The sequence below is a fragment of the Rhinichthys klamathensis genome, unplaced genomic scaffold (genome assembly GCF_029890125.1).
Source record: "Rhinichthys klamathensis goyatoka isolate OS25496 unplaced genomic scaffold, OSU_Roscu_1.1 h1tg000863l_1, whole genome shotgun sequence".
In the NCBI taxonomy this organism is placed as follows: domain Eukaryota; kingdom Metazoa; phylum Chordata; class Actinopteri; order Cypriniformes; family Leuciscidae; genus Rhinichthys; species Rhinichthys klamathensis.
In genome coordinates this window covers 382,043-454,131 of record NW_026607231.1, presented here as the reverse complement: position 1 = coordinate 454,131, position 72,089 = coordinate 382,043, and the positions used below count along the sequence as shown (strand labels likewise).

Sequence of the window (72,089 nt, the reverse complement as noted above, 5' to 3'; positions counted from 1 at the left end):
TTTAAAGAATCACTTATATCATAAACACAGAGAAGATAGTCCATAAACAGTTAACAAAAACTCAGGAAAGTTTTTTCCAACAAACAATAGCAAAAAGATGAGTACAAGTAACAAACAACAAGACAATGGCTGTGTCTAAAAACTTGAATTGTTGCCTGCCCTAGGCAATGACTTTGTACACAGCTTTGCACATGAAGGTGTCTTACGAAACTCATATTGGACATGCTGTTGCAGAGTTTGAGGCTGACTTTATGATGTACAGGAAAATAGAGATATTTGGTGATGACTAAGTAAATATTTCATTAATACAATAGCAATTTCTCACTTGACATGTCATCCAAAGTAGAAAACGTTTACACACAAACTGACCACCAACCGCAACTTTCAGACGTCATCTTTATTTTTATCTTTAACTGTCACGGAATTAAATGTACAGGATTGGGGAATATCAAAAGCAGCAAGGATACATCTATGCTGCCTTCAAAAATCGATCAGATGAAGGTATCTCAGGAGACGGGGAGCGAAGCTAACATTGGATTCGGACATGCTTTCATGCCTTGGAACGCATCCTTCCGAAGGCAGCATTTTTAAGCTTTTGGACTCAGCCAGTGTGCAAGTGAACAGTTTAAATACAAGTCTAAATGAGAAGGTAAAACGCTGCAGGTGTGTGAGAGCGGGTGACGTGTCTCATTTCAAAGGTTGCATCCTCAGGAGGTTGTATTTGTTGGCCGCATATGTCATTGAGGCTGCTTCGTTTCAGTAAACTGACCACTACATTCCAAAGTCATGAGGAAATTACAACAATGTATGCTTTACTAGGAATAACAGTCTATTTTATATAATGCTTACTTTTCTGAATCAAGACATCCTTATTGACGTATGTGGCCGACAAATGTGACCTCTGAGCGGGCGGACCGACTCCAGAGTGTGCATGTGACAGCAACAGCTTTTGTTTAATAGAACTGTATATAGCATCCAAAGAAACTTTCTACTACACAAAAGGTGCTTTATAGTGAAGGTTCTTCTCTTTTCAGGTTATTTAGGTTATTAAAAATGTTCTTCATACTGAGAAAAACATGAAATGTTCACTAAAAAGTAAACAGAATGCTTCTTATATAACCCCCCTTTTGAAACCTTTAGTTTTAAGAGTGCATTATAACTTCAGGTTCATTAAGTTTCTTTTTTACAGTTAACAAAAGCTACAAATGCATATTTAACATACGATCAGATTTATGAACACACAAACACACACACTGAATGTGTTAGTTAAACTGTGCTGCTTAGTGAGCGGCTGAATCTTCTTAAAGCGACTCTAATCTGCTGTCCTGAGGGCCCTCTCTATGCCGTCTCTGAAAGGACTGGATCAGTGTGTGTGTGTGTGTATATATATAAAGGTGAAAAAGTCTAGATCTTTTACATAATTAGTTTTCTAAATGATTATGTAAGCTGCATATTTGAAATATCACCAAGATCTTATTTATTGACTATACTCTTTGCTGTTATTTATGTTTTTTGGGGGTTTTTTGCCTTCACTTAACACTTACTCTATCAGTCCATCTTGTCTATGCGTCTCCACGTATACCTGCAGAGTAAACAGGAAATGTGGAGCATATAAATGCACTGACTTGCCGTTGAAAAGGTCACAGTGGTGACGAGAGTTGATAGAGTTCCAATATCGAGGACGAGAGGACTGAGCTAGCATAAAGCTAGCCGATTACTGATACATTTCAGGGACAGAATAACAGTAGAAAAACACTGAGATTACAAAACAAAAGCCCCTATTTTCTCTTCGTCTTTCACAATAATAACACACAGGTCAAAGTAAAAAGATTACCCACAGTGCTGCCCAGATGATGTTTGATGGTCTTAGCACTAGTAATTAACAACAGCCTTCTACTTTTATTTTATTTATTTTGAGATGTGGTGCAGTGGTAGCAACACGCACATGGCACAATACAGGTAATGCTGCTCCTATGAAGCTGTGGGTTTGAATCTAAGCTCTCTCGTTTTAATTTGTATGACCATAAATGACGGAGTATTTTAAGTCTATTTTTCTGCTATGTGAAAAAAATCCAGCAAAACGCGCCGGCGCGTTTGTCGACCCCAGAGGTTTAACCAAAACTAAGGCAAGTAAAACGGTCAGGGTTACATTTTAGACACACACACACACACACACACCTCTGAAGGGATAGAATAGTCCTCGGGACTTGGTACCGCGTCACTCGCAAGACGCAACCTGGATTGGTGAACAAGTTTGCTACACACACATAGTTTAGATGTGTCCGTGGTTGATGGCCAAAGTCTAGCCCTGGCAGCATCGCGGGGAAAGATATGCAACGTACTGGAACTTTTAATCATCAACTGCGCGATATCACAGTTTGACATGTCTGTCATTGGAAAGATCCACGTGGTGTCATGAATAATTAGGAGACAGTGTCTTCTCATAGGATAAGAAAACTCAGTCTCATGAATAATTATGAGACACCGATGAGTCATCAAAGCACTCACAGTGCACTGCCACGTCACAGCTTGTGACGTGGACACGATGAAGATTTTAAACCCGGAAGACAAAAATAGCGTAAAAAACTCAAATTTAACCATTTTCCCCCTACTATTAAATCTAACAGATGCTAACATTGTCTTCAATGGTGTTCAACACACATACCTCTGTTAAAATCTCAGAAAATTGGGTTTAGGGTTTCATGACCCTTTAAGGCCTAGAATGAATCTTCAGATGTGTTGTATTGATTTTTGGGTAAAATAAGATTTTAAACTGAGATTAGACCTCTACATTCTTATTTGTATCTAAAAATAATTAAATTCAGCCAAAACTTATTTTATTTTTTTATGGTATGCAGACCAAATTTATGGAGCTTTCTGGTATCATTGTTCCTTTTGCACCAGATATCAACACTAGATGTGGTCAAAAATAATAATAATAATAATTGCATTCATTCAAGGGCACATTAAATTAATCAAAATATTTCCATCTCAAAGAAATGTTGTTCATTAAACTTTCGGTTCATCAAAGCATCCTGAAACAAATGTATCACAGTTTTCACAAAAATATTTTCAACCTTGATAATAATAAGCATATTAATAATTGAGCACCAATAATAAGTGAGCACCAAATCTCTGAAGGATCATGTCACACTGAAGACTGTAGTAATGGCTGCCATCAATAAATACAATTTTGAAATATATCTAAATAAAAAAAATAAAAACATTTTAAATTGTAATAATATTTCACAATATTACTATTTTTACTATATTTTTGAGCATTAGAGACTTTTTTCAACTACATGATTCCAAACTTGTGACAGGTAGTGCATACAGTATATAAATAATTTAAAATATATAAATGTTTTATAGGATTATATTGAACCTATTTTGCATCCCTGGTTGGGAATCATGTCGTATGACTACTTGTTAATATATCACTCTGTGTTTGTGAGGTATTTCACTATTAATCACTAACTGTCAAAAGTTTAAGTTAGAAGAACAGTCAAAAACCAAAGACAGGATAAAAACATGAAATAGGCAAAATATGGAAAATGGAAGTTATAGGGAGGATAGAGGATAACGTTGTACGGAGAGAGAGGGCTGCAATGAGAGATACGCACAGCATATCGAAAACGAGATGCGGTAGATTGAAGAGGTGGAAAGAGTATTTTGAGAGGTACTTACTGAGGCAGTGGGAGAAATGGGAGAGAAAGAGAGAGTACAGCTGGAAAGCAATCTGACATTTCTCTTAAAAGTAGCGTATCTCTCTATAAAGTGATTGGCTATGCAGAGGTGAAATGTTCTGTTCTTTTGCTGAATAAAATCACTCCGCCAATTTCCAACCTGGCAGCTTTCACAGATTCCTTTAACCTCCTTCTCTGTTTTTCTCTCTCTCTATCCCATCGCTCCCCTCTCCTTGTTCTTGTGAAAATTGCTAGCAACATGACAGAAATACAGGTTTCTTTCCAGAGGGGCCTGGGGTTGAGTTGCATAGAAACAGAAAAGGAAGAGCTTTACAGGAGTAAATGTTTTAATTTGTTCAAAAAACTATCATTACCGTGTGACATGGACGAGGCCTTTCTGTCTGCGTGTTTGAGGCTTACGAGTGTGTGTTGTCTGTGTTCTCATAAAGATCCCTTCAGTTTATAGCTATTGATATTCAATGTTGTAAAGTCACGCTCAAGCCATCGTGTGTGTTTGTGTACTTTGAAACATGGGGAAAATTTAACTCCGCCGACTTCCTTTCTCACTGTGAAACTGAGTTAAATGTCTTAGAATTGTCATCTAAGTGATATGGATATACAAAAGTATATAACATTTAAAAAAAAATACGGTGAGCGCCTACACGTTAAGGAATCTCCAATGGAGCATTTGATAGAACTGCACAAGGCTCATTTAAGGGGTGGGAAAAAGCAGAATCAGTTTGAAAACAAGGAATACAGATAATAAGCTTTCTGAAAGCACAACTGGACCCAGTGAAATTCTCATTGGTCAGCAGAAGTCCACTGGAGTAAAAGCTAAGATGTTGTTTCTTTCTGCAAATCAATGGATTCACCGTGTTCTCTAACACAGTTTAAATTAGTGTTTATAAGTGTTATATCACAATTGGTGAGGCTTCAATGGTATAACTGTCAAAACATTGAGAACTGAAATGAATATATTTAATATTATTGTATAGGCAAATATAGTAAACTGAAAGGACTAAAAGAGAACAACACTTATTAATTGCATTGTGTGCCAGTTAATTAATTCAAATAATTGTAATAAAAAATTTTCAGTATTTGCTGAGAAAAGACTTTATATTGTGGCAGACAAGTAAATCAAATCATTAAATAGACATAGACATCAGTATTGTTTGCTTTATTGTTTTTAAAAAAAAACATATCTCTAGACTGTATGATGTTGCACTGCGTTCTTTGAGCACAAGCCCATGTCGTGTGAACGTGTGTGAACGATTCTGCACTCATTCTGTGCTGTTTGTTTTCTTTGTAAATGTGGTTTGGCAAAGTGTAGTAGCAGCTGGTGATGTGCATGCTTTGGTGATACAGGTCAAGGCTGTTAGCATAGTCTTGATCCAGTGTTCCAGGAACACAATTTTCTTGATCAGATTCTTTTTATAATCTTTTCTATATAAACAACATCTTAGCTTTTACTCCAGTGGACTTCTGCTGACCAATGAGAATTTCACTGGGTCCAGTTGTGCTTTCAGAAAGCTTATTATCTGTATTCCTTGTTTTCAAACTGATTCTGCTTTTTCCCACCCCTTAAATGAGCCTTGTGCATTTCTATCAAATGCTCCATTGGAGATCCCTTAATGTGTAGGCGCTCACTGTATTATTCTTTTTTTATGTTATATTTACTTTTGTATATTACTTCAATCCATATCACTTTTGGATTGGACATTTGTTTCACAGTGAGAAAGGTAGTTAAACTCTATCTCTCTCACTCTCTCTCTCTCTCTCTCTCTCTCTCTCTCTCTCTCTATATATATATATTAGTGCTGGGCAACGATTAAAAAATTTAATCGCGATTAATCGCATGATTTTCTTGCGATTAATCGCGATTAATCGCATTGTTACGCGCAAAATTGAATAATGAATTCTAAAGTAATGTATTGCGCACATTTGATTTAAATGTACTGCTACAAAAGTGCAATAACATGTGGTTTGCAAAAACTTTAAACAAATAAGGTGCTTTTATACCAGCAGTATTCCCTTTACACAGTATCAATAAAATATTTCTTGTAAATCTCAACTTAAAGATTAATGTAATCAAATCAAATATTTAAACAAAGCTATTTGCCACTGCCAGGGCATTACCTTTTATCTAGCTTGTTAAAACGAGTCCAGTTTTCTTTTCTTTTTTTCTTTTTTTTCTGAACAGGTATCTTGTATCAGGGAGCAGCAGAAACAGTCTATGTAGTCAAAGGGTCATGATCACTACTACAGATATAAGTCGACCAACGCCTCTGATAGCAGCTTAGGTTTGGTCATGGCATGCCATGGTTTCCCACGTAAGATTACATTAAACAGAGGTAAAGCCAATTTATACTTCTGCGTCGAAGTCACGCCTTAGCTGTGTAGCGCGCGTACCCTGACGTGCATCTCTCCAAAAATGTAACGTCAATTCAGCGCTGTGATTGCTAGAACCCCTCCCCGGGTTTCACACTCTCCCTCTGCATGTGTAATTGCGCGTCAACGCGGACAACGACGCAGATATAAAAATGAAAACCAACGCGTAGTCTATAGCGTTGAGGCTCCGGCGTAGGTCCGACGCAGAAGTATAAATCAGCCTAGAGTGAGGTTAAGTGGTCGAGCACAGGTGGCAGCGACAAGCGGGTGCGTTCCTGTGAAATAGTTGCGGTCATACTCGCCTCACGCACGCGCCCGCGCGTTGCCGAAGTTGAATTGTCTAACTTTTTGTACACGACGCGTCACGCGCAGCACAAATCATTGGAAGAGAGACTGATCCTCGGCTCGCTGTTTGCGAGTTTCCAGAATCTAAATAGTTATCAGGACATCAACAGGAGGGAATTCACATGGCAGAGCACCCCCGCTAAACTAAACGCAGGCCTATCAGGTAAAGTTATGTATAATTTTAATTTAAGTTAAAAAGGCTACAGCTGCGTAGCGCACAGAAGCCGTTGCCATGGTTACTATCCATAGAGCGCCTGTCATTCACTCGCGGAGCGCTGTCTCCCTTTCTGTTCACCTGAGAGAACCTGCCAAAGCCTCTCCACTGCTTGTTTGGGTGGGTTATTTGCTGGCTGACCAACATCCCACCCCTCCTGTGATCATGGTTTGACTGTAGGCCTATGTGTATTCAGAGCCAGTGAGCAACGGACTTTCAAAATAATAATAAAAAAAAAAAACTGCGTTAACGCGCGATAAAAAAATTGTCGGCATTAATTAATAAATGCGTTAACGCGATAATAACGCGTTAACTTGCCCAGCACTATATATATATATATATATATATATATATATTATTCCCCATTTATAATTTATTTATGCTTAAAACAAGAAAACATTACAAGAAAATTAGTTTACACTTTACAAGAAGGTTCATATCTAACATTTACTAATAGCTACATTATTAAAAATCATTTTATTTTTTTGTGTTACTTTGCCCTGAAGAAGACCACTTGTTGGTCGAAACATGTTGGCTCGTGTACTTTTAAAATGATTTAAGCCATACTAAATAAAGGCTTTTTAACTTTATCCTGGGATAATGTGCCTGGGACCTGCTTTTCGTTTCTTAAAAAATCAAATGTTGTATCTGTCAATATTATTTGAGGGACCTAACATGAACAGTTTTTTTTTAACCAAAACACAGAGCTTATGCTGCGTTCACGCCATAACTACTGTAATTTAGAAGAGATGGAAACCTGTGACGTTCTACTTGGAGCGGTTCGTGACTCGAATTTATCCCTTTCAATCAACGGCAAAATGAATCTGCAGCAGTCAGGTGGTACAGGTCCATGCTCTTAAAGTAGTTTATGTTTATTATTATTGTAATGTTGTGTGCTTTGAGACATTAGGTAGTTGACGCTTTTGCTTGCTCCCTACTGTACGTGTTCATGTGTTTTGGAGGAGGTGTGGCTTTGGAGACGCTCTGAAGGGACGGTGGGATCTTATGCTTTCAAAGCTCTCCAAAAATTGCCCACCCTACCTTTAATTCTATACCAGGGTTATTATAGTTAACTAAAACTATACAAATAATTAATTAATTAAATGATTTAATAAAATACACATTTACTGAAATAAAATAGTATATTAAAAAAGTAAACTTATTTCATTTCAGCTAGTTGCCAGAGCAACCTTTCTCATTTTCATTTAATTTAACTCAAACTGAATAACAATTAATAAAAACTATAGACATAAATTAAAAGATATTACAATATGAATGAAAAAAAATTAATACAACTTTAAATAAAATGAAAATTGAAAATACAAAAAGAAAAATTAATTTAGAATATTTTAAAAAAAATATATAGTTTCTCAATGATACTAAAAAAACACTGTTTCATACTTTTTTTGCAGTAAGACTATTCTGTTGTGATGCCAGCAGTTATCTCTATCAATTTTGGTTCATTAGAACTTGTATAGTTGAGATGAACATGGTCTTTTTGTGGCTTTGAAGCACAGGATTTAGGATGTCTAAATGGAAAGGCTTTTATCTCAGCTTCCCATGTGTGCACACGACGGATCGGTGCATTATCCACTTTCTGTTCCGCTGTTATCTGCCATTATATCTAATCATTATCATTATCATCATGCTTCGCGTACCTGCCTTGTTCTTGTTCTCCTGATGTTGGAACTATTTTTGTCATGTCAGTTTTTGAAACATTACATTTGCCATGCAAAAAAAGCCTACAGTATATAACCAGACAGCTGAGTGCGTATAACGCTTTTGTCTAAGATTCCCTCAGAAGTCTTCAATCCACAAAAGTTGTCTTTGCCCGTAAATTGAACTGTAAATCACAGGGCCCATTACACAATGTTCTTGTCCATTATCAGCTATACTGGCCTGCAGTGTGCCGTACGTGTTCTGGGTTTTCTTTTTGGTAACCCAGCAACCTTCATGGTGCATATGGTCTGATCAGACGGCTTACCTCTACTGTGGTCTGTATCAAAGGTCCATCTCAGGACAACAGGCTTTACAGCATCAGGATCAGCCATGCTGACCTCACTGAGTAGGATGAGGAGTAATCTCTACAACACGGACGGAGCCTTCAGTACGCCCAGATATGATACATTCAAATCAAATAAATAAAGCTGGTACAGGAACTTGTGACTGCACATGAATAGAATTCAATATTAATGTGTGCATATGCCAATTTTATATATAAATAATAATAAATTAAATAGATGTGATTTACACATTTATAAATATAGGCAGTATACCATTCCAAAGTCAAGGAATTGAAAAAGAGATTGAAAGAAGCGCACCAAATCTGCTTTTATTTGATCAAAACACAGTACAGAGCACAGTAAAATACAGTATTGTATATTTTCAACTGACTGTTTTCTATTTTAATATATTTTAAAATGTTGTTGTTTTTCCTGTGATAACTAAGCTGAATATTCTGGATTCTGGATTATATTTCAAGAATAGCATTTATTTGCAATATAATTTATTGTAACAATGTAACATCTTTACTGTCACTTATTTGATCAATTTAATGCAGAATAAAAGTATTCAAAAAAAGTATTCAATCTTACTGAGCCCAAAGTTTTAAATGTGCACATACGTAATGACTAAAAAAATAAAAAAAAGTATCTGCATGCAAATTACAGACCAGACCCATTTGTATGTAAGATTGATCTATTTGACTTTCTTTTCCCTTTATGTTGCATTGTGATATATTTATGACAATGTTTTATTCTATAACTCTTACAGGCACCTTTTTAGCACGGGTGTTGAGATATGAGGGCCCCTTTCCTTTGCTTTTTGTAATCTTAACATATTTCCGTCCCCCGGTTGAAACAAAATTGTACTAATTATTCTTCCTAATGCAACTCCATAATCGTAAACGTCGCTGACCTTCTGCCAAGTTTTTCGACTTTGGCTCACAGTTGTTTCTATAAAGCATTCGGGGCTGTTATTAAGTTACCTGACAACCAATTTCACATTATTAATTTAAGAGAAGCAACACTGCCTGCCTCCAGCAGTTCCTACCGGCTTTCACTGGTTCCATAATTGCCCATGTTCTTTGCTTATATGTGGCTTCTAGTATTGACCCGAAGCCCCAGCGAATAGGCCACCTACACATCATATGCTAAATCATATCTATCAATCTGAGAGCTATTACAGAACAGACTGCACGAGCAAGGCCAGTGCTCATGACGCAGCCAGTTTGCCTTAACCCTGCTAAATGGAAGTCATCCCAGAGATTAATAGAGCTGGCATGAGACATTTTGTTTGCTTCCACCTAGAGAGAGGGTGAGACCGGCGGATCAGGACCTACATGTTCTCAGAGTTTTACTGTTTCATTGTGAGCTGTGTGGAGAGAAGAATCCATCTCTCACCTCCTAGATCGAAGAGGATTTTTAATAAGCAATAACTAATGAGGCTGCTCGTATGAAGGTCATCGATTAATGAATTAATGAATCACCTAATCTTCTGTCCAACATTCTGAAGACCATCTAAATTAATCTGTAGTCAGATTGCAACGTAATTTGGTTCGCTCCAAATAGTTTTTAATATTTATGACACATCACAGCAGCCTTTTGACACATTTAGCGTGCTTTGTGGTAAGTTCTGTCAGCTACATTATTAGTTAATTAATGCTGAACATAAGAGTCCTTGAATCATAATGGTGTGTGAAAATCAATTAGGGCTCCAGATTTTTTTTGTTTCCCCTTCTGAATTTTATATGAAATCACACACACATGATGTGCAGATGTCCACTAAAATAATTATAATTTAGCAACTTGTGGATGCTAATTACTTTTAAGTCCGAAATTTTCGTATGCGTTTTTTCGTATTTGTGATTCGGTGGCTCTGAATTGTCAAAACACCATTCAAACTGCTTGCTACGGATGCGAAAAACGCAGAAAATCGAACCCGATCCAATTTTTTTTTTTTATGACGGACAAAGTTTCGGAGGCAGTGTGCAAACGTGATTGACAAAACGTGAGGTCGTATTTATTTTTTAACGTGCGAGTATTTCGGATGCGAATTTCGGACTCCGTGTGCAAGGACCTTTAGGGCCCTATTTTAACGATCTGAAACGCAAGTGTCAAAGCGCAAAGCGCAAGTAACTTTGTGGGCGGATCCCGGCGCTGTTGCTATTTTCCCGGTTAAATCTAAAAGGGGTTGGTCCGAAGTAGCTTCATTATTTATAGGTGTGGTTTGGGCATAACGTGAAATAAACCATTCAGAGCGTCATCTCACATTCCCTTTAAGAGCAGGTGCGCATGTTGCATGGCGGATTGCTATTATAACGGCGGATTTACCAGGCGCGCGCCAGGAGCGGTTCACAGCCGAGGAGACCGACGTTCTTGTCAGGACCGTGAAAGACAGAGAAGTGACGTTGTATGGGGATGGGAGAAACCCACCCAAATCAGCGTCGGTTAAACAGGCGTGGGAGGAAAAAAACTACATTTTTTACATCTTCATGGACACCACAATGATTTCCCTCATGTGTTAATATTTTTCCTTGTTATAATGTATGATTTGCAAAAATAAAAACTGCTGCATCTGTGTTGATGAGAGAATCAACGTGTATGCGCGTTGTGCACCCGCTACATTATGGCCAAGCATGCGCGCTTAAAATAGCATTATGAACAACGCGCAACGCGCCACTGACTTTAGACTAGGTTTTTTCTGGTCAGTGGCGCAATTGTTTTATAGAACAGCAAAATAGCATGAGGGAAAGTTTGCGCCGGAACACGCCTCCTCTTTGCGCTGAACCGCCCCGGGGAGCGCAAGTGTATTTCTTAGTTAACCGACGTGCGTCTGTGGAGGGAAAAGTCCGCTTTGCGCGGGTGCAAAATAGGAATGATACATGCGTCAGTGTACAAAGTCATTTGCGCCGGTGCAAGATAGAGCCCCTAGACTGAAAATGAGCGGGGTTTGCCAAAAGTTACCTCCAGTTCTATTGCTGATATTCAGACCTTCCTTTCAGATCAGTTCGGTACTCGCGTGCTTTCTGCGTGCACTCTACAGAAACAGTCTTTCACAGCGCCCGAGTACCACATTAGTTCTCTTTCGCAGCCTCTTGCACTTGAATGGCTTAAAATCACTTGAACGTTTAAACTGACAAGACTTAAACCATGTGAAAATTATAAACTTTCTTGAGGAAGCAGGATGGCCCGATCTTTCAGATAGGCGATTCTACACTGAACAAAATTATAAACGCAACACTTTTGTTTTTGCCCCCATTTTTCATGAGCTGAACTCAAAGATCTAAGACTTTTTCTATGTACATAAATACCGAAAACCAGTCCGTATCTGGTGTGACCACCATTTGCCTCACGCAGTGCAACACATCTCCTTCGCATAGAGTTGATCAGGTTGTTGATTGTGGCCTGTGGAATGTTGGTCCACTCCTCTTTAATGGCTGTGCGAAGTGTCTGGATATTGGCAGGACCTGGAACACGCTGTCGTATACGCCGATCCAGAGCATCCCAAACATGCTCAACGTGTGACATGTCCGGTGAGTATGCTGGCCATGCAAGAACTGGGATGTTTTCAGCTGTTTTACAAAAGCATGAGGCTTTAAACATTTGCTGTAATATTTTTACGGGCTTAAGTGTGTTTGTTAAAGCTTGTTATCACATCTGATAGTTAGTAATCGATTGTCTGAGAGAGTAGTTATTGTTTGTATGTTGTCACTTTTTGTGGAAGCTGGTGCTAGAATAGTGGCCTGAATGTTTTATTGCATTTAGGCTACTTTATATACAATATCTTTCTTTAAAAGGGATTACAGCAGGAGGACGAATATTAAAATACCCAAAATGTTTGAATCATCAACCAAAGATGAGATTAGATCAAATTGTTTAATAACCTTGTATATGGAAAATGATATACATTTTCTTGTTTTCATCAACTTGTTTCATGAACAAATAAACCATTTAACTTGCAAGAATACCAGGATTAAGTTCATTAGCATAGAACTGTAGTTGTTCTGCTAAAAGGACAATCTATATGACTTAAACTACTCAACTAACACATTTTTGTACAAAACAAGACTGACCCCTTGATAATGCCTTACCAATCAACTTCCACTGTAAATGTATTACTGTAAATGCTTTGTTTTGCACACAGGAAGGTATTGTCTGTGCTAATCGACAGGACTCCACAGATGCGATAGAGCTTAACCTGTGTTTAACCCCGAAACATTCCTGCGTGGTTGTTTGTTTTGGGTGCGTATCTGTGTTTTGATGTTGTTTTAGACTCATGACCCTGATATCCTGTTCTGAGGGGCATGGGTCAGTATAAATGTTTTGAGGTGAAGATAAAGGGCTTAGGGTTTGGTTTACAAGGACATCGTGAGGGGAGAGAGAGCATCTGGCCTATCAGGAGGATTTCTAGCCTTCTGGTGCGACGGTCAAATCAGTCCCCCTAACAAGGTTGACCTCAGACGGCAAATTAAGTTCCATAAATCGGATCAGAGGCCTGCCGTCACTTTGGGTGCTTAGAATATTGTAACACGTAATGTGACTGTCACCAGCTAGATGTACTGTGGGGTTCAAAAGTCTGAGATCACATTTACAAAATGGGTTATTTTCCTTGTCATTCTCTAGTTAAGGTTTAAAATGCATAAAACACACAAATAGGATTATATCTATCTATCTATATACAGTATATATCTATCTCTCTGTCTGTCTGTCTGCTAGTTGTCCTTCTTCTACTCCCACCAGTGGTCTCTAGACCACAATAAACACACGTACACAGAATTTTGAAGTATTTAGAATAGGTACAAAAGCACACAGAGAGAAAACAGGTTTATGGTATCCCTTACGAAAAGGAAGTATATTTCAAGTTCATTTTATGAAGTATACTTAAGTAATGTATACTTCATGTATTAAGTGTAATATCGATGTATTAGTAAACTTCAATATCAATACTGCCTGGGACTAAATTGGCCGACTTTTTAGTATATAAAAGTATACGTTTAAGTGTACTATAAGTGTAACAGTGCACAACTAGTTCACAACTACATTTCACATTTGTACTGCATACTATAGGTGAACTTATAAGTATACTAGTAGTTTACTATATTAATACTTGTAGCACATTTTTTTAGTTTATGACAGTACACATTGAAGTATACTCTCAGTAAACTACTAGTTTAGTGGTGTTACTTGGCATCTGTGTTCTTGTGTGGGTTGTTGTTGTTTTATTCTGTATATGTGTGCAGGGATTGATTGCCGACGGAGGAACCTGATTGGTGGATCTACTATCGAAGATGTAAATGTAATGCAATGCCCATTCTGGCGTTGGCCTTGTGGCGTGAAGAGCTCCCGATTCCTCCTCCTGTCGACAGATCCCAAAACCGTCTTTTGATTATGCTTCTTTGTGTGACGGCCTTATACTTGTGTTTGTGATGATTTAATTCGATTATTTATGTTTTAGGAGCGTAGGGGTGTCCTGCCATTTATTTTGACTTTGTTTGTGATTTTTATTTTTATTTTTTTATAGGGAGTTAGGGAAGTTTCTTTGTAATTTTCGTTTTTCCCCAATTAGGTCATTTATATATGTTGTAAGTCTATTTTGTTTATTAGTTTGGCCTTGGGGCACCCTGGAGCCATAGCCCCTTAATTTAATTACTTTTAATTCCACCTTAATGAATTATAAAGATTTTTTGTGAAATTTATGTTTTGTCTTTGGTGATCTGTCGGCTGGGGCTGGATTCCTATGTAGCAACTGAAAATTTCACACATCAAGCCCTTCTCTATAGAACGGGTCGTAACAGTTGTTTTATACTGCAAGTATACTTCTAAGTTTTAAGTGAACTTATAATTATCGTTTACTTTTTATATTCTTTTTGCACTTGAAGTACTACTATGTTCCTATTTAGGTATTGATTTTTTTATACTGGAAATATACTTTTATCTGTACTTTAACTCTTTCAATTTTAAAAACATTTTATCATAGCTTCATGCATCCTTTTTTATCAACACTTGAATGTGTGTAAGTTTCTTTAAAAAAAAAAACATTTTAAACAAAAAGCTGAGAAAATTGCATTTTTGTCAAAGACTACATCTGGATCAGATTCAGAATGATGATCAAAACAAAGATGGAGTAGATCGAGTCCATCAACACCCAGAAAGCTTCACAGTCATTTCCTCTTCATGGGTTCGACATTTCCTTCGGTAACATTAGGGAGTTTTGATTTAGATACTGTTTAATATTTGATGATTGTGTTGTTTTACATTTGCATAAGCAATCTTCTATCACTTGTTTCTGCTTCTTCTTCACATGTTCTTTGATCCGGAGATTCTGTACTAGAAGAAGCGCAATAGCGCCCCCTACCGCATAACAGTGAAAACACGGATAGCCGTAAATTTCCATCAAATGCGGGGAAAGAGTAAAGTAGATTTGACGTAAATATCTATGTACACTACCAGTGAACTAGCCTACACAAAAATTCAGATACTCAGAATTAGGAACATATCTGTTTTCATAAATCAATATTTTCAAACAATATACGTTTATAAGACAGTATCTAAAACTATGTGGAAAAAAGTATTTAATAGGCTACTCAATCAAAAGAGTAAACACAACTACAAGCCAAGTGTACTTAGAATACTTAAAGGTGTCCAAGCGATGTTGGGTGACATCGACTTGTTGACATTCCCTCCTCCTATGTGACAAAAAATGTTTCGGCCTAAAAAACGCGTGACATCGCTTAGAGCACCTTTAATTATACTTCAGTATATCTCGATCAAAAGATTGAGTTCAAGTTTAGGGCAAATATACTTAGACCTTTCTGTCAGTATAAGTCAAGTATACTTAAGTGCAATTTGAAGTAAATTTCTGAGAAGTACATAAAGTATATTTTCTGAGAAGTAGGCTATACATAAAAAGTAGACTGAAAGTATACTTTCTTATTTTTAGCTTAAAATAATTTTACTAATAGAACACTTGAATAAACGTATTTTCCGTAAGAGATACGCAAATAATTAAAGGGGTCATATAATGGTACATGCACTTTTACAAGTTGATTGAACTGAAATGTGTGTTGGCAGTGCCTGTACACAACCATCATAAAATGATAAAAATCCATCCAGTGTTTTTGTTTTAATCTCCTTATATGTTTTCCCCTGTCTCAAATCGAGCCGTTCGACCGTGTGACGTCACACGCTCGGAAGCCCCTCCCACGATTGTTGATTGACAGCAGCGTTTCAACACAGACCCGCCCTCGCTCGTGAGCGAGCTGTCAATCATAGTCTGCGCGGACCGGCGCGGTCATTGTTGATATGCTGGAGCACTGTCTATGAGCAGAATGGCGTCTAAGCGATTGTGGTGTTCTGTTCTTGGGTGTAATAACGAACACAGCAGTCATTTTAATGTTCCTAAATCCGAACCGCTGAAGACGCAGTGGCTGAGTTTGTTTTCGAAGGGAATATTCCCCACGAGCAACGTCAATGCTCTCATGTTTGCACGAATCATTTCTCACCAGACTGCTTTATAAACGAGGGTCAGTATGAGCTGGTTTTGCTAAGAAGCTGCTCATGAAAAAAGGATCGGTACCAGAGTATGTGAGCGGAGTGGAGCGGGAGCGGAGCGAGGAGTGGAGCGGTGTGATTTTGAATGGAGTGCGGAGCGGAATTTTTAAAAGTCGGAGTGCGTGGTTTTCACTCGCTCCGAGAACGCTCCACTACCGCTCCATCACGAGTACAATTCATGCCAACGGCTCATTATAGAACTGCATTTTTAGTAAGGATTCACACGTTAAACACATTACTCTAGCATGGTACAGAGATGGATCACTCAAATCAGAAAAAAATGTGAAGGATGTGAATGATGACGCCGATGGACATGAGTGGCTGCGGGAGGTTATTTCTCAAGCCTACTGAATATGATCGGGCAACACTATCTCATGAAAGTGCGTATCTATAGCACACATTTTATTTTTTGTGCCATTTATACATAAACATTTTTTTTGCATGCAAATGAAATGCACTAAATCTCTTGCCTTGGTTATGATTAGGTGTGTGAAGTGCGTGCACGCCATAAAGTGCGTATCATATGCACGCGAAAACTGCGTATCCCAGGCTTAGGCTATGCAAGCAAAAACAAGTTTTTGGCGTATAAATGGTACGAGAAATAAAATGTGTGACGCACTTTCATGAGATCGAGCTGGATCGGGTGAAAGCACATTTTAAACAGGTAACACTTATTCACACACGCAATCGCTTTCTCACGATTGCGTCTCAATGCATTGCATTCAAAAAATGTAATCTTACAGTGCTGTCGGTTTGATTTCGAACGAGCAGAAAACTGTAAGAAATGTAGTGACCCGTACGTAGATAACTGATGAAAAACGTTATTTTCATCTTTCCAAACAAAATATGCTCTGCAAAAAGCAGCAATGATATTTAACTTATAGGGCCCTATCTTGCACTCGGCGCAAATGACTTTGTACACTGACGCATGTATCATTCCTATTTTGCACCCGCGCAAAGCGGACTTTTCCCTCCACAGACACACGTCGGTTAAATAAGAAATACACTTGCGCTCCCCGGGGCGGTTCAGCGCAAAGAGGAGGCGTGTTCCGGCGCAAACTTTCCCTCATGCTATTTTGCTGTTCTATAAAACAATTGCGCCACTGACCAGAAAAAACCTAGTCTAAAGTCAGTGGCACGTTGCGCGTTGTTCATTATGCTATTTTAAGGGCGCATGCTTGGCCATAATCAATGTAGCGTGTGCACAACGCGCATACACGTTGATTCTCTCATCTAAGCAGCAGTTTTCATTTTTGCAAATCATACATTATTACGATAGATAGATAGATAGACAATTTATTATAAAAGCATACATGTAGCTTACACATTTACCCAAATTATCATACGCCTGTTTAACAGAAGTTAATTTGGGTGGGTTTCTCCATCCCCAATGTCACTTCTCTGTGTCTTACGGCCCTGACGAGAACGTTGCTCTCCTCGGCTGTGAACCGCTCCTGGCGCGCGCCTGGCAAATCCGCCGTTATAATAGGAATCCGCTTTAGAACAAGCGCGCCTGCTCTTAAAGGGAATGTGAGATGACGCTCTGATTGGTTTATTTCACGTTACGCCCAAACCACACCTATGAATAATGAAGCTACTTCAGACCAACCCCTTTTAGATTTGCGCCAGGCGCAAGAGGCATTTATCCCGCCGGGAAAATAGCAACAGCGCCGGGATCCGCCCACAAAGTTACTTGCGCTTTGCGCTTTGACACTTGCGTTTCAGATCGTTAAAATAGGGCCCTTTATGCTGATAATGTAATAAGTCATAGGAAAAGTTCGCACACTATCCAATAAACCACATTGAAACTATTCTCCTAATGATGTTTAAAAAAAACAAATAATAATATGCCTATATATTACGATGAGGAGAAATTTTGTGAGATTTCAAAGCATACTTAAATAGCTATTCGCAATTTCCTCGGGGAGCGAAGACGGAGCGGTGTTTCTGATATCAGTGAGCGAGGAGTGGAGCGGGAGCGGTAAATGGTGAACCCGGAGCGGAGCTGAAGCAGAGTGATTATTAAAGGAGAACTCCGGCGCAAAATGAACCTTTGGTCTAATTACACATTGTTACCTAGGCAACTGTTATCTGAGATTTGTTTTCATGATTATCGAATGTAAATAGTTTTATCTCTAAAAACAGTTTAGCCTATAAAGCTAGTATAACGCTAGTATATTGGGCATAGTGTAATGACAAATAAAAATCGCTTGTTAATACCACTAACAAGGCTGAAAATAGCCCCACACTAACACGGTAGCATAATGAGGGTCCCTACCTTCAAACCGAAGCATTGAGAACTTTGTCAGTGTCCAGACAGTTTAATAAGAAGATATTTTATACATACAGTCAACTTCGCGTATACAGACAGGAGCCATCTTTGAAATACAGTCTTTACCAGTCGATCTACGAACGCCGATCCAAGCCTGCTGTTCGCGCTCACCTTATCACAACTTATAGCCATGCTTATAGCTCGTTCACATTCTCACCAGCGCACTTGGATCGGCGTTCGTAGATCGACTGGTAAAGACTGTATTTCAAAGATGGCTCCTGTCTGTATACGCGAAGTTGACTGTATGTTTAAAATATCTTCTTATTAAACTGTCTGGACACTGACAAAGTTCTCAATGCTTCGGTTTGAAGGTAGGGACCATCATTATGCTACCGTGTTAGTGTGGGGCTATTTTGAGCCTTGTTAGTGGTATTAACAAGCGATTTTTATTTGTCATTGATCTATGCCCAATATATTAGCGTTATACTAGCTTTATAGGCTAAACTGTTTTTAGAGATAAAACGTCTCGGGTTACGTCTGTAACCCTCGTTCCCTGAGAAGGGAACGAACGCTGCGTCGAAATCGACACTACGGGGAATGCCCTTAGCATGACGCGTCTGAAGCCTGAATCCAACTAGTCCAATCCTGATTGGTGCTGCGTGATGACGTCAACCGTGACGTCATATGTGACGGTGAGCGGAACTATAAAAGGGGCGCCGGAACCCGGAAGCAGTAGCTTTAAACAGTCCGAAGCAAGTCGTCTCCAGGGGCGCGAAGAGTGTGGCCGAGGGACGCAGCGTTCGTTCCCTTCTCAGGGAACGAGGGTTACAGACGTAACCCGAGACGTTCCCTTCCGAGGGAACTTCCGCTGCGTCGAAATCGACACTACGGGGAACGAAATGCCCACTGCGCCACACTAAGAGAGTACGCCCTGGTGTGAAGCAATCTGGCACACTCAAGACGAGAGAACCCGTGAACCCGGTGTAGAGGGCAGATCCAGACTGTAATGTCTTATAAAAGTGTGAGGGGAGGCCCAGCCTGCGGCATCACAGACCTCTTGAAGAGAAATACCCGCAAGTAGAGCTTTAGAAGAGGCCACTCCTCTCGTGGAGTGGGCTTTAAGCAAAAGAGGTGAAGGCAAATTGCGCACCTCGTAAGCTGCAGAAATAGCCTCTACGATCCATCTACTTATAGTTAGTTTGGACGCAGGAGAACCCTTCTTAGGTGCCCCAAAACACACAAGCATCTGGTCCGACTTTCTCCAGCCTGAGGTCCTATGCACATAGGCCTCCAAGGCTCGAACCGGGCACAGTAAATTCATTTTAGCTTGCTCATCCGACACATGGGGTGGAGGATGAAAGGCCTGGAGAATTGTAGACCGTGCCACATTTGTGGGCACTTTAGGGACATAGCCCGGTCTAGGGTGGAGAATAGCCTTTACCTTGCCAGGAGCGAACTCGAGGCAGGAAGGAGCGACCGATAGAGCCTGCAAGTCCCCCACTCTTTTTAGGGACGTGATGGCAAGCAGGAATGCTACCTTAAAGGACAAAAATTTCTCCGACACTTCCTCCAGAGGTTCGAAGGGCGCCAGGGATAACCCTTCGAGGACCACTGTCAAGTCCCAAGAGGGAACTCTGGACTGGATGACAGGCCTCATCCTCCTTGCTCCACGAAGAAAACGAACAATAAGTGGGTGCCTCCCCAAGGTGCCCACCCCTAAAGGCGTGTGGAAGGCAGCAACAGCCGCCACATAGACCTTAAGCGTGGACGGGGAGAGCCCGTCAGAGAAGCGGTTCTGAAGGAACTCCAGCACTGAAGCCACTGGGCAGTTAACTGGGTCCAAAGAGTGATCTCTACACCATAAAGAGAACACATTCCACTTCAAAGCATATAATTTCCTCGTGGAGGGGGCTCTAGAGTTTAAAATGGTCTCAACAACCTCGGTTGAAAGACCTGCATTTATGAGCTGGTCCCCCTCAGGGGCCAGACCCACAGTTTCCATAGCTCTGGACGAGGGTGAAATATTGTGCCCTCTGCTTGAGAAAGAAGGTCCCTCCTGATGGGGACCTGCCACGGAGGGCCTGCCAGGAGGACCATGATGTCCGAGAACCATACTCGGGCCGGCCAGTACGGGGCTACAAGGAGCAGGCTGATCCCGTACCGCCGGACCCTCTCTAGAACCCCTGGGAGCAGAGCGATCGGGGGAAACGCGTACAGACGTAACCTCGGCCACGTCTGTACCATGGCATCCAGTCCCAGAGGAGCTGGATGAGTAAGGGAGTACCATAGGGGGCAGTGAGAATTCTCTTGGGAGGCAAATAGGTCTACCTCCGCCTGACCGAACTCCTTCCATATTAACTCCACCGACTCGGGGTGGAGTCTCCACTCCCCGGGCCTCAGCCCCTGCCTCGACAGGATGTCTGCCCCCAAATTGCTGTGTCCCGGGATAAACATTGCTCTGATTGACAGAAGCCTTCCCTGGGACCATAGGAGGACTTGATGCGCCAGTCTGCACAGAGGGCGCGACCTCAAGCCCCCCTGACGATTCAAATACGAGACCACCGACATGTTGTCTGTTCGCACTAGAACATGATGGCCTCTGAGGTCCGAGAGGAAATGCCTGAGAGCCAGAAACACAGCCATCATCTCCAGGCAATTGATGTGCCAAGAAAGATGATGGTCCCTCCAGAGACCTCTGGTGTAGCGGCCTTCCATTACCGCACCCCAGCCTGTGAGGGACGCATCCGTGGTCAGAATTTTTCTCTGACACGGTGCTCCTAACACAGGACCCAGGGACAGGAACCACGGTTTCTTCCACATGACCAAAGAACGAAGGCATCTGCGCGTTACTTTGATCGTGCGAAAAGGGTTCCCCCTCGGGGAAAACCCTCTGGTCCTGAGCCACCACTGCAGGGCCCTCATATACAGCAGGCCAAAAGGAATAACGTTGGACGCTGCTGCAAGAAGACCCAGAACCCTTTGGAAATGTTTGACAGTGACAGCCTGGCCTAGTTTGATACTCATTACTGTGGTCAGGATGGAGTCTATCCGGGCGGGAGACAGTTGTGCCCGCATCGTAACTGAGTCCCAAACCACCCCCAGAAAAGTTGTTCTCTGTAGAGGAATTAACGAACTTTTCTTGATATTGAGCCTTAACCCCAAGCACCTCAGGTGTTGCAGAACAACATCTCGATGTTGAACTGCCAACTCCAGCGACTGCGCCAGTATTAGCCAGTCGTCGATGTAGTTGAGGATGCGAATGCCTTGAAGTCTCAAAGGAGCAAGAGCAGCATCCATGCACTTCGTGAAGGTGCGAGGGGACAGTGCTAGGCCGAACGGAAGAACCCTGTATTGATACGCTACTCCCCCGAAAGCGAATCTTAGGAACTTCCTGTGCTGAGGAAGGATGGATATATGGAAGTAAGCATCCTTTAGATCTATGGTGACAAATCAGTCCTCGGATCTGATTTGACTCACAATTAGAGGTATAGTTAACATTTTGAACCTGTATCTCCTCAGAGACCGATTCAATACCCTGAGATCTATAATCGGGCGCAACCCCCCATCCTTCTTGGGAACTATGAAGTACCGGCTGTAGAACCCGGTCTCCCAATCTTGAGGAGGAACACGTTCTATGGCCTCCTTTGCCAAGAGGGACTGAACTTCCTGTTCCATGACCTGACCCTGCTCTGGTTTGACCAGCGTATGAACCACTCCGCTGAATCGAGGTGGACGATATTCGAACTGAATTCTGTACCCCTTTTCTACCGTGAGCAGGACCCATTGAGATATATTTTGAAGACCCTTCCAGGTGTCTAAATAATCCACTAAGGGAATCAGTCTCTCGGGACTGATTTCTGGTCTTATAGTAGAGATATCGGTGACCTGAAGCATTTGATTGGCAGGAACTAACCGATTTAATTTTTCTGCAGACCTCTTGAGAGGGAACACAATGCGCGGAGCCGTCAATTTTACGGGCGGACTCTGCACCTTGCATTCGCTGGAAACCGATGCGTCCCGAAGCGCACGTAGCGGCGGGCAGCATACATCGATTTCCTGAGGGCTCCGTGAAGGAGCGAGCTGTTGTTGCTCGATCACGGAGGGGACCACCCTCAGAGGCCTGCGCAACGCGTCAGGACCTCTTTGACGAAGCCTTCCTCGCCTGAATGACAGTCCTCAGATCTGCCCTAGGGTTGGAAGGCTTCGATTGAGAGTGTTGCCCCTGGCTCCAGGCCTTTTTCGGGGGAGCACGAGAGGCAACACTCTCTTTCTGCAGCTGCAGACGTGAGGAGCTGGCGGCTGCCTCATGGGACTGCCCCCTGGCAGCAGACCCATGAGACTTAGAACGACGGCGGGGGATAAGATGTTTCAATGCGGCTGACTGTCGTTTCGATTCCTGGTACCTCTCGACGACAGTGTTGACTGCGTCGCCGAAGAGGCCAGTAGGCGAAATCGGGGCATCGAGGAGGAAAGCCCTGTCTTTATCCCCGATGCCCGACAGATTCAGCCACAGATGTCTCTCCGTAGCTACCAATGCTGCTAGAGAACGGCCGATGGCGCGGGCCGTCTCTTTGGTAGCACGGAGAGACAAGTCCACCGTACGACGCATCTCGCGGATGTCGTCGTAGGCGACCTCCCCGCTGTCGTCCACTTCCTTTAGGAGGTCGGCCTGGTATGCCTGCAACAGCCCCATAGTATGCAGGCATGCACCAGCCCGACCTGCCGCCATATATGCTTTCCCAACCAAGGCCGAGGTGGTACGGCAGGGCTTGGAGGGAAGCGCCGGAGCTCTCAGGGACGATGCAGCATCGGGCGAGAGGTGGTTAGCAAAAGCCTCTTCAACCCGCGGCATCGTCCCGTAGCCCCTCTCTCTCGACCCCATGATTGACGAATATAAATGTACATCGGGGCTGGAAAGTCGAGAGGAGAAGGGCTTGTTCCACGATCTCGACACCTCAGTGTGGAGATCGGTGAAGAACGGGAGACTCCGGCGCGAAGGTTGTGCCCGAGTTTGCAGGAAGCGCTCATCCAGTTTACTCTTTTTAGTCGCTTCCTGCACTTCTGGGGGCCAATCGATATTTAATTTGGCCACAGCTCGGGTCACAACCTCCAGCAGCTCCTCAAAGGCAGGGGAATGTGGTGATGGAATATCACATCCCTCTGCCTCGACGCTGAGCACATCTAAATCCTCGGATTCAGATAGCTCAAGCATCGGATCCTCTCTGCGGTCGGGAGAAGCCGCAGGGCGGGCTCCCGAACCGTGAGCGGGACCATGAGAACTGACAGATGAATGCTGAGAAAGGGCCTCAGCCGTCTCAACATTCTCTGACAGTTCTTTCTGCGATCCCCATGAATGCAAGCGCCGCGATGCCTCAACAAACGCGGGACCTGATCCATGGGGAGCGCGAGCCTGGCCTGATTCATCGAACAGGCTCAGGCGGGAGCGGAGCGTTCTCAGGGGCAGTGTTTCACAGTTTGCACAGGCAGCGCCCTCAAGCGCTGCCCGAGCATGCTCCACTCCCAAACAAATCACACAGAGCTCGTGTGTGTCACCCTCGCTTAAATAACGTGGGCAAGGGGACGCACACTGTCTGAAATGCTTTGCACTCTTTTCCATCACAATACCTTTACCGAACAAACAACACCAAATAAGACAGACAGATTCACATATAACGCTTGCTGAAGGACAGAAAGCTACTGCTTCCGGGTTCCGGCGCCCCTTTTATAGTTCCGCTCACCGTCACATATGACGTCACGGTTGACGTCATCACGCAGCACCAATCAGGATTGGACTAGTTGGATTCAGGCTTCAGACGCGTCATGCTAAGGGCATTCCCCGTAGTGTCGATTTCGACGCAGCGGAAGTTCCCTCGGAAGGGAACTATTTACATTCGATAATCATGAAAACAAATCTCAGATAACGGTTGACTAGGTAACAATGTGTAATTAGACCAAAGGTTCATTTTGCGCCGGAGTTCTCCTTTAAATGCTTGGAGCGCGGAGGGAACATTGTTGCCGCTCCACTCCGCTCACATACTCTGATCGGTACCAGCTATTCGTGTTCCTGCTGAACCTCTAGAACAACTGAAGTGAGTGTAACGTTTTATTAAACTTTATATTAATATTTATATTAATCTTTGCAAATCGCTAGCTGCACGCTTCACAATGAATGCGTCTAAGGTTTACACTTAGGGTACATTACGGCATGTTTTCTATGTATGATGTTCTCAATATAATTCATAATCCCACGTTTATACTGAACAACGCGTTATTGTTATTGTGTTATTGTGTTACAAACGGTGTACGCACAGAACAGAGGGGCGGGGTGAGCAAAGCTCATTATCATTTAAAGTCATATGCACTGAAACGGCGTGCTGAAAACAGAGCTGTTCTTGACCAAGTAAAATAAGTGTTTTCTTACAATACTAATGAGAATTTGTAATTAAAGTATATTACAAACTTTTAATTTAGACCCTAAAGAATCATACTAGCTTGTACAAAAATGGCATTATATGACCCCTTTAAATAATAAAATAATTAACCCAAGCAATTATGCAGCAACAAAAACATAACACACTTGTGTCTCTCCTAAATAAAAACTTGTTTATTGGCATAATAATTACAAAGGTGAAGGGTCTCTCTCTCTTGTTGTCTTGCTCCCAAATTCTTTGTCCTTGTTACCTCTCTCTCTCTCTCTCTCTCTCTCTCTCTCTCTCTCTCTCTCTCTCTCTCTCTCTCTCTCTCTCTCTCTCTCTCTCTCTCTCTCTCTCTCTCTCTCTCTCTCTCTCTCTCTCTCACACCCTCTGGGAGGTTTAAATTGTTTGTCCTTGCTCTCTTTCTCTCTCGCTCTCTCTCAGTCATTGGCCTGGCTGTGTTTCTGTATCCTAATGAGACAGTCCTGTCCTAACCTGACACAGCAACTTACTTCTGGCTAACCACTAATGAGCAATATGAGGTGCTCCACTCGTTTATTTACACCCTCGTTCTCTCTCTCAGTCTCTCTCACCCTTTCGCTCTCTCTCTCCAGCATCACAGACCCTGCAGAGGTTTTGGTGTGAGGTCAGAGGGACGGGAAATAAACGGAGGCTGAATAAATGACAGGGTAAGTGGAAGTACCCCAGCGGTCATTACCCATGAGTCTTCACTGATACAGTCATCTCTGATTGGCCTACAGAGATCTCACTCACAAAATGGCTGCTAGCGTGTTGTGTTGGTTTTTGTTTGGCAAGCACGAGGCAATAACTCATGCGTTTGCTTTGGCTTAGGGCAGAACTTCATTTGACATGTGGGAAAATTAATTTACTTCAAAAATCGACCTCAGGCTACAGTAAACGCACAAAGAGGCTGTGTTTTGTTGATTGGTGTAGTCTAAATGATATTGTCATTATAAGATTGACTTGAAAGCATTCATCTGTAAATGTGTTAGTGCTAGCTTTCTGAAAACAATGCATGCAATGAACAGACACTTGCCTTGATTCATTCAGGCTGAATCACTCACTCTGTGATAAGTCAATAGAACTCAAATTGGTCTGTCTGTTACAGCAGCAGCTCTTGTTCTCTTTGAATGTGTGTGTATTGAAGCTGGGTGAAAATACAGTAAATGGCCAAAAGGATGTGGATACCCTCTTCTAATTAATGGGATTAGCTATTCCAGTCATTTCGGTGAGGTCAAATGTTAGCATTTTTATATCGCTGCAACAGTTTATGGAGGGTCATTTTCTGCTCCAAAATGTTAATAAGTTGTGTGTGTTGTTTTTTATTCTTTATTTCTCACAACTTGTGAGCTTTTTTCTGGGCGAGACTGAGTAAACTTCAGCATTGAGTCTCAATAATGCGCATTCCGTCCAGCCGTGCAGAGAAGACCAACGGCCAAATTCAAGAATTTTGTTAAATAATACATAAAATTTTGTTTTGTTTTTTACTAAACCCTATCGTATATACCACCCCGTTCTCATCCCAAGGCGTCATACATGTGACGCTTTTGACATTTCGTCGAAATCTTACGCACATGGCATCCTTTAGCGGTTTGGGTTGGAGAAAAGCGCATTAAAAATAAAATGCATCATCATCATCATCATCATCATCATCATCAATATGAGACGCAGAACGCAAGGCGTCATACAGGTGACGCTTTTGACATTTCGTCTAAATCCGACGCACATGGCATCCTTTAGCGTCAATATGAGACGCAGATCCCAAGGCGTCATAACCGTACCCTACCCCAGACCTAAACCTACCCATAACAGTGCGTGTTATATTGACGCTAAAGGATGCCATGTGTGTAAGATTTCACCTATATGACGCCATAGGATGAGAATGTGTTGTATATACCCATAATATTTGGAATATACAGCACATGTCACATGGGATCATTATTGGCGCTTTTCCACTGCTGGTACGGCTCGGTACGGCTCAGTACGGTTCGGCTCGGCGCGACACGGTTCGGCTCGCTTCGCTTTTCCACTGCTGGTACGACTCGGTACGGCTCAGTACGGTTCGGCTCGGCGCGACACGGTTCGGCTCGCTTCGCTTTTCCACTGCTGGTACGGCTCGGTACGGCTCAGTACGGTTCGGCTCGGCGCGACACGGTTCGGCTCGCTTCGCTTTTCCACTGCTGGTACGACTCGGCTCGGCACGGCACGGCTCGGCTCGCTTTAGCTCGGTTTGCTTTTCCACTGCAGTTAGTACCGCTTCAAAGTGGGTGGGATTATAGTCGGACCGTTATAGTTTATCCGCTCCTCGGCAACCAACGAGACGAACGTCTGCACTTCGTCCACTGACAACGATTCAGCCATTTCTTTTTTATGGAAGTTGTCTTTCTTTCTTTTTTCTTCAAGCAAGTCAAGCAAGTAGTTTTAAAACAGGTGCTACAGCGGTGGCTGTTGTCTACTGGCTATTTAAATCGAGTGGGTTTAGTGTCTCGTGTCGCAAATACAATGACGCTGATAGTGACGATTCTGTCTCTCTGACCAATCAGTGATCTGTAGTGTTTTCACGTCACATTTAGTATCGGTACGGTACGCTTGGAACCTCAACAGAGCAGGTACCATTTAAAGCGAGCCGAAGCGAGCCGTACCGTACCGTACCATGCAGTGGAAATGCGCCAAAGCGTGCCGTACCGAACCGAACCGTACCGTTCCATGCTATGGAAAAGCGGCATATGTGATACTTTTGCATCTTTTTAAAAAGCTTGATGCTGGTCGCTATTCACTGCCATTATATGGACAAGCACAAGCGGGACTTTTTTTTTTTATTCTCCATTTGTGTTCCATAAAAGAAAGAAAGGCTGCATTACAACAACACCAGGGTGGGTAAATGATGACTTAATTTTTATTTAATAGGTGTGCTCAAAACAAGGCTGCATTCGATTAAAAACAGTAAAACTGTAATTTTGTGAAATATTATTATAATTTTAAATAACTGTTTTCTACGTTAAGATATTTTAAAATGTAATTTATTCCTGTGATGGCAAAGCTGAATTATCAGCATCATTACTCTTCAGTGTCACATGATCCTTCAGAAATCATTCTAATATGCTGATTTGCTGCTCAAGAATCATTTATTATTATTATTATTAATGTGGAAGACAGTGGTGCTGCTAAATATTTTGAAACCGTGATGCTTTTTTTGCAGGAATCTTTGAACAGCATTTATTTGAAAAGTAAATATTTTATAACATTCAAATCTTTATTTATTTCAAAAATAATTATTAAAAAAAACTTTTTTGAATGGTAGTGTATGCCTTAATATTTGTGTATGGTTTGTTAATATTTGTTAATATTTATGTATGAAATTAGTTTTTGTTTTTTCAGTCTAGAAGTAGAGTAGATTCAAAAACTAACTAACTCACTAACTAAAATTCTGTATAACAATGTCATTAAAAATTATCAAGGCATGTTTTTTCCACCCAAAGTTATGTTTTTCACTATATTCCCAATACAGTGTGGTCTCAAGTGCTTTATTATTTTGTATAAAAGTAAAAAAGAAATATTATTATATAACAAAAACATTAACGACACATTACAGCATTATTTTATTAAATTTACTGAATGTTATCATTCCCCTACAAGCAAATTATTGTAAACATTACCAGTGCTAAAATTAATTGTTAGTGAATATTGTGTAGTTGAGCATGACTGTATTGACCAATTAGCATCCAGGACCAGAAACCTATTGTGTAATGTAATGTGTTTTGAACTGATTCTCTGAAATGAACATTTTGAAAGAACTTAAGAGTGCACATGAACCACAGGACAAGGAAGGAGGTTTTTCTTTCTTTTTCTTTTGTTTCCTAATTTAAAGTGAATTTACATAATTTACATTAACAACAACGTTGATATGAATAGTAAAAATAGTGAGCATGATGCTGACAACACCATGGTCATGGGTTCCATTCCCATGGAACACAAACACACACACACACACACACACACACACACACACACACACACACACACACACAAAAATACTTGTGTAAATCGCATTGGATAAAGTGTCTGCTAAATGCATAATTATAAATGCTCCTTTAAAACAACTGGTGCTATTGATGCCAAAGCCACGGGTTTAATTCCCAGGAAACCCATCGTGATAAAATGCACTGTGAATGCACTGTTGCTTTGGTTCTGGTAAGTGTAAATATACTAAATGTTATTGTAATGAATATGTGTTTATGAGTTAGCATTTATCTCCTGCCCTACATCGTGTGTGTGTGTGTGTGTGTGTGTGTCTACCTACTTAACTATATATTGGGGACAAAATTGTACCCAGAAGTGACCAAAATCTTCAAAATCCTCCCTTTAGGGATGTCCTCATTTGTAAATCTGGTATAAAAATAAAGTAATTAAAGGTGGTTGTTTTTTATGCAAAAATGCAGAAAGTTCTGTGATGGGTAGGTTTAGGGGTAGGGTAAGTGTAAGGGGAGAGAATATACAGTTTTTACAGTATAAAAACCATTACGTCTGAATGTCCCCATGTAGCTAATTAAACGTGTGTGTGTGTGTGTGTGTGTGTGTGTGGTGACAGTATCACAGTGCGTTCTCTTTCCTATGTAAATGTATGCACAGATGGAACAGATTGAGAGTCAGTACAGCAGCGCAGAGGTTGCTGTATCTCTCACAGAACTGCTGTTCTCCACAATCTCCGCTTTGGTCAGGCTAACAGTCAGAGGCAGGCTTTCTTACATCGCATCTTTCTGTGTGTGTGAAAGTAGTGCATGAGTGGATTAGGTTTAAATAGAGAGACAAGTCTTGTATCTTTTGTGTTTGTTGTGTAATGGTTGTGGAAAGCTGTCAGAGGTGGTTGGAGTTTGTTTAGCTCTTTCATAAGGAGGCAAGACTCCCACTTTTTATTCTCTCACATTGTTTTTCCTCTATTCCCCTGTTGTTTGTTTATTCTCCCTTTGTGCGTGTATGCTATGTGTGAAGATGTAGTTCCTGTTGATGTCACACTTGTGGGGAAAAAAAAGAAAAGAAAAAAAAACTATTGGAATTTGCTCAAGTATGGTTGTGGAACGGATGCCGTTATAAAAATAGCATGTGTGTGTAATATGTTTGTACTGTATTTTATATGCATTTTATATCATGTGTCATGGTTTTGTGGGTTTGAACACACAATGGCTGTGAAGTAGGATGTTTCTGGATCAACAAAGCTGCCATTTTTTCTTCGTGGGCACTCAGTTCCTGAAACATTAATGCATTTATGTACCTCAAAAGTTAGATTTCTAGATTGTTTATGTTGTGTAGATACTTTAGTCTGAGTTACTTGTAGTCTTTTAGTGTTTAAAAGTGTTGTTGTTTTTTTTATTATATTTTTGTTAAATTATTTAATCAAAAGAACTTTCCCCGATTTTTATTTCAGATTATGAAAATGTTGTTTTTGTTTTAGTTTTTGTTAACAACACTGATTTTTAAACTAGTTGTTAACATTGTGACGAGCCACAAACACATTCAGTTATTCTTTAGTTTTTAGCTTTCATTATGCTGCCATGTCCATGGTGCATTGCGAAAATAGTGAATAACATTATTTTTATTTTTGCAGTGCACATTTTGAATCAACTCGGGATTGAAAAAAAAAAACATTAATTTAAAGTTTCAGCTTTTCTAATTGTTTTTATTTTTAAATTTAATTTAGATAATAAAAATGTGGCTATAGGATCTTCGTGACCCTAAAGAAGACAATCAGTTGGGATGCAAGGATAATGAACATGTTGTTTTTAGGTTTAGTTATCCATAACACTGCTTTTTAGAAATTGATGGACGGTGTAAATGCTGCAACATGCAGACCACAAACACATTCAGGTCAATCAATCTGACTGAATCCAGAAGATTTAAGCAGTTTATAGTTACATTTTTGAGGTTTGGGTTGCCTTGTGTGTCTTGGCTAAATCACAGTTACTGTGAGTGGAATGCTTTTGAGTGTTTGTACAATGGATTTGTTTGTGCATATGTTGTTCACACATCTCTGTCCCTCTGCTGTGGTGTGTGTGTGTGTATATGTTGTTCACACATCTCTGTCCCTCTGCTGTAGTGTGTGTGTGTGTGTGTGTGTGTGTGTGTGTGTGCGCGAGCGCGCGTGCGTGCGTGCGTGCGTGTGTGTGTGTGCGTGCGTGAGTGAGAGAGATGACCAGTAATTGTTTCCTGAGAGAAACACAGGACAGGTATGAACCAAAGCCGTCACACACACTCAACACATTAACTCACACAAACAAGCCTTCTGCTCATTAGCGCATGTTGTGGATTTTACTGCACACACTGATTTCATGATCATTTACAGATGCGCCTCTGTGTGTTTGTGTCATAGAAATGCTACATTCTTGTTCATGAGTGCCTCATACTTTTCTTTCAGCTAATGTTTAGGTGTTTTCCCCGTGTGTGTGTGTGTGTTATCTGTCTATCGACTATAATAAAAGGAGAAGGGAAGATAATCCAAAAATATTGTTGTGAAAACTCATATTACTATTAAGGTGAAAGTTTTTGTTTTCAAAATGATTACAACACAACGTTTGTACTCTATAGCATAAAGCAATAATTTTATATTAACCAAGCATTATAAGTTTTATGTTGTTTTGATATGATGGCATTATATGTAGGGTATATCTCATACCATTACAGTATGTGTGTACTTATTGTTACAAAACTTTCTGGAAACATCAGAACAAGTACAGCCAGACTCTCTCAGCATCCGCTGCAAATGTCAGACGCGTTTATCACACTGACTCCAACAACACACTCTAGCTGTTTTTGTTTGTTTGTTTATTTGTTTGGTTCATGCGTCAAGCTGTGCTTAATCTACATACAGTATAAATATAAAAAACGAATAAAAATGAAATGTGAGTTAGTCGAAGTTGCAAAGTTACTGAGGAATGTCTAAAATGGAGTACCAGGTTATAAATAAAGTGTAACCATGTTATTTAATAGTACATGATTACATAAAAAGGTGGATAAGCTCTCTATCTGCCGTTTTCTGTCATCGCTTGGAGGTATAATTCAATGTCGACTCCAACTAGGCTTTGACCTTGCGACCCTCCGATTGGTCAACACATAGTCCTAAACTTCAGAGTTTCATCGAACACATTTTTTGCCTTTAAAGACACAATTTCCGAACCAGGTTGGTCCCAGTGAGAGTTCAGATGTCTTCCTCTTATTTCAGAGATCCGCAGTGCAACAGCCTTTACCCTGCAGGAAGCTCTGGTCAGCCACAACACTCTGCCTTTTATGGGATTTTAATTTGACAGCGCAGCGGGCTAGTGTTGTAATTTCATTTTGACTGTATAGCAAATTTTTTACACTGAGTGTGACTAGGTGGAGCCAGAATCAATGTTCAGCGACTGTGCGCTCACCAGAAGGTGTGTGTGAATTAGCTGATGTGTGTGGCCGCAGACTGACTCTGTCGGCACTCTTTCTGTGCTGCTGCTGCTACAGGGCTTATTTCTGCTGTCTGCCCGCTGTTCTTGTCCTTGGACAGGCACTGCATCATGGATCTGCTTGTCTTTTCTCATGGGATGGCTAAAATACAATGTTCAAAGGTTCATCTTTCTCCTGGATAGCTCTTTGCCTCTCTGTCCCTCATATGCCAATAAGTCAAGATTTGCAAAACTATTGCAAACAAATTTTTGTAAAAGTGATGACAAGATAGCCGCTCATACCATTACATCCAATTAAAGGGATACTCCACCCAAAAATGAAAATTCTGTCATCATTTACTCACCCTCAAGTTATTGCAAACCTGTATGAGTTTCTTTCTTCTGCTGAACACAAAGGAAGATATTTTGAAGAACGATTGGAACCAAACAGTTGTTTGGCACCATTGACTTCCATAGTAGAAAAAAAAAATACTATGGAAGTCAATGGTGCCCCACAACTATTTGGCTCCAATTGTTCTTCAAAATATCTTCCTTTGTGTTCAGCAGAAGAAAGAAACTCATACAGGTTTGCAACAACTTGAGGGTGAGTAAATGATGACAGAATTTTCATTTTTTGGTGGAGTATCCCTTTAAATATGCAAGTGTATATACAGTATATTCCAGTCAAAGGTTTGGGGTCTGTAAAATGTTTCATTAATATTTATGTAGACTGGAGTAATGACTGCGGAAAATTCGGCTTTACCATCACAGGAATAAGTTACATTTAAAAAAATATATATTACAAACAAACAATATATATTTATAATTTATAACAAATATTATTTTGTTTCATAATGTAGTCAGTCGCCCATTATCACAAAATAAACCCCAATGGGTGTTGAGATGAATCTTGTTTCATCCTAAAGGGTTTTGTTTTGAGATAATGGCCAGCTGACTGTGCATTATCCAACTTATTACACAGCTACTTAGCTGATAAATAAATAAATGGACATGAAATATCGATTTAAGCCAAAATGATTTTATTAAGAGAGAAGAAAGAGACGGTAGGTTGTATGAGAGACACAAAACTAGCGCATAAATCAGTTAATCATACAGTTTAACAATCATTGGGCAACATTACTAGACCAGCCAGATATGAGTTTTCCAGAAAGCTGCGTATTCATGAATCATTTATCTAGTTAGTCTTAAGTTGTTATTACAAAGGCTTTGGTCTTTCTTCTGTTTTTCCTTAAGTTCTCTGTTTCATCTGAAACTTCATTTCCTGAACTTCTTAGATGAGCCTGTTTTCATTTGCTGATAATAGCACATTTTCTATTATTAATACAGTGCTTGCTAGGGAAACACAGGATTGAAATCTCTCATATTTCTCCTACTTCACAGTAATCTCCATCTGGTGTTATGTAGATAATTTCAGCCTTGTGTTTTAGGTATTTTTGGTTTTTGTAAACTTTCTTGGCTTTTTAACAAACCAAAAATGAGTTTTTTCAATCTCTTGACTTGCACCGATAGAGCTTTCAGCACTGGCATTGATCTTTGGATTCGTGGCCTTTGACCCGACTGCCTTTAGCTGCTAATGTTTACTTCCTCGCAAGCGCCGTTATTTCCTTCAAGAAATGGAAATGTGGTTCTTTAGTCATTCTTTATGCAGGTACTCAGAATATGTATGGATGTAAGTCCAAACATCTCTCTCTCTCTCTTTTGCTCTCTCGCTTATTCTCTGCATAAATGAGGTCCACCCAGGTGTTCATTAAGGTTTGATCGATTCATCTCTGGCTAAGCTCATATCATATTTCCCTCAGAAGGTGCTCCTGATGAGCGGCATTATTGAATACCATAGATGTGGATGAGGAGCAGCAGGAGCCTTTTCTGCTTACAGTACAGCATAATGAATGATGTGATATTGCTTTATAAATATGTGCATAGCCTAGCTGTGCTAGCTGATGTGGAATTCAGTGTAACAAACCATTGAGTTTCTGTCAATAATGTTGTGGTGGAGAGGAAAACGGGGTCAGATTTGTTTGACTCATACTCATTGGGAATTGTAGCATTAAATGATGAAGGCATCAATCCTTGCCATAGGGCATTTGTGGTTGTGTTCTCTTTCGTTTAGGTTTGTCACATGTCTGTGATCTGGTATATGTCTTATGATGGTGACTATAGTTAGACAGTTATCAGTAAGTTGAGGTCTGGTTTAGTTGCTGGAGGTCATCACATCATAGCTCTGAGCTGCTGGCGGTCAGTCATTACTTACTTAGATATGAATTTAAGAATAAAAAAGATACTGATAAAAGAAACAAACTGGCCAAAAAAGCCTCTAATGCTTACCAAGGCTGCGTTTATATGATCTGTTTTCTATTTGAATATATATTTTAAAATGTAATTTATTCCTGTGATGGCAAAGCTGAATTTTCAGCATCATTACTCTTCAGTGTCACATGATCCTCCATAAATCATTCTAATTCACTGATTGTGTGTGTGTGTGTGTGTGTGTACTTGTACAACTATCTTTATGAGGACCAGTTTGAGTTTTAGACCATTGGAGTGAGGACAAAGAGAGTAAAGTGAGGACATTTTGGCCGGTCCTCACTTTCTGAGACCCCTTTAAAGGCCTGTTTGAGGGTCAAGACTTGGTTTTAGGGATAAGGTTATAATTAGGTTAAGGGTAGGGTAGGTTTAGGGTAAGGGTTCGGGTTAAGCACTTAGTTGTGATGAGTAAGGTTAGGGTAAGCGGCTAGAGATTGCATTGTGTCAATGAATGTCCTCATAAAGATAGATGTACAAGAGTGTGTGTGCGTGTGTGTGTGTACAGTGCTGCTTACATTACTTACATATTAGTAACGTAATCCATTACATTACACATAAGGTAATATAATCTTGATTACTTTTGGATTACTTTTGACCTAACTCGTTATTCACATTGATTTGAATATGATAAAAATACAATGAGAAGAAAATATATTTCGTTCTTAGTTGTTGTCACAGTTCTGTTTAGTTTCTTTGTGTTTTGGTGTAATTCTCCTTGTGCTCATTTGCTTGTGTTCTAGTTAGTTTCCTTGATTGTTTATTAATCCTGCACCTGTTTAGTTCTGGTTAATTCCATCTCCCTGTGTATTTAAATCCTACGTTTCCTAATTTCTTTGTCCGGTATCGTCTGTTATACTTGTTTGTGTTTATTTCCCTCAGTGATCTCCCGTTACCTGTTAGATTTAATAAAGACTGTTTTTATATTCTCCGATTGTCGTGCGCTTTATTGCAGCCACTCTACCGTGACAGTTATTAACAACATGATGTGCATTAAATATTACATTATGCCAGACTGAGGTTTGTGATGGAACTTCCAGGGGGTTTGTGAGTTTAACGAAAAACTATCAAAATAAAACACTTTTTTAAATTTGTTTACCTGCATGTCATGGTTCCATAACCGACATCAGAGAGCCATGAACTTGAATTGTTATTATTATTGACTAAATTGTATTATTGACCTAACTTGTTAACTTCAAATATCAGGGTATTAAATTAATATTTTCAAAGAGGTTCAGCTGACAAAAAAAGTTGGGGAATCCCTGCATTGCAAGTAAATATGAAATTAATTTGTACATTTTAAGGTGTTTGAAAGACAAAAGCCTTCCAAAGACAGAACTACATGGTTAAATGACTCACTGGGTGATCATTCAAATAATAATTCATGTGTTTGTCAGGAGTTGATTAGATATTAGTTTCGATGTTGAGAAAATACTCTCAGTTTTCAGTGATAGACTCATGATTTTCCTATTAGTTTTGCATATTCAACCCCGAAACAGTTAAATATTGTTGGTACAAAACATGTTTTGAAAATAATTGTTTGCCTATATATCCATCCATCTAGATTTATTCCAAAGAACACAGAAACTGTGTGATGACCTGAATTTGCTCAGATATTTATAAATAAATAAAAAACAAGTAGCCTAATATTAGTAATAGTAATATCACTGGTCTGAATATTGGGGGTACATGAACCAACCCTGGGTTAAAAAAAAAAGAAGAGCTAAATTGTCTTTGAAATGAAATCAAAAAGATGTCACAGATTTGCTGAGAATGACCATGGTATAGGGCTACCATTGACCTGTGAAATATTTTTGTGGGACCTTTTTGTCTTTAAGAAAGTGGGGGAGAGGGAGTGGAATGGGACAATTATACAGGGCAAATCTTCTCTCCTTCACATTCCTCCCCCTATCCTTCCATCACATGCTTTCACAGTGAAGATAGTCTTTCTGGTTAGTGGTATGTCTCGTGACGAACTCCAGAATGAAAGGAGATAAGAAGAGCTCGACCTCCTACAATCACTTACTTGTTGGTATGATCTTCTCCAGCTCTGACAGTGTCTGTGTGGAGCACTCGAGCCCAGAGGAGAGGGCAGGTTGGCTGATAACATGTCTTTGTCTGTGGTCGTTCAGTGTTTCGCTGATATCTCTTGACCTCATTTTTATCTGGATGCTGTGCCTGTCTGACATTTCATGGTTCCGACCCCCTCTTTAACCCCCCATCCGCCCAGCTGACGTGCAGACGTGAGAGAAAGCAGATATCTTATTCTTGGTATTTGGAGAATTTTGAAAACGAACTCGGTTTTCACTGGTCGCCATCACATACTCAAAATCATGTGCAGAGACCCCTAATAGCCAGAACCTCAAACAACACAGGCCTGAAAGAAATTTCAAGAAAGGCCATTTCACGCTCTCTAAACTATTTAAATCACTAGAATATTTAATTGATAAATGTAAATTGTGCTTTATAATTTAAATATGGATTTTTACAAAATATTTACAAGTGTAACATTTTATTTCAAAAGGTGGAGATACTTATCTATGCTATAGTTTATAGTTTTTATGCATTAATTTACTTAGGCCTATTTATTTATTCCCTTGCATACCTCAATATACCGGTACACAATTTAATAAATTGTGCCAACATATGTTTTTGTTTGTTTGTTTGTTTGTTTACTTTGTTGTTTTCAAAACTAAAAAAGAAAATATTTTTTAAAAGGTGGATAACCTATAATCTGTATTTATTCTATTCTATTCCTTTCCTTTCTATTCTATTCTACTTGAATATATTTTTTAAATGTAATTCATTCAAGTGATAGCATAGCTGGTCTCCAGTCTTTAGTGTCACATGATCCTTCAGAAATCATTCTAATATGCTGATTTGGCAATCAAGAAACATTTTATATCGTTATTGTTATTATTATTATTATCGTGGAAAACAATTGTGCTGCCTAATATTTTTTTGTAAAAAAACAACAACAAAAAATCTGAATGTTACACAAGATTTATAGTTCAAATAAATGCTTTTCTTCTAAACTCTCTAGTCATCAAAGAATCTTGTAAAAATGTATCAACCTTCCCACAAAAATATTTAGCTGCAAAAACTTTTTTCAGCATTGATGACAATATAATAAATGTTTCGTGAGCAGCAAATCAGCATATTAGAATGATTTCTGAAGGATCATGTGACACTGAAGATTGGAGTAATGATGCTGAATATTCAGCTTTGCCATCACAGGAATAAATAACATTTTGAAATATATGAAAATAGTCATTTTTATATTAGATTATAGTTATATTAGTTATATCTTATTAGTTATATATATACACTCACCTAAAGGATTATTAGGAACACCTGTTCAATTTCTCATTAATGCAATTATCTAATCAACCAATCACATGGCAGTTGCTTCAATGCATTTAGGGGTGTGGTCCTGGTCAAGACAATCTCCTGAACTCCAAACTGAATGTCAGAATGGGAAAGAAAGGTGATTTAAACAATTTTGAGCGTGGCATGGTTGTTGGTGCCAGACGGGCCGGTCTGAGTATTTCACAATCTGCTCAGTTACTGGGATTTTCACGCACAACCATTTCTAGGGTTTACAAAGAATGGTGTGAAAAGGGAAAAACATCCAGTATGCGGCAGTCCTGTGGGCGAAAATGCCTTGTTGATGCTAGAGGTCAGAGGAGAATGGGCCGACTGATTCAAGCTGATAGAAGACCAAATTTGACTGAAATAACCACTCGTTACAACCGAGGTATGCAGCAAAGCATTTGTGAAGCCACAACACGCACAACCTTGAGGCGGATGGGCTACAACAGCAGAAGACCCCACCGGGTACCACTCATCTCCACTACAAATAGTAAAAAAAAGGCTAAAATTTGCAAGAGCTCACCAAAATTGGACAGTTGAAGACTGGAAAAATGTTGCCTGGTCTGATGAGTCTCGATTTCTGTTGAGACATTCAGATGGTAGAGTCAACAGAATGAGAACATGGATCCATCATGCCTTGTTACCACTGTGAAGGCTGGTGGTGGTGGTGTAATGGTGTGGGGGATGTTTTCTTGACACACTTTAGGCCCCTTAGTGCCAATTGGGCATCGTTTAAATGCCACGGCCTACCTGAGCATTGTTTCTGACCATGTCCATCCCTTTATGGCCACCATGTACCCATCCTCTGATGGCTACTTCCAGCAGGATAATGCACCATGTCACAAAGCTCGAATCATTTCAAATTGGTTTCTTGAACATGACAATGAGTTCACTGTACTAAAATGGCCCCCACAGTCACCAGATCTCAACCCAATAGAGCATCTTTGGGATGTGGTGGAACGGGAGCTTCGTGCCCTGGATGTGCATCCCACAAATCTCCATCAACTGCAAGATGCTATCCTATCAATATGGGCCAACATTTCTAAAGAATGCTTTCAGCACCTTGTTGAATCAATGCCACGTAGAATTAAGGCAGTTCTGAAGGCGAAAGGGGGTCAAACACAGTATCAGTATGGTGTTCCTAATAATCCTTTAGGTGAGTGTATAATATTAATTCATTAAAATAAACATTAAGTCAAGTAAAATTAACAACCACAACAAGAAAAAAAAAAGAACTTCCTAAATTATTAAAGATAAACCTCACAGGGATGCTGGTCTAAATGGAGAACTCATTTTTACTTAAAAGGCTTCACACTGTTATTGGGAGGACTCATTGTGTCCATTCTGTGCAAGTGAAAAGTAATTTCTATCGTATTTGTCCTCATAGTAAAAGGAGTGCTTGATGTTTTTCTGTTGCTGATTATTCATGTGGGAGTTTTCAATTCAAAGCCTTGTTTTTGCATGCTGATTTTCTCATGACACAAAACTGGGTGGGTTTTTTTTCCCCTCTCTCTTTTCTAATGGCCAATCAGGAACACTGGAGAAAAGGCCAGAGAAGTTTAATGTTCAAAACAGCTCTCTAATCACAGTCAGTGTGGCAGGACTGAATAAACATCCGCAATCAAAGTCTTTCATACTCGTGCTTATCATTTCGGGCCAAGAAGTAAAAGATGTTCTGAATTGCTTTGAATGAAACTATGAAGCCTGTGAGCTAATGTGTGTTATATATAGAGAGAGTGGAGACCGGGTGCTGTCACAAAAGACTGTTTCTCAGTTGGTTTTGAGTCCAAAATCTAATCATAAAAAGAAATATGGTTTTGTTCTTCTTCAACAAGTTAGTTGTCACATTTATATTGGGGCGAATTCTTTTATATATTGTATTTGTATACAAAAGAGAAAGAGAAAAAAAAAACATATTTTGGTATTTTGTGTTTCATCACTGGTTTTACAGATTGAATTGTAGAGATCCCATATATTTCATGAATTGTGTATTTTTGCATGAGCAATAACCGTGTGAATGATTTTGTGGTTAAGACACAGATTTGACAACTAGTCCCGGTCTCAACTCTATATTGTGTGTATTTTTGCTATGGGTGTGTTTGAGAGAGAATTATGTCAAATGACTACAGCATATCAAATAATTCTGCACTTACAGACAGAGAGGCCACACAATTTGAAGCCCCAATTTTAATGCAAGTCTTTTCAGCACTTTGTATTTGTTTATGGCAATATGGTGTTTAGGAAACTATCCAATGGGCTACACATGTTCAGAAAAAAGTATATTTATATATTTATATATATATATATATATACGTTTATATATATATATAGATTTTTAGTTATTTGAAGCTTTAAAAGAGAACAGTACACACTTGCACACGTGAAGATAACCACAATGTCAGATGAAGTATATCCGTAGGCCAATGAGAGGACAGAATCGTCTTTTTTTCTTTTCTTTTTTTTTTACTTTTTCCTTTTTTTTTTGTGTCCCCCGCATCCACGCTTTTTCTAAAGATAGTAACTTCAGAAGAACACTTGACCACACTGATTAAGAAGAAAAAAATAAACGACTATAGAAAACAATCAAGTCTAAAACGGATAGTTGAGTTTATAATGCACATAGTTTGGGCTGCTCTTTGTACAGTACGTTTGTACAAGTGTGTGTGTGTGTGTGTGTGTGTGTATGTGTGTCGAAACGGGTAAAGGGCTCAGATAGTTGGTATAGTTTACAGTGGACTGTAAACAGAGACACATTGATCACAGAGCGGAGAGAGTGAGGAAACAACCGTGTCCATTGATCATCCATTTTTCTCCTTTTGTCTCTCCATCACTCCTAATCCCCTTTTTGAGCTCTCTCCCTCTGTTCTTCCATCTTCTCATCCAGCTTTTCGGAGGAGATTTGGCGAGGTTTCTCAGTCCTGCTGAGACTTCTCAGGGTCCTCACGTCATCGGATCGCATCCGACTGAATCTGTTTCAGACGTCCGACAGAGCTGGGAACGACCGGATAGGCCGTGTTTGAGTTCAGTAAAAAAAAAGAAACGGAGGAAAATTTAAAAAAGAAACCCTTGATGCTTTTGGCCGGCTGCGTTACTGTGCAAACTCACGCTTTTTCAGGAATGTCCACACGGAAGGTGCTAGGAAATCCTTTTGCGTGCTATAGGGCAAAGAACAGGCAGAGAACATATGGATCGTTAAAATCACGTTCTTACTAATCCTCACATTTATTTCCCAGATTGAGTCTGATCTCACAAGGAAAAGTATTGTTGTTGCCACTTACTAAAACATCGCTCAGTGTTTCTTTTTTCAGGCAATAACATAAATCTATCTTTAGATCTTGCGTTTGAGTGAGATCTGTATAAATTATCTTTGTGTGAATGTCAAATTTGTTTTCTGTGAAATGTACTGTGTGAAGATTGAGCTTAAACGTAGAATCCGGACATAAAATAGCTTAAAATACTGTTGAGATACAGTATAAAATCAAGTTATTAAATATAGCACATACAATTCATTTTGTATAGCATGTAAAATGTGACTGATAATTTAGAGTAACTTTAACACTTGTTACATTAAATGTAATAAAAAGTAATTGTAATAAAATTATAGACGCATTGTGCATGTAAAATTGAATTCAAATGTATTTATTATCAATAAAAAAAATATATTATTAAAATTCAATCAAATCAAATTAAAAGCAACCAAGGCGTTACAGAACCTTCTGAAACACATTTCTAGAGCGACATTTTGGCGGTACGCTGATAAACATCAGTGTTGTGACGTTTGCTTGTGAGAGTGTTGCCCAAAATTCCCATAGAATTAAAAAAAAAACAGTTATGCAAATAGGACAGAGGCGGGGCTTGTGGATATAAGGTCCATCATATCCACAGTCGGCATGATTTCGCCAAGAAAGACATGTTCCTGGATCAACATCTTTTGTTGATCCAGGAACAACATTCCTGACCAAAAAGATAATCCTAACCCTATCCCTTCCCCTACCCATAACTTATCCCTAAAATCAGAGGGCAATGCAAGGTGAATAAGAATGACCAGATGTAGAAGCCCCTAACCCTTGTTGTAAGACTAAACTCGACATTAACTATAAACCTATCCCTCAAATCTGATTGGTTGATTGGAATGTTGTTCCTGGATCAACATCTTTGCGATGTTGTACTTGGTGAAATCACATTCACCCTTATCCACATGTCTGAAAGGATACAAGCACATGCACACTTAGTCTCCGCCCACAGGAGAACGCACAGAGTACACTTGCACATTAAAACAGGCGTAACAAATAGCTGGATGTTTCAGCGACTGTGAGCGTTTACACTGCCACAGTTTGCATGCTATAATCAGAGGCGAGGAGGCAGGGCGCTATGACTGTCGCAAGTGTGATTACAGTAGAGCTATGGCATATGGTGATTAGAACAGACATGGATACAGTGCATGATGAAAGAGACAGGTACTTAATGTAGGATTTTGTTGGATGTATATGAAAGCTGGGAAATAACCGCTTCCATTCCATATGGCATGCAGTGTATTTCTGTTTATTATGGCATAAAATGGAAAATGTGATAAATCACGATTATAGGAGATGCAGAAGCGTGTGATGAGATATAGGCATGTTTTATAGACATACCATGTGTCTAACGTGATTATGATGAAGATAGATTTCAGCTCAAGGAAAAGTCACAGCACAAAAGTATGTGTTATGTAGGTTTGGATGAGACATTAGTTGCAAATTCAGCATTGATTAGCCAAATTTGTAGTAAGATATGTTCACCAGTGTCTTCAGATGCTTTGGGTGGGAAAATTTAGAGGGCAGGGGAAGGACAAAATGTTGAACACAACTCCACGATTTCACTCAAAAAAAATCCTTTATTGATATGTCCATATATCATACATGTATTGTTTTTAGTTTTTTTATCATTTTGCTTTTGAAGGAAAGAGGAAAACAAATTGGAAAGTGAGAGAATAGGTCAAGAAAGGGTGTTTTGAGAAATGGGATTACATGGTGGTTGTTTTTTAGAAATATAAATAGTTCTATACAAAGAGAGCCATGGGTTAGATTTGGAACAGATGGCGGCAGTGGATCAGATCTGGGGGGGGGGGGTCAGAAATCGTACGTTTTGAGCGAGTACTCACACAGATAGTTGGGTTTGTAAGGCGCTCGGGCGCTTGGTAAGAGTGTGTGTAGCTCGTGGCGTGTGAGCGTGCCGTGGTGTGACTTGTCTTTGCCGAACGTAGAGAATGATCTATCATCGGCCCGATTGCACGCATCGTCCGGAACCACGCTCTCCTGTACCTCAGTGTCCGGCACCGCGTCCATTCCTGGGACGTGCAGGTTGCTACGGTAATCTGCGCCCTGGCGACCGTCGCCAGGCATGAAGGAGGGCATCCAGCAACGGTCGGAGTGACCCAGAGCCTTGCACTCTTCAGTGCAGTTGGAGAAAAGATCAGCTCCTGTGGAAGACATAGGAAAGATGGGAGGAAATGTTAGCTTCATTCTAGTCAAACGTAATGTAGACTAGAATAAATAGAGTAATGTTACTATATTTACTATAATGAATATTCTCATTCCATCAGGGGTGTTTCCTCCACGCAGGCAAGGGAGGCAATGCCTCCTCAATAAAGTAGGATGAGAAAATACTCCATATTACATGAATAAAACAACGCACATTTTGCAAAATGTGACATTAAAAAGTGTATTGCTTGTTTTTCTAAAGTAACACTGTCCAACAGCAACACCAGCAGGGAAAGTTACAGCGGATGTCCACGTCTTTCTGAGAGGATGCAATGCCTCAATTGCTCTATGATTGAAAGTGATTGGTTATAATTGGCTATGATTGGTTCACACGATAAATCCCATCTTTTATTTCCGTGCGTGTTCCACGTTCACAAATCAATTTGAATGAACAAAATGAAGGTGTTAATGGGACGACTAATAAAAGCAAATAAACAGCTCACCCACTTAGATATCACTACTTTATGTCACGTCAAAATCAAACTTGAAATGGCCTCAAAACATGATGACTTTCAGTGAGCAATCAGCTTGGTGAAATTAAAGATACATCTCCGTGTCTGTGACCAGTGTTTGATCCGAAAATATGTTGACTATTAAAAAGAACCGCTGAACATCAGTTCACAAATAAAATATATTGTTTAAATTGTTACTGCCTTTAGTTATTATTTTGGAATTAAATGTAAAAATGCTTAAAACACTAACTTTTGTGATTTATACCTGGTTTTAATAAATAGAACATTAATTAGATTGTTAATGTAAAAAGTAATGTAAGGTAATGTTTATTTAACCAGGAAAATGTGACAACATTAAGTGTAACTGGGGACATACTTTTACATTTGATTAATTAAAACATTAAATAAACAGGACTTTGCCTCCTCATTTCAGAACACCACTACACGCCGCTGATATATATGTGTCTGGGTGTGTATGTGTGTGTGAGCGGCAAAGTCCTTGTGCTCGCGTTCCGAGATCAATTTAACAAAACATATGTTTTGTTGAGTCCAGTGGCGGTTCTAGCCCATTTCAACTGGGGGGGCCAAGCTGGGGCCAGTTGTACTGTTAGAGGGGCCAGTTACATTTAGACCTTATTGTTGTCATATCATTTTCTGCACTGCTGCAGGCATTAACAGGGAAAATACCGTGTTTATAATCATTCAACAATCTATTTGCATTTCCATTATATTTTTACATTTGCATTACATATTCAGTATTAGTCACAGTAACTGTAATAGACATGATGTCCTTCTTTCTCTTCATTTTGAGAACTATAGAGCAAAAGCAATGGGGACCAAGAAGCTTATTAATTCATTTACTGAAAATAACTGACTTGATATGTCTAACCGTTTACAGGGTTCCTGCACACTTTTTAGAGTCCAATTTAAGGCTTTTTAAGACCTAAAGAAATCAAAATTAATACCGTACATTAGAGGTGTGCAATATTGACAAAAATATATTTCAACATTTTCAACATTTTGTTAATAATTAGATAATATTTTACTGATTGTGTTTTTGTGCTGGTGCCATGGCTGGTTTAGGCCTGTTGTTGACAGCTGACTCACGAAGATATTCCTATTTTTCATATTCTATGCAGTGGTCGATTCACAGCAGTGACAGAAATACATTTTTTAATTAAGGGGCAATATTTGCCACCTTAAATTGATTTCCTGGGGCATTTTCACCTATATATGGACATTTTTTCTAAACTTATTTAGAGTTATGCATCACCTTTTATGTCAAATACTAACATTCAAATTATACAGTAATTATACTTATTTATACAATAATACTTAATTATACAATAATTATACAGTACCACTGTTACCAGTCAAATTAATTAATTCAATCAAAATCCATCTTTGCAGTGCAGAGGTGACACAGAAGTGGCATTAATATATTTACACTCCATTTACAATTGCATAAATAAAGCTATGAGATTTTTTTCAAATCAATATTTAAATATGAAATTATTTCTAAGTTTAACGTTTTAATTAAAGGATACTTTAAATATGAAACTAAAACCGCCAGTAGGCGGCGGCAAGTCCCTGTAAGAGGGATTCATTCATTCAAACGATTTGTTCAAACGGCCGATTTATTCGGGAAAGAAGCAAGTGATTCGTTCAAAACGCGGATTTCAGTCAAGAAATCATCGCTGTGTTGCATTGAGACTCACTACGGTTTCATTATGAAATTCTAGTCGGCGAAATAAAGGGAAAACAAACAATATTGACAATATATTGTGTCTAAAAAGTAACTCCCAATGTTAACTTATTGTTAATTTAACTGTTGTATAACATAAATATCACAGTTGCAATTGTGCACGGGAAAACGGCACTCTTGCTGATGTGATATTCTAATATAAGAACATAATATGATATAAATATAAGACAAAAACTAATTTGGGGACATAGCCTACCTATGAACTGCACACAGCAGTGAAAGGACGATAGACAAATGCTATGTCAGCTCACAGTGCCTCGTACATACCGTGAAACTTCAAATAATAGCCGAGTCCCGAATAGACGCCTGTCTCTTTTACACGCCTGGTGTGGCGACAGGTTTGGGTACATAAAGGCCGGTCTCAAATAGAAGCCGGGTCTGTTTTTAGTTTCGGGTTGTATTTTATCTTCTAAAACCCGTCAGAGCGTCCGCTTGCTGCGCTTGACAGTGCATAACGAGCAGAGAGAGAGAGAGAGCGCCCCGGCCGCGCGCGCGCACTCACCTCTTCAAACATTCTGCCGCGATTCCCGCGAATGTGATGCGAATTGTCACGTGAAAATGCAAATCCACAAAGATAGAAAAATAAAAAAATAATACACATACAACGATAGCAAAAAACAGTTTTGTAAAAATTATTTCAAACTCCACATTTAGGGGGGCCACAAGGGGGGCCAAGCTTTTTGTCACAGGGGCACTGGCCCCCCTGGCCCCCCCTCTAGAACCGCCACTGGTTGAGTCTACATATTTCTTCACACTGAGATCTCCTGCTTTCACTTTATCCGCTGCTCTTCTGTAACAATCCAATGTCAACAGAAACACAAAGGCAAAATTAATATGAATTATCCAGAGAGCAGAGTCTGAAATTATTCATATTTCAATGAAGATGATTATTTAACCAGACAGATTGTGTGCTTTTTACTCGTTTTATAATCAGCTGCAGTCATTGTCAGGCTTCAGCAAAGCACGGTAATTGACTGGAAGGCGGCCCACTGAAAGAAGGATAGTTATATACACAAAGCAGTGAACTCTCCAGCCTTTTGTTTCTCCATGTCTGCCTCTCCATGTCCCTCCCACCAACCGATATTAAACGAGTCTGCTGTGATGTCTCATGTTGTTAATTTCACCGTGTCTCTCATCGGCCGGTCTCTCAAGTCCTTCGTACAAACACTATAGGCAATGCAAGCAAAACTAACAACACTGGGAGAAGCCGTCCTCCAAACACACATGCTCGCACGTACACGCTCTTGCTTTCTGACTAATGACTACACAGAGCATGATAATTAGCCGGTTTCAGAGGAAAAGAACGAGAGGAGAGCTTGAAAGGGAAATAAATGAAAGAGAAGGGCAGAGAGCAGTGTGGCGTCACACTGAACTCTAATAAAGGACTCTGGATACAACCCCAACATGAGACCGGTTCAGAATTAGGAAGAAGAACACTGTAAAAAATGATCGTGATTTTAACGGTAAAAGACTGTTAATTGGTAAACAGAAAGTTTCCTTACTATATACGGTAAATAACTGTGATAGATCTAACGGTACATTTAATGTAATTTTACTGTAAAATACCGTTAAATTTACAGTTTTTGAAAGTGAAAAAGAACAACTCATTGTATAATTTACAGTGAAAAACCGTATATTGACATTCCCACAATTCCCTGCGTGACACTTCACATTTGATGTATTTTTGTTGAAATAACTGTTTCTTCTTAGTTTTCTTAGTTCTTTTCTTATCAGTTATGTATATTAGAGTTTTATGTTACATTTAATGTTGTTAAATTAATGTTTATTGAGCTTTGATTTATCATGTGACTTTCATCACTGCTGTGATGATTGTTGTTTTTCAGTGTATTACAATGGTACAAAACAGATATTAATGCATAAATAGGTTGGTAAATTAACATTATATCAGATAATGAAGGTTTATTACTGTAAATTTTTAGTTAAATCTGTAAAACCAATAATGTTTGTACCATATTTTTGACGGTAAAGTTCTGGCAACCACAGCTGCCGGTATTTTACCGTAAAAAGGGCATTTTATTTTTTACAGTGAATATGACCGCATGAATAAAGAAATCACAGTCATGGCTTAGTGGTTATGTGCTTGACAACATAATCTCATGACAATTCAAAACTATTTAACATTTTGTTGAATTGATGGCTAATTCTTATGAATTCGTATGATGTCATTCGTACTCCTTTGTATGATCTGCTTACGCCCCACATACAGTTATGTTTAGGGGTGGACCTTCATGCTTACATGCTTCTAAAAATCATGCGTTTTCATACAGTTCATATCGTACAAATTCATACAAAATCATCACCTTGTAAATTGAGCTTTGGCCCTCATGAGGATTGTCATTAACAAATTGTCATTTCCCACTGATTGTTGGGGTAGTTAATGGTTAGGTATCTTAACTGTGTGTTCTAATCGACAGACTAGTACCTCCACTAAAATGTGTGCTTAGCTTCTTATCAAGGTTAGGGATTTGGAAGTTTAAACTAGGAGAAAAGGTAAGAATAGTAATCAGGGTTAAGTCTTGTTTACATTGACGCATCACAGATCCACGTGCAAATCAGCGGTTATACTTCATGCGCACTGCATTGCACGATTCTCTGCTAAAGTGTATTATTTTTATTCATGAACACGTAACAGGCTATTTCACAGTGCAGGCAGAAACATGGTGCTTTTAAAATTATTTGCAGCCATTCTCTGCCTCAAAAAAAGTCCAACAGTCCATATTCTTATAACCTTTCCTCAAGTTCGGATTGCCACATACAAAAATTGCAAGCACCGTGATGTCACTGTTGGTCTGCACATTTTTTTTACTTGATAATACTAAAATATTCCAGGAGTAAAATCACAGTCGAGATGAGCAGCATAATATGGCATTGCACGATCTATTATGCAGCACCTGCATGGCCTATCTTAATATATTACATGAAATATTAAACTCCTATTTTTTATTAAAGATGGAAATCTTATTAGTTCTTTCATCACAATTAAATAAGGCATTACTATGTATGTCACTAGGTGCTCTGCACTAATGTCTAATGGTAATCAGTTTATATATATATATACATACTGCTTATGTTTTTCTGCTAAAATCTCTGTGCTATGTGAGCTTCCGGTATGCTGCAAACTGTGGTACTAGCAAACAATTTCTGTCATATTTCTAAAAAGTGTTAATCTTAACAAATTATATTCCAATCTATTATATTCTATTAAGTATAGTAAGCATAACATTCCACTATATTAAAACATAACATTTTGGTCATGAGATTGTTAAAAAAAAAAACATGGTATTTTTTAATTAATCATAACTAACATTTGTTTTTCTTGCAGGAACAACATTCATATGCTTTTGAATTCGAAATGTATGTTTCCTCTTTGGCGATAACTCATGACTTTGGTTGTGTGAGTGTAAAAATAACAAATATGGGAAATGAAACTAGATAGATAATTGGTGGTAATTATGAAGTAATCACAAAAACAGAATTTGCTCCTACCTTGTAACAGAAGAGTTTGCATATGAAGAACCAATCCAATTGTAGGGAAATTATCTCATGTTTTATGTCATTTTGCCATACCCCTATATTCTATAAAAACTGTTGTATTCGTGTTTACTGGTGGGATTCTCTCTGAAATTTGTCTGAGATCCTCCGGCCATGCTTAAAGCTTCTTCTTGGGAGAGATTCTCTGAGAACTGCTCGTGAAGATCTCCTGGCCGTGATTAAAGCATTTAAAGGATATTTGCTGAAGTCTGTCAGTTATTATTGCTGTGCAGCAAGTTAGGGTTAGTAGGCTCAGCCGACGTCGACTGTAGATGCGCTAGACTAGAGTATAAATATTATAGGACGTAGTTAGGTTTAGGGAAATATCTACGTCAAGATCAAGAAGCTTTAAATACCTTAGTGTAAAGGTGGATCACATCAAAGTTGCTTTATCCTGTCATGTGATACTTCCTCAAGACTTACTTTTCTGCTTAATTTTAACCTTCTTAAGCTTCTTAATGATGCTGTCTTCCAGAAAATGACAAAACTACAGAAATCATTGTTATAAATCATTTGAAAAGATTTGTTTTTTTAAATAATATATCAAAAGTAACATGCATGAGTGCGTAAGCTAACTCTCAGTCCCTCACTGAGCGATGGCTAACTTTCGATCCGGTTGCGTGGTACATTTATCATTTATAAAAGTGTCTGAATCACGAGTTTTATTCATTTTGTAAAGGTTACAGAGTTCCATAAGAGGAATGACATATATAAGAGTGAAAGAGAGGGAGTGATGCACCAAGGTCAGATTCAAACAAGTACAATGAGGGAGAGAACATGTGAAGTGAAGGAAAAAAGAGGAGAGAATGAAAGAGTCTGTAGGCTGATATAAGGACATTTGAGACACAGGTAAAGACAAAGGCCCAAAGAGAAGGAGAGGGAGGCGGTGGATGCATGTCAGGCCAAACTCTAATCTCTAATTCCTTGTGGCAGAAGCTTTTCTGAGTGAGATCAAAAGACAAATCTGTGCTGCTGATAAACCTGTCCATAGTGTTATGTGTGTGTTGATGCTTAAATGAACACACGGGGGAATAATGGTTTATTAGTGTACAGCTGTTGTAGTGATTTGCATAAGTGACCAGGAAACATGTTATTAGTGTGGCTTTGGGACCTGCAGATATATGCATAAAAGGGTGTAGATTAAATGCACTGACCCAGAATACTGTGCTTATTAGAATCCCTATAGGTGACTTTGGTAGTTGATGAAGCATTATTGCGTGATCAAAGTGTCTGGTTATGTTCTGCACAGAGAAATCAGCTTGCTTGGAACGCCTCTTTCATTTACTGGACGGCACAGAAAACTCAAGATACCCAAGATAATTGCTGCTGGATTGTGCGTATCAAGATACACTCTTAAAAAGAGGGTTTTCTCAGAGATGCCATTGAAGAACCATTTTTGGTATACCTCAAAGAACCATTCAGGCGACAGTTTATATTTTACAAATATAAAGCACCTTTTTTCCACCATAAAGAACACTTTGTGGAATGGAAAGGTTCCAAGGTTCATATGGAACCATTGATTCCATTAGAGAACCTTTATTTTAGGAGTGCAGGCATAAACATTCACTTGTGAAAGACGTGATACACTTCTACCTGCTTTTTTATTGCTCATATGTTGCTCTTTTAAAGCTCAGGGTGCAACAAAGTATATACTAAGCATCAAATCATTTAGTCTCAGATCTGCTAAACAAGTACGAATAGAGCTATAAAATAAAGATGCATTGGTTCATTTTGAAATCTTTGGTTTTTGAATGCAGACTTTGGTGTCTAAGCAGTTTTTGACATTGCTGAGATCTCTTCTGAAACTCTAGAGGAGACGTGAGATTACTCGCGTATTTGTCTCAGGGGAGATCTGAGAAGCTTAAGCAAAAGTCTACATTTTCTCTATCATTGCTGTCAAGGATAAGCAAAGTTAAAAAGATTTCTTATGTGATTCTTCTTCCCTACGTGCTACTCAGGGCTTCTAATCTTACAGACTCAACATCTGAATCCACACTCAGCTCACATTTCTGCTCAGATGTGTTGTGAAATCCATAGATCACTTCCACAAGCTGTCCACTTTGTTATTTCACCATTATATCAGGGTGATATATATGGACAGAGATATGCGCGTGTACACAGAGTCATAAATCTTGTTAAAGCAGGGATCCAAGGCCATTGTGACATCATCAATATTAAGTACACAGATAAACCTGACTGCATACAATCAAACTCAATGTAATTAGAACAACGGTCTCTAAATAGCCCCAACCGAGCGAGCAGACAGAAGCTCACAGCATGAGTTTCACATCGATATCAAAGTCACATGCAGAGACTCGTGTAGAACATGCAGGACTTGATACAGTCTCATACGATTGAGGTCTGCTTTTGTATTTGAAAACACAGAAAACTGAATACCATGTCCTGAATGCAATACTAGTGCTTGCAAGGCACAAAAGTAATAGTCAAGTCATCTTTATTTCTATAGTGCTTTATAAAAAGCAGATTGTTTCAAAGCAGCTTCCAAAAAAATAAATAATAATAACACTAAAATAATGATCAATGATGCAAAATTCTGCTATAAAGCTGCTATACAGCAGACAATTGTGTCGTTTTTCAGCTCGAGTCAGTTCAGTGTTGATTCAGTTCAGTTCAATAACTGTTTAAGTTAATTAATCATGAAATGAGTTCAATTTACCTATAAGAAGCTCTACATGTAGTAGTGTCATCCAGCTCAATTCAGTTTTGTTCTCATCCAATAGTGTCAGTACAGTGTTTTTTTTTAAAGTATTGAACATACAACAAACGAAAGAAAAGAATGTTATTATCAGGGGTGCACTTAACTCTTGCACATATGTGGTAAAAAATAAACGATGCGCAGCATCAAACGTGGAGGGAAGCGCTTTTGAGTTCCAACATTTTCGGGGACAGGGACACATTTACTTACTGGAGTAGGATTTTTCTCCGTCTCTGGTAAGATAGCAATCATGATGATAAGTGTGTTCATTAATTATTAGTTGTTAATAGGGGTGCAACGGATCGCAGTTGATCCGTGATCCATATGGACCAGGCCCCACGGTTCAGCACGCATGTGATTCGCGGATTAACTGCTAAGTTTAACCATCATTAAGTGAAAGTTTATCATTTGGACGTGTTTTGTCTTGCTAGTTTACACATTCAAAAGATTTTAAACGTGAAAGAAGAGGCGAAAATCGGTACTCGCGTGCTATTATCTGTGCCGAACCGTGGGGCCTGGTCCATATGGATCACGGATCAACTGCATCGTATTTTGACATCATTTTGTGTGTATGTCCTTTCTAACGCAAATGAACGTGAAAGAGAAATCAATCGAGCTGAACAACGACACAATTGTCTGCTGTATAGCAGCTTTATAGCAGAATTTTGCATCATTGATCATTATTTTAGTGTTATTATTATTTATTTGTTTGGAAGCTGCTTTGAAACAATCTGCTTTTTATAAAGCACTATAGAAATAAAGATGACTTGACTATTACTTTTGTGCCTTGCAAGCACTAGTATTGCATTCAGGACATGGTATTCAGTTTTCTGTGTTTTCCTATAAGAAGCTCTACCTATAAGAAGCTCTACATGTAGTAGTGTCATCCAGCTCAATTCAGTTTTGTTCTCATCCAATAGTGTCAGTACAGTGTTTTTTTTTAAAGTATTGAACATACAATATATCAAACGAAAGAAAAGAATGCTATTATCAGGGGTGCACATAACTCTTGCACATACGTGGTAAAAAATAAACGATGCGCAGCATCAAACATGGAGGGAAGCGCTTTTGAGTTCCAACATTTTCGGGGACAGGGACACATTTACTTACTGGAGTAGGATTTTTCTCCGTCTCTGGTAAGATAGCAATCATGATGATAAGTGTGTTCATTAATTATTAGTTGTTAATAGGGGTGCAACGGATCGCAGTTGATCCGTGATCCATATGGACCAGGCCCCACGGTTCGGCACCCATGTGATTCGCGGATTAACTGCTAAGTTTAACCATCATTAAGTGAAAGTTTATCATTTGGACGTGTTTTGTCTTGCTAGTTTACACATTCAAAAGATTTTAAACGTGAAAGAAGAGGCGAAAATCGGGACTCGCGTGCTATTATCTGTGCGGAGAGAGAGAGAGACAGAGAGAGGCACGTTTCAGACAGCGTTCAAACACCGAATTGATTTCTCTTTCACGTTCATTTGCGTTAGAAAGGACATACACACAAAATGATGTCAAAATACGATTCAACAGCTTCACAGTCCTATACCTATATATATATATGCTGTGTAATGTTTGATGATTGAGTTATTTTACATGTACAATGCTTCTATTGCTTGTTTCTGCTTCTTCGTAGCCTGTGTTTTGATTGTACTCTTTCAGAAGATGCGTATTAGCGCCTCCTACCGTATAACAGTGAAAACAGTGAAAGAGTTAAGAGTCCATTAACCCCAAACTAAGGTGACAGTGGCAAGGAACCCAAACTCAATCAGGTGACAGAAATGGTGGGGGAACTTGGGAGAAACCAGACTCAGTAATAGTGTTAATGTTTTATGCATTTAACTAATACGAATTTATGTGATTTTGTGGTAGAAAAAAATATCTTTTAATTTAGAATTTAACTACATCAGGATCACTTTATCAGATCCTAGTCAGCCGAACAGGACCCACATTTGGTGGAGATTGCGGGGTGAAGGAGGACATGCAAATGTTGGCACATTTAAGCAACAAATAAGATGGGATTTTTACGTTTAAAATATTGTTACAATTATTTACACAGAACATTATGTGATTTCATATAATGATTTGGGCAGGATTGGGATCTCTGTAGCTTTAACTCCTATTTACAACACATTACAATTAGCACAGAATATATCTAAATCATTATTAAAGGTACAGCGAAATTTAGTTATGGTATTAGAGGCTCATAAAAATTAAGAGAAACAATGTGAAAAAGTAATATACCACAATCACAGATGTTCCTATAGAAACAGGATTAAAATTCTCAGAGGACCCTGAGTTCACTTAAAAACAACAATGGCTGTGGAAGAAAAACAGACATTTTCAATTTGGACGGGATTAAAGTCACAAAGTATGTCTGTGAATCAAAATTACCATCCTCAGGGTAAACAAGTCCAATTCGAATGAGGATTAAGGTTGAAATTATCTAGAAAACAGAGTTTGAATGCAGTCATTAAATGGTTCGATCTGAGTTAAATGCTGAAATTTGGGCTGATAGTTTAGCATTCGTGTTCTTAGGATAAAAAGAACATGACAATGTGGCATCTATTATGCATTGCAAGCGGTAGACCTCAAGGATTTTATGATTTTTTTAGCCGTCAAGAGAAATTTGAGCTGTCAGAATAATTGTGTTTAAAACCTAAAAGCGATATGATTCAGCAAATTGCATTTGCACAATTCTTTCTATTGTTCTGCAATACAATACATCCTCGTATTGACAATATAGTGTAGCATGTTGTATGCTATAGTTTAACCCCTGCACTTATAATAAATATATAAAGAAGGAAAAATATCTACATGATTTTCCATGAAATCCTATAATTGCAGACCTGTATTCGATTAGACGTTAGATATCCTCAGAGCATCTGGGAGCTTTATTAACAACAATGATCTGAGTAGATGCTGGACTCTGGGGTTGCAGACTTCTGCAGAGAAAAAGGGATGAGGCGTTGAGTACAAACACAATGACTAACTAAGCTGTTCTCTATCAGGAAGCGCTCTGCATCCCACTGTGTGCGTTATTTTCGTCTCTTTCCGCTTCTCTTGCATTTTCTCTTCTGGAGACCTCATCACATCTTTTATCAATGGTGTGCAAAAGCATCAGAATGAAAAGGAAAAACACTGCCAAAGCCCTGATGAGCAGAATTTCCCTTCAGAACACCTGTCGTCGGGCTGACCAAAGACCTGAGCTCACATGCTGAGGACAAGCATTTTATGCTAGGGTTGGGAGGAAACTTATGGTAATTTTGTTTTGAAGAACAAGAGTGAAAGTAATGACGATTTGCTGAACATCTGGCTAGGCTTTCACTCAAAATCAACTAGCTGCCATAAGAAATTGCCTATATAGTCACTACTGTCTTGGGGAGTGATTAACTAGCGATGTTATTAACTTAACTGCATTTTTTCAGTAATGTGTGAAGTTGTGTATCTTTTCCAGTAACACGCTTTTCTAATAAGTGGTGATGTAGTGTGACAAAACACTGCATCACTGCTTTTTGTCACATTGTATTGAACACAGGACTTCATACTGAGCGAGCCGAGGAAACAATCCAAACAATAAACAGCTGTTCGGATGGTTTTCCCAAACAGTTTTTGCATGGACTTTTTTTTTTCTTCATTGCAAAACATGTTAAATGCTGTTGTTTGACTGTATTTCATAATGTACGCTGTTTTGCATTGTAATTGTACTTTGAATTTAGTGTATGATGTATTACTGTAAATTGAGATGTTTATTGTATAAATTGCTAAATAAATGATATCATCTGATATATATTTAAAAAGATATTGCTTCCTGAAAAAGCCTCAGTTTATTTAGATACCTTTTGTTTGTAGCTTGTAGCAAAACGTACTATTTCAAGATAGCTTGACTGTAGTAGAACTTAAATTATGAATAGCTTGAAGCTTGGCAACCTACAGTTTCAAAGTTATTCCCCTAGCATTGACTTTCACCATCTGAACAAACTATTTGCTTGTGTGTGTGAGTGTGTGTGTGTGCGTGTAGAGCAAATGGAGTAGCTCTGATTGGGAAATGATAGCATTAAATTACAGCGACAGGAGTGATTTGATTAACGTCATCACCACACATCCCTCATTTATAGATAATCATCAATCTATCGCTCACTCGTGTTAATCTAATTGTGCAATTTGTCACGCCTCTGTCTCTTTGCAAACAAATGCAGATGTAACAGTCTAAATCATGTAAAGACCTCATTTCTGACCTCAGCTCTTCTAGCTTGACACTCATGCTCGTTTGAGAGACCCAAAGGCCATTTAAATAGATTGAAAGATATACTTTAAAGTACCAGGCTTTTCTAATCTTGAACCAATTGTTGAATTGATTATAAATAAAATTGCAACTATTTTAACGTGCTTAAAACATCCTCCTTAAAATGTTACATTACTTACATCAATGCATACAGCTTTTGTTCTATTTTTCATGTGTTTTGAAGAGATCGAATGAAGCCCAAACTGAAACGGATACCAGTCACTTTTTCTTTTTTTTTAAGTGTATAGTGTGTGGTAAAACAGAAAGATAAAACTCAGGCAGACAATACACTCTTAAAAATAAATGTTCCAAAGGTGATTTGTGCAGTGATGCCAAAGAATAACTATTCTGGGTTCCCCAAAGAACCTTTCAGTGTACAATTAAAATAACCATTTTTTCTTTGTCTGAAGCATATTTTAATAATCAAAAGAACCTTTTTTACACTATAAATAACCTTTTTGTCCAATGGAAAGGTTCCATGGATGTTAAAGTTTCTTCATGGAACCATAGATTGCAACGAAGAACCTTTATTTTTAAGAGTGTAATGTCTACTTTAAGTTTTTAATTAGGTAAAATGTACATTAAAGAATTTGAAAATAAGACAGGTCATTTATTTTGGAAATTACTATTATTTTTTGGTAACACTTTACACGAGCAATACATTTCTTACAGTATAAATCAATCTTTGTTATTTAATACATTTTTAAAAAATGTTAGTTAATAAAAAACAACTGTTCACTGTTAGTTCATGTCCATTAAATATAAACAGATATAACTTTTGATGTTAAAAATATGTTAATAATTTGATGTATTACTAAATGTTGATCAATAGTCAATAAATCAATATAAGTCAATATAAGATCAATAAATGCATTAGAAGTAAGTTTCATTGTTAATTCAAGCTAATATAGTTAACAGCAAACAAATGGAACTTTATTGTAATGTGTTACCTATTATTTTTATATTTCCATTATTGGGATCTAAGGGACCCTAAACATCAAAATATGAGGGTTAAAACGCTTCTTTCTCTTTCCTTTATATCTTTTGGCTGGGCTTCTCTTAGACTAATATCTCCAAATTGATGCTGTAAGAAAAAAAGGAGACGAGGTAGGGATGTGTGAAGGAGATTGCGTGTGTGTGTGTGTGTGTGTGTGTGTGTGTGTGTGTGTAAGTGGTTGTTAATGCAGTGGTGCTACCCCTGTCAGTGTCCCAGGCCTTCATCTTAACCTTGCTGTGATAATTGGCTATGCGGAGACAGGCACTGAAATGGGAGTGCAGAAACTGTGAGCTTGCCAACACACACCCAGAGGAGAGCAGGGAAGGAAAGGACACACACACACACACACATCTTCTCATTTTACCTATTTGATGCTCTAATAAGTTTTCAAAAAAAAATCTCAATCCCTCTGCCTCTTTCCCTTCCTCCTTATGTGATTTCCCCCCCAGAAAGGATTATATCAAAGGTCTTTCTACAGTAAAGTTCCTTCAAACTGTAGTTACCTAAAATGCGAAGCCATGCTCGTTTCAAAAATGTGTATTCCATTGTGTGCAGCGCATACGTAATATCTGGCAACCCGTCATCTAACTGTTTGCCAAACCAAAGGCTGAATGTCATGATTCTTTGGAGAGAAAGGTCAAAGCTTTATCCAGTCGAAGCCCTGAGGCTCCACCTTGATCAATAAACCAGCAGAAATGAAATATAGAACATGAAAGTCAAACAGCTCATCAAATTGAATATAAAGAAATAATGAACAAAATTAAATTAAATTAATCTCCAACAAACTATTGCTTTTTCACCGTGCTCGACTCAAACGTTTTTGGCATTTGATATGAATGGAAAAATAATTGTGTTTGAGGGTGTGGGTGGGGTGGTGGGTAGCTGTTTGGGTTTGTTACCGTGGAAGCTTTCAAATACTCATTAAATGCTTCAGAAAGCCTGTCCATCAGATAAGTCAGATTCGTTCGCGGCATTGACTGAAATCCGTTTAGCTTTGTTGACAGATGTATAATTTCCACGCAATCCCTATATTGATCCACTGTTGGAATCGGTTAAAGGCTTGTCGCGTTGCTTTACAAGCCACAATGAGAGCAATTTCCCAATGTCTATGCTTCTCCTCCGCATTCATTCCCCAGGGGCCTTTCCCAGAACCTATGCTTCTTTCAGGTGGACAGTAGGAGAGAAACTCGTAATCAACTCACCTGCTGTGTGGCCCCGGTTGGTGGCGTCATGGTCGCTGTCTCCCTGCTCGCTATCTCCATGCCCGCTGTCTTTAGAACTGACGATATCTGCCTCTTGAAACGCTGAACTATAAGGGAGTTTTCATTGTTTAGTAGTCATTTGGTAATTGGAGCTTTGTACTGCATTTTTCCATTAGAAGTATTGATTGTTTTGGTTATTTAACACTTTTGGCACAGTTTTACATTTTAGACTGCTGATTAAATTCGATATCAAATTCTGAATCAGACTTGTGCTGTGTAGTTTGAAACATTAGGATGACACATGCGACGCTGAGTAAAATCTTGGGATTTTGGCTAGGGGCCACATCATTTATACCGCTCTTGCTTTATATCAGTGTGTCTTTACCTATTTAACCATATTTTTAGGCACAAATTGTACCCAGAAGTTAGCTTAATTTGACAAAACCTCCTTTGGGGACATCCTCATTTGTAAAAAAAAAAGAAAAGAAATAATAATAAAATTATAATAATAATCTTTTTTTGTTTTTGTTTGGATTCTAAGTTCTAAAAATGTCGAAAGATTTCTGTTAGGGTGTGGGTTTTATTTAGGTCATAGTATTTATAACTGGCTGTATATAAAAATAATAGAAGTCTATGCAATGTTCCCATTTAGATAGCTTGAACTTATAAGGTCTGTGTGTGTGTGTGTGTGAGTGGCCTGGTAAACCCTACATTATGGGGACAAAATAAAAGATGGCAATATCCGAAATCCTTGTCCTTGTGGGGACATTTTTTGGTCCCCATGAGGAAAACAGCTTATAAATCATACTAAGTAATGATTTTTGAAAATGTAAAAATGCAGAAAGTTAGTGTAAGGGGATAGAATATACAGTTTTTGTACAGTATAACAAATATTATGTCTATGGAAAGTCCCTGTGTGTGTGTACAGTGAATGTGAGCAGTCATCTCACCTGTTAACACGACGGGGTCTATCCACCAAGTAGCTAAGCTCAGTTCTCTGGTGCTTGGTCTAAAAGACATAAACAATAACAATAATTGAGTATGACAATCTAAGTATGACATTCTACATTTATCATTAAAACACTGGTCAGGCCTCTGTTCTGCTCTGTCCATGCACTAGAGCACCTCAACCATAGAACCGCCTTTGTTCCACTGATACCCAGCGACTGTGTGCTTTGCATACTTAAACCCTTGTCCAATACACTCCCCCCTCCCTACTCAGTCTTGACTCCAGAGGGCTACACCCTTTCAGAGAATGCCAGGGGATAGTAAAGTATACCTTGTTGGATGGCGGGGGCTCACTTAAGATAAAATGGCTTGTCTCAGAGGCAAAAAGCAAAGATGTCAGAAAAGATGTTAGAATAAATTTGTAACCACCCTCAATATTCACTTTCCCCATATATTCCAAGTATTGGTCAATCGATATAGTATTTTCATTGATTTTCTGAAACGTTTACATTAAGGATTACCTCAAGTCGAATATGTGGTTACATCCTGTGCTGTAGTTAATACTGTATGTGCTGTAGTGTATTTAAAGGATCTGAAAAAAGCACTACAGCTCTGAGCTACCTTTAAAAGCATTATGTGAGTCATAAGCAAGCAGGTGATTACAATCTGACATTACTAACACAGGACGCTGAAAGATCACCACTGAACAGACTTTTAAGGTGCATATATGTATAGAGAGACATTTGGTGCACTGTTTCCATCCACTGAACTTGTCACAATAAATTCTATCATTTTTACTCAATTTTATGAGTTTTCAGAGTCTCCATTTTCTGCATCAGTAATGAAAGTCGAAGTGGTTGAAAAAGTGCAATGAACTTATCAGTGAATATTGTAACTTTGGCACCACTTTGATTTGACTTAAATCAATTAAACTTATTTTATTTATATTTTTTTTAGAATGTGAAATTTTATAGTTTGTCTCATTATAGCAATAAATGGCAACACTTAATATATACATAAATACACACACACACACACACACACACACACACACACACACACATATATATTAGCACATTAGCAGTTCATTTGAATTCCTATATGAATGTATGAAAATATATTAAGTAGGCTAATAAAATCAAAGATAGTTTCTCGACATTGTGAACATGTTAATGTTGTATGTTAATATGGTAATGAGATGCTTTTGATGTAAGCATTTCATACTGAATTCACATAAAGTGTTGCCCGTATAGGTAATAAAATGTGTTTTCACCTCGCTCGATAAAATGCTCCCGTTAGAGATGATATCTGGTTGCTGATCAGCGTATCCGGCAACGATTGCCCCGCACGGGTTGTGCTCTGTGTCTGTGCTCCGGGATGGACTGCACGGTTTGAGAAACATCAGGTCGGTTTTGGCAGACTCCGGTGTCAGGCACACCTGGTAGCAGTAGTTCTGATTCTGGTGGTGCGAGCCGAAGCTACCCGACTCTTCCACTGGCACCTGTGCGGTACTGGCCACATTAGTGCTCTGAACGAGCATGATGTCCGATTTACTGAGCTTCTTCTTGCGCCCGCGCGCTTGGCGACTGCAGCACTGACAGCACGAGTCTCCGGCCATGCACGTGTAGATGTTCAGTTTCTTGTCCTTCTGACAGCGGACCGCCAGCACGATCATGGCGAGGAGGAAGATGAAGGACACGGAGCCGAGAGCTATGATGAGGATGAGTGTGAGGTCCAGCGAGCCCTCTTTGGACTTCACTGACCCCCGGTCGCCGCTCCGGCCCTCCACTACGCTGTCCACAAGCACAACGTTGATGCTCGCAGAGGACGAGAGCGGCGGCTGGCCGTGGTCGCGCACCTCGATCAACAGGTCATACGGGTGCGGCGGGTCCCGTTTGCTGGATACCCGGCGCGCGGTACGTAGCTCGCCGGTTCTCCAGTCCATCCGAAACATCCCGAGCTCGTTTCCCCGGAGGATGCTGTACGACAGGCGCGCGTTCTCACCATCATCAGCATCCGTGGCAACAATACGGGTCACCAGGTATCCCGGCTCGGCTGAGCGGGGCAAATGTTCCCTCGCGGTGCCGTTTTTGCCCAAAGGTGCAATTACAGACGGGGTATTGTCATTCTGGTCCACTATGATGACATTAACGGTGGCGTTGGCAGTTAACTCGGGCGCACCGGAGTCCTTGGCGTGCACCATGAAACTAAACTCTTTTATTTGCTCGTAATCAAAAGAGCGCAGAGCGTACAAGTAGCCGTTCTCAGAGTTGATTGACACGTAGGTTAAGATGGACATACCCTGTATTTCGCACTCCAATATGGAGTAAGTGACATAGGCGTTCTGTCCAACATCTGGATCCACGGCGCTCACCGCGTAAATGTAAGCGCCCGGGACGTTATTCTCTGTCACGTACACGTCGTAAACCGCCTGCATGAATCTAGGCGCATTGTCGTTTTCGTCCGAAACGTGCACTTTGATGGACTTGCTTGTGGAGAGAGAGGGCACCCCCTTGTCTTTGGCGACCACCGTGAGCGTGTACGACTCCGCTTTCTCGCGATCCAGCGGGCCGTCCGTAACGATCGTGTAATAGTTTTTGAAAGACGACTTGAGTTTGAACGGAACCTCGCCGTGCAGCTCGCAGGTCATCTGTCCGTTCTCGCCGGAGTCCCGGTCAATGACGCTTAGCAGAGCGATCACCGTGCCCGGGGCAGCCTGCTCGCTTACCGACTCCGTTACCGTGCTGAAACTAATCTCTGGCGTGTTGTCGTTCACGTCGATGAGTTTGACCAGAACTTTGCAGTGCGCAGGCACGGCGTTCGGCCCCATGTCTTTCGCCTGCACGTAGATCTGATGCGTGCTGCTCTCCTCGTAATCCACCTCGCCGGTCACTTCAATCCTCCCGGTGCGCGAGTCGATGTTAAACAGATCCCGAATACGCGGCGGATTGTGACTACTTAGAGAGTAAACAATCTCTCCGTTCGGGCCCTCGTCCATATCGGTGGCATTGAGCTGAATAACGAGCGTGCCAACTGGAGAGTTCTCGCGCAAGCTCACAGAGTAAACGGATTGATCGAACGTGGGCGCGTTGTCGTTTGAGTCCAGTACTTTAACCACTAGGAGTGCGGTGCCGGTCCTTGGCGGCTGCCCTCCGTCCACGGCGGTGAGCACGTACCTGTGCACCGCCTGCTGCTCTCGGTCCAAGGGTTTATCCAGCACGAGCTCCGCGAACCGGTTGCCGTCGCCCTGCGTCTGTACGTCCAAATAAAAGTAGTTGTTGGTGGTGATGGCGTATGTGTTCAAGGCATTAGTCCCCACATCAGGGTCGAAGGCGTTCTCCACCGGGAAGCGGGTGCCCGGTGTGGCGCTCTCGGTGATCTCCACGGTGATGTCCGTCTCTGGGAAACTCGGCGGATTGTCGTTAATATCCATGACCTCGATCTCGACGCGGAACAGCTCGAGTGGGTTCTCCAAAAACACTTCGAGGTGTAGGTGGCACGGGACGGTCTGGCGACATATCTCCTCTCGGTCGATGCGCTCGTTCACCACCAGCGCTCCGTTCTCTAAGTTGACCTCCAGGTACGGCGTGCGCGAGCTAGGCACGGTCTGGAAACGGCGCGCGGAAAGTTTGGTGATGTCCAGCCCCAGATCTTCGGCGATATTTCCCACAACCGTCCCGCGCTCCTGCTCCTCCGGTACCGAGAAGTGCAGCTGCGATAACCCTCCATCCAAGATCGAGAAAAAGAGAAATATCAAAATCATCTCCAAACAACAAGTGCACTCCTCTTTATCCCCTCGCTCTGTCTTGACTCCTTTTCTTCTCCAGTCACAGCTTAGGAATTATACCCATCGCTTTGGTCTAAGAAAACATTTGCACTGTGCAATTTCCCAAATGAACAAGAAAGCTCCTGTGTTGTACGGTGTCAGCCTGAAACCATGTCGCCATATGCGCAAGATCTATAGCCATTTGATATAATGCTGTCTCAAGGAGAGCAGAATTTAGTAGTCCGTGCGTCACAGAAAGACATTGCAGAACCTACAGATAGCCCGATCCTTAATACTGAGAAGCAAAACCTTACCAAAACTCTTTTGCTTAATAAGTGGGTAGATCAATTTAAAAATAAAATCCTGAACGCGACCTATTGCAGACAAATAACACTTTTCTACATAGGCTATAGTTCTCTAATGGTTCATAATAACTGCGGGATGCTTAGAAATCCGTAGGTCCCCTCTTCTCGAGTTCTGCAAGGAGAGTGAGCATCAGTGCGTTGTTTTGCGCAGAGCTCATGCCACAAGCAGCCAATGGACGCTCCGGACTGCCAGCGCTGCGTCACCTGATTCGACCGTGGGAATGTCAATCACACGCGCCCTCCCTCCACAGTGCGCCCTTACATCCCCACTCCAGCTCACTTTAGAAGACATGTGAATCAATTCTCATTCTCCGTTTTAAGTCAAACAGGCGAATTCAAGGTAAATATTAGCATGGGGGAACACGATTCACGGTGTTCTGAAATCCTTTTTAGCCTATCAGTCAGTTTCTAGTCTTGACCAATTCATTAATTTGTCTATTTAGCGTTTTAATATAAGTAGAATGTACGTGTTTGACTGTATTTGACAAAATGATGAATGTCATACTTATTTAAGAATCAGTTCTTAATGACGACACCAGAATGTTTTGAATCTGAAGCACGGAAAGTGTACTCTTTAGTATGCAGTTCACGAGCGCGCATGCTGTGAGCGCGTGTATGTGGAGGAATCTCTGGAAGAAAAAAGAAAAAACATGGTGGTAATTTCAATGGGGGAAAATGATTAAAAAAACTTTTTGAGTAAAAGCGTGTTTACTAGAAGTCACCTTACAGTATAAGGTTAAATAGGATACTCCTTATTATGGTAAAATATTGTACAAATGTTTTACACGTTGTATGCACGGGGAACATGAGTAGCCTATACAATATTGTTGAAAGTAGGCTTATGCTTTTAAGTAAAAAGTATGAATCTCCTTATACGTGATGGGCAAAGAGCATCCCTGCTTGAACCATCATGTTTGCTTTTTTATTAGTAGGCTACATTTAGTCTCGAATGCTAGGTAGTACTTTTGCATTATTTAAGCTTCACGTGTTACCCTGGTGGTGTTAATGTGAGTAAGTGCTGTCTTTGTTTTCATTGGTTTCAGGCTGACTTTGAGTGATGTGGCCTTCCATTATACCACCAAATTGATCATCAGTACATTTTACAGCAACAAACAAACAGCTCAAATTGGTGGATGTCTAGGATTAACAACACAATTTCATGACACATACCTGTAAAATATATGTCATCACTGTTTCCAGCAAATAGCCACAGGCAGGTTTTTTTTTTTTTTTTTACGAAAATGTAACATTTTACAGTGGGGCTTCTTGTGGCAGACCCTTTTTTGCAACTTATGAGATTGTCATCCGATTGTTTACCTGCTAGCCTCTATCAGTAACAAGATTTATCTCTCCGTCTTTCCTTCCGTTTTTATCTCATTCTCTAGACTGCTGTAGCCTATGCCTGCAACAAGATACACTGATTGTTTGATATCAAGTCAAGAAACAAACTCTCATTTTAGAATGCACTCCTCTCTTTTCATCAGGTATTAACACAGTAACGTGTGGGTGCTGTGTTAAGCTCTTGTCACACGGCTACCAAGTTCTCTTCGTGTCCCAATGAGTTGAAAGCTCTCGCGCTGTTCGTCTCTTCCGCGTGCACTATCCGCCCTCTAGCGGAAGCACAATGAACTCCTGGTCTGTCATGTAGGCTAGCCTAACTGTGAGGGGAGAGACTTCGGACAAGACAGGTAGCGTTTTATAATGTATTTGAATCGTCACCTCAAGGGCAAATTTAATAAATAATGCATATTATAGTGTTTTATTGATTTGAGCCACGGTTTTGTTGACAACCGACAGTGTTTGAATTGCTCTCATGGTGATTTTAACAAGAAGCTCTCAACAGCAGACACTGAAACATTTAGAAACAGCTTCTATATTTCTGAAACGAGTAACATGAGACGCGAGTTTGCTTTTTGCCCTACGAATCTCCCCACATTAGAAAACTCCTCACAGGCGTCAGTTTCCTGACATCAGATGAATTTCAGCAAACAACAGCGCCTCCAAGCGGTCTGTTAAATCTCCTGATCATCCGTCACGCTGCTGAAGATGATTATCTGGGCTATAAGGAGATGTGTATAATTAAGAAGCTTTAATGCGAAAGTAATTTTGAGGAGCTATAAAATAAGCACTCTGCCAGTGTGGAGATGAAAGTACAGTTTTAAGAGAGATGCGGATAATAATGAGTCATTTCTTTCCAAAGTAACTCAGCTGGGTTTTAGATTTGTACAAAATATATAACAGTCAGATTGTCATTAAGACAAAATAAACCCTGACTGGGTAAACAGCCACACTGAAGGGTTTGTTGGGCTTTATGTCCTGTTAACTGTACATAGCCTTACTTATAGCCTACCATATTGCACTTACCACATAAATGAATAAATGGACATTAAATGTTGATCTGAGTTATTGTATTAGCTTGAGCTAAATTAACATTTAGAGACCACAGTGAGACAAAACATAAGCAAAACATTGCTTTCCCGCATGAGCAGTCACTACATCACTGCCCTGGACAACAACAGTTATCATTTGCAAATATTTGCCTGACTGACAAATCCGAAACAAGTATTTCAGAGGGAACAATAAATATTGCAGTCAGCTTTAAAGGGACAGTTCATCCAATAAAGAAAACTCTTGTCATTATTTACTCACACTCATGTCAGTCCTGAATGTCTGACTTTCCAGCCCGTTCTCATCCCAAGGCATCATACATGTGACGCTTTTGACATTTCGTCGAAATCTTACGCACATGGCATCCTTTAGCATCAATATGAGACGCAGAACCCAAGGCTCCATACAGGTAACGCTCGTCTAAATCCGCCCCACATGGCATCGTTTAGCGTGAATATGAGACGCAGATCCCAAGGCGTCATAACCGTACCCCTACCCCAGACCTAAACCTACCCATAACAGTGCGTGTTATATTGATGCTAAAGGATGCCATGTGTGTAAGATTTCGACGAAATGTCATTTGGCGTCACCTATATGACGCCAAAGGATGAGAATGTGTTGGACTTTCTTTCTGTGTAAACTTGTTTTTGTCCACACAGTGAAAGTCAGTGGTGTCAAAAAAATAAAATAAAATTAGAAATATATTTCTTTGTGTTCCATGTAGAAAAAAAAAGAAACACATGTGACACATTAGAAATACACGTGACTGAGTAGTGGTGACCAAATCTTCATTTCTGGGTCAATGTCTTTAAAGGGGACATTTTTACAAGATGTAATAGCCTCAGGTATCCCCAGAATTTGAGTGGAAGGAAAAACATGCTGTTTTGGTGCATGCACCTTTAAATGCAAATGAGCTCCCCACCACGCTTTCCAGAAGAGGGCGGAGCCTTTACAGCTCATGCCTCGATACTCTGCCAAAAACTAAAAAAACGTCTGTTTGGTTCTCTTTCATTGTGCTTAAACTGTAAAATACACAGAAGGTCATGTCAAAAACATACAAAGTTCACATGAACACCATATGTCTGTGAACGTAAATGATGTTTTATAAACAAAGTTTGGGAGGAGCACGTTCATTCATGAAATAATCATTCCAATCAACTGGTCATCAAACAATTACCATGTCTACCCTATCAGCACGAGAAGGAGCATATAAATATTCACTCTGTCAACTCACCTAACATTCCTTGACAGTTTCACCATCCCTCCACCACCCCGACTCCTCACTCTTGGCTTATCTTATTTATTTATTTCACAGCCAGGAATACGGGGGGAGTGCTCTGGGTTCGGGCCGAATACCTAACTCGGAGCCCTCTCCTCGGACAGCACGCCAAATACGCATTTATTCTATCTGACTTATTTGTAAGTGTGAACTCGTGAAACAACAAATAAATTGAATGTGTATATTAAATGTGTACACACTTCCGACACACACTTATTTATGTTCAGTTAATTTTGCATTATAGGTCCCCTTTAAGATCTTAAAATGGAGGATTTTATTTGGTTTACAACATGTTTGTGTCTCTCTCACTCTGTCTTTCTCTCAGATGGAGTGATTTGTGTTCCATTCATCAATCAGCACGTCACAGCTGGGGGATGATAGGTGTCGTACTACACCACTCTTTCTCTTCCTCCTTGACCTTACAAACTAAACGCATCGATTACTTAAAATCAGTGCACGCGCGTGTTTGCATCAGAGAGGAGGACAGAGTTAATGATATTGTGCCATTTTGAGAAATGAAATGATGGTTGCCAGGATATGACATGATGAGCATCTGCCGATTCTGCCGGCAGCCAACCAATAATTGTCCTCTTTTCATCTCTGTCTCACTTTCTCTTTCTCTTTCTCTTATTCTGCGAACGATGTCTGGAATGAGATGGGCCTTGGCGTGTTTGATTTTGTGCAGCGACTATCAAACTCTTTAAAAGATTTAAAACTCACTCATCCCTCCCAAATCCCACCTCACACAACTCAACGTGGAATAACGGTGTTGTTCAAATATGATGTGAGAACAATGAGATTGAAGTCAAAGTTTACTGACACTAAGCCGGACCAATTCTCTGTTAAATGGGCTATTACACACACAACAGCCAGCGAGTGTTTGACTGGGTAAGACTTCATTACAGATTTCATTCTCGCTCAAGGTGTGGGATCTGTATAGCTGTCATTGATTGCATGAATGTGCGGGTTAATTGGCTTTTGGAGTGGGTTCTCTCTGTGATTTCGCCCGGCATAAGTGAGATGTTAATGAATAGCGAATCCTCTTTTGGATGCGTGCTGGCGTAGGCATGAGAGTTAAGGTGAGAGAGTGTGGCTGATCTTGATGCTCAATATGACTGTTGCTCCATTGTGATTCATACACAGTGACCCTGAACACCCAACAATTAGCTCAATTAGTTTGGATCAATAATGAATGTAACCAATTATTAACATTTAGCTCAAGGTCCTCTGCCATCTCACAAACATGCCATGTTACATTTAGATAAAGATGGTAAGTTTTTATGCCAGGTGATATGACACTTTCCCTTTGAAGTGGTCTTCGTTATTTGAAAGGCTGTAAATTTGTTTCTGGCTGTAAATTTAAGAATGTAACCGGGTCATTCCTGCAGTTTGGTTTATTTGGGATTGAGCATGTTTGTGAAAAGAAAAAAAAAATCTAATATTTTATCATCAATATCTGTCTATAAGAAACACTGGTCAAGCTCAGACTATATAACCTAATAATAACCTAAATTTGTCCACCCTGTTACATGACATTTTTACAATGCAATGTGTAACAGGGTGGACGTTTTAAGCTAATGAAACCCATAGGAAAGAACAACATGATTGACATTTAGGATGATTTTAATGGATATATAAAATCTATATAATAAATAAAAAAGTAAACATTTATTTTCCAGTCCAGTATAAATTGGCAGAACAGAGTGGACATTATATGGTTTACACTATTCAATAAATATTCTAAAAATGAGGTTGCTGTCCCATAGTGATTTAGGGCATATGCTTAAGATTTTAAGGGGCAAGTAGAGCCAATCACAATAAATTGTTTTTTTTTTATGTCAAAGAGAATAAGTAAATGTACTGTCTGTCAAGTGCTTCAAACTGTTTTTGTCTCCTTAATTATTCATATACTAATCATTATGAATTTGTGTTACTGGGGTACATTAATGCATGGAAAACCATGTGGCATAAAAGTTAAAATTTTATGTAAAACATGCACTCTAAAAAATGCTGGGTTGTTTTAACACAAATTTGGGTCAAATATGGACAAACCCAGTCATTGGGTTACATTTTTTTATTTACATTTTTAACCCAATGTTTGAGTTTGTCCATATTTGACCTAAAATTGGGTTAAAACAACCCAGCCTTTTTTAGAGTGTGTAGTAGCCTATGCTGCATGGGGGCATAAAATCTACCAAACTGGAGGAATGGTATAGCCTATGCAAATCATGAGAGGTCCAAATAGCTTCTAAGATGTGTGTGTGTGTGTGTGTGTGTGTGTGTGTGTGTGTGTGTGTGTGTGTGTGTGTGTGTGTGTGTGTGTGTGTGTGTGTGTGTGTGTGTGTGTGTGTGTGTGTGTGTGTTTGTGTTGGTCCGTTTTTTTAATGCCATTCTTTAATGAAGTGACTCCAGCTTTAAGTCTCTTAGAGACTTCGATGCTGACGCAACAATAAAAATATCCTATAGACTCAGAGTGAGGCAGGCAGCTTCAGGGGGGAACGCTACTCTGCGATTACCGCTGCAGCTGTAACAAACAAGAAGGAACAATCCATCAAGCGTCAACGCCTGTCCAGATTTTAATTAATTACACTAACTTAGGACAAGGTCAGGAGCGCGCCGCCGGAGCAGCAGGGGGATGGATCGATTCGAGTATGCGCGACCCCGAGACGCAGAGCTTTTGGCTGAAGTCATTAAGAAGTTTGAGTCCTTTTGTGTCCAGCTTTTGTTCCAGGAGCCTCGCCGTTTAATTATCCCACGTAGCAGGCATGGAGGTGGATTTAATGCATGTGCATAATACAAACATATTTATCGAGTTCATCTCCATTATGATGAAACAATGCACTTTTTGTGTCCAGATCCTGTGCGCTGCAGGGAAGACAGAGCGAAGGAGAGGCAGGAAGAGCTTGTGAAACACATTATTCATGCTATTGGAACTCTAAGCAATCGACTTAATGGAAATACGATTCTTATCTTTGGCCCACGGAGACTCTGTCTTTAATTTACTCATAGATCATCGTGCTACGCGGCCTATTCCTATGTAGCCTACTCCTATTGCTAAGTACAGTTATAATGTAAAAGACTCAATCATACACCACTGAATTAAACGGACGAAACATTATGTTACGTGGACGTTTTGGATTTCACTGACAACATAAGAGCAGCGATTGAAGTCAGTCACGGTACAGATTATTTAACTGTGTGTATAGCAAGCAATAGGCTCGAACAGCTCAATGTGACATAGCCTATTAACCAAGTAAATACTAAATTGGACTCCTAAATTTGAATACAGTTCATAGTTCACATAAAATTTCCGTCATTATTGACACGTTAGATTTGTTCCAGACCTGACTTTCATTCTTCTGCGGAACACAAAATAATATTTAAAGAATGTTGGTAACCAAACAATTTTGGTTACCATTGACTTTCATTGTATGAAAAAAAAAAATTCATTTTCATTTTTGGGTTAACTATCCCTTTAAAGTCGTTTGGCTTTTGGTATGAATATAGCCCTACTGTTCTATGGTAGTGTGCTCCAAAATGACAAAATTCGCATTTAGAAATGCATAAACATTCAAATCTTACAGTTTCTCACTTCCGCCAATATGGATCAATGATTTTGATGACATCACTCTGCACTTCAGCTTCTCATCATTTTCTGTCCAATCAAATGCTCTCTAGAATCTAAAGCGTCCCGCCCCCTCCATTATAAAAAGACTCTGAAACTGCGGCTAAAATCTGTCATTTGTCACATTTACTATTTTCTCACATAGATCCACGTTGCTTTCACTCTTGCCTATATTTTTCGTCAAGGTTTTGGGTGTTTTTGCTTATAAATGTTCACCTTTTTATTAGCCTCCTGTGATTTTAATTTCCAACCTTTTTGACCCAGAGCTGTGTTGGCAAAACTTTTTTTTAAAGTATTCATTGTAAATTGAAAGTAATCACAGAAATGTACTGTATGTGTTTTTTTTTTGAGTAAATGGCTGTAAAGTAATTTCACAGTATTACCGTAGAATCACAGTGTATTGCTGGCGTCTTTGCTGCCAGTATTTTATTGTAAAATGAAAAATACTGTATTTCGATTTTACAGTAATATGCTGTAGCTAAAGCGATTTCACAGTATTCTTACCATAGAATTACAGTAAATTGCTGTCCTCTCTGCTGCCAGTATTTTACCGTCATTTTACCGAGATTTTTTTTACAGTGCACTAGATGCTTTCATTCAAATGCAATGACATTCATACATTTTACATGTGATGTAGGTATCACTGTATGATTAAGCATGTCACTCATGGCTGTGTGAAGTTATAACAGAAATAATAAGTACTGTTTGTTTGCCATTCATTATTAACTGCTGTTTGTGCAATGAGGTGTACTTAGGAGTTCATCGAATTATTATTTTAGCAGAGACCCAAGATGGAAATGTCTGCAGAGTCATAGAAACGCAGACAATATTTACTGTATCATACAGTCTGTATGTAGTCAGCGAAGATCTTCTTATAGCACTGAATATCTCTGGCCAAATATGGAAGAGAGAGAGAGAAAAGAGAGGAAGTCCTTTGATCCCACAGTATGAAGAGGTGGCGTGTAGGTGGACTGTGGTAAAAAAGAACATAGTGTTGGCACACACAGTAACATACACAACGTGAACAAATCTAGGCAGCGCACACCAAGCACACTGTATTCACTGTATCAATAACTCAATTTATGAATAAAAGTGTAAAAAGTGGTTGTATTACAGTTAACCCCAGGCTTCCTCGAAGGTTAGACTAGGTAACTCTCACAAAGAGAATATCAGAGATGTGCACACTACTGTAACTAATGCATGTGGGGATTGAGTGGATCAGTTTGACCAAGTCAGATTATAG

General features: G+C 39.6%; 1 protein-coding gene across 3 annotated transcripts; it reads right to left on the bottom strand.

Annotated features, from left to right (window-relative positions):
* Positions 1 to 40,152: 40,152 nt before the first annotated feature.
* Positions 40,153 to 63,690, bottom strand: pcdh10a (protocadherin 10a). Of its 3 annotated transcripts, none has more exons than XM_056243886.1 (5): positions 60,697 to 63,690; positions 59,426 to 59,484; positions 58,476 to 58,582; positions 43,131 to 43,448; positions 40,153 to 41,145 (listed from the first exon to the last, which is right to left on the bottom strand). In XM_056243886.1, exons 1-5 carry the CDS (start codon positions 63,184 to 63,186, stop codon positions 41,126 to 41,128), a joined length of 2,994 nt encoding a protein of 997 aa, XP_056099861.1. In that variant the 5' UTR covers positions 63,187 to 63,690; the 3' UTR covers positions 40,153 to 41,125. The 3 variants fall into 3 exon arrangements, with proteins under 3 accessions (XP_056099861.1, XP_056099862.1, XP_056099860.1); XM_056243887.1 differs by having other exon boundaries at positions 43,291 to 43,448; positions 60,697 to 63,689; XM_056243885.1 differs by lacking the exon at positions 40,153 to 41,145 and having other exon boundaries at positions 43,001 to 43,448.
* Positions 63,691 to 72,089: the final 8,399 nt, after the last annotated feature.

What these genes read in the sequence shown, in the direction of transcription:
- pcdh10a (XM_056243885.1), bottom strand. Translation starts at nt 63,186, where the DNA reads ATGATTTTGATATTTCTCTTTTTCTCGATCTTGGATGGAGGGTTATCG. An exon ending in AGACCCCGTCGTGTTAACAG is followed by an intron (nt 58,583 to 59,425) that starts GTGAGATGACTG and finishes ACTCCCTTATAG; the next exon opens with TTCAGCGTTTCAAGAGGCAG. An exon ending in CAACCGGGGCCACACAGCAG is followed by an intron (nt 43,449 to 58,475) that starts GTGAGTTGATTA and finishes TGTCTTCCACAG; the next exon opens with GAGCTGATCTTTTCTCCAAC.